Here is a 72,089-nt window from a genome sequence, read left to right as displayed (position 1 = left end):
TGCAAAACACTATGGCAGACTTGAGAGCATTGCAGACACCAGACTTCAAGAGCAAAGGGTTAGGCGGAAGTCAGTGCTGCAAGAAAAACCAAGAAGCACTTCTCTGGAGTTCCATATTGCCACATAAGAGCAGTGACTCCATAGAGACTGTGCAAAGTGGACAATGAGGAGGAGAGAACATTCCAATCTCAGGGCCAAAGGTAAAAGCTCAGCTGTGAGGCCATAGAGCAAACCTGGCAGTGTGGCCTGGCAGGGACATCTTTGGACAGCCATGCCCTGGAGGGGATGGGCTGTAAAGAAAAATGTCAGTAGGATCCAAAATCTCTGCCTTTGGAGTTCTGGCATGATAACTACCAAAAAGTTCCATGAAACAAAAGGGGAGTACCTCTTCTCCAGGATTTGTTAAACAGGTGAGGTTTTGTCTGGGAGCATTAAAAAAACAGCACAGGACAACACATAAAAGGTGATTTTTCTCTCCTTAGGCAAAAATTAATAGAAGAGATATCTCAGATGTATGTAGAGAACTAGTTTAAGTAAAATTTCGTTTGGTTTGGCAATATTTTTGCATGCTTTGGTGAACATACTCCAAACATATGCATGTTCAGAATGTCGTGTGGCTTTAATTTCTTAGCAGGATCTTGAATAACCTTTAAGCCTGTGAACACAGGAAGTAATTTATAATGATATGGTATTTAGATCATGTTCATGCACTTAAGTGCTTTATTTTTATTAGTAAAGTGGTTGGTAAAATAGTAAAAATTGTTGCATATTTGGACTTTTCTAGAGATCTTTATCTCTTTTATTTGATGTATCTCTTCTTACTGTTTATATAATTTAAAATATTCACAAATTGATGACAGCCAAGATCTTAATAATAGTAATTAAAACACAATGGCAGGTCCATAAGTCACATGGAGCTACAACTGTCTAAATTGAAGTATATAATGGTTCAAATTTTCAAGAGTTAGATTTCCTTGGACATTTCCCACCCTGTGCAGTGCAACTGCCACCATGGCCATAGATATTTTCCTCATTTCTGTAAAATAATTAATTCACATGCAGTAGGAGAGTATAATCTATAGGAATTACCATTTTTATTATATTATTGAGCTCATAACTACTGCATAGTAATTCTCATAGCAATCTTCATAAGACTCTTTGACTACTGACACTCAAGTTCTGTTTGAAATGTCATTCAGGAAAACTACCAATGGCAACCTGTCCATTAATCTTATCTCTCTGGACACCTACTTAGCTCTCTTTATTTCCTTCATTCATTTTGGTAGATATCAACTCATTTTTCAAATGACAAAGTAACTGTAGGACTCACTGACCATTAAAAATCATCAATAGTACAGGGAGAAATGAAATAGAACATCTTGAGTTCTGATTCAGGGGATTCAAAATTTGCTCTTTTTTGGAAATGTGATCTTTCCATACTGGACTTGTACTTCAGCCATGACATGAAGCCTCATTTTAGTACTGAATTGCATTCTTCAGGGTCCTGGGCCAGCTAGATCAGCTACACATTATTCTTGGTATTCTATTAATGCAGTGTCAATTTAACTAATCAAGCAAACTTACTCTATGGAATGCAAAAAAACAGAAGCAAACAACCATCAAATACACCTAACCTGGCAATCCTCCCTCATCTACTGTTATGGTAGTTGATTTATCTGAATAACTGAAATTGATACAGTTATTACACAGTTTTATTCTTATCTATTCCTCATGTGTCCAGCTTTATTGTGGAAGCAGTCTTTCCATTAAACAAATGAGTATTCTAAATATTATCCTAGACATTAGAATTACAAAGATGACTTAGGCTAAATCCCTCCTTCAAGAAGTTCAATTCAAAGAGAAAGATGTGTGAAGACTGAATGTCAATATCATATGGTAAGTAGATTAACAGAAGCAGGCACAGGGTGTTATGGGAAACCAGAAGGGTGTAACATACTTTAGTAAGGGAAGTTACACATGGCTTCCTTAAAAATTGGAGCTTGAGTTAATTGTTAAAGGTTGTATAGAATTGATCCCAGAAGAACAAAGGAAAAGGAGCAGGCCAGGCAACATGAGAAAGGCATGGCATGGGACTGGGAAGGGGGATAATTATAAGTACGTAATTTAAACCACACCATAAAATTCAGGGCAAGGAGTGACAGCAGATAAAGCTAGAGAGATGATGACACCTTGTTTCTTGGTACAATTGGAAATGTAGTCATTATTTTTGGAGTTTTCTCTGACTCTGTAACCTGCCTGAAGAGCTCCTAACTCATACATTCTTTTCTAATTCCTTTATCAGAGTGAGTTGTGAGGTCTTTAGAGCTATAGGGCTCTTACAACAGGAGGTTTCTGGATCTTTCCTCCTGTTCCACAATGTCCTTTTTTTCTCCAGAGGAATGTGGTCTTTCCACCCCAGCCCGGGAGCATGGCTCTATTCAGGGAAAGCCCTCCTACTTCTACTACCTAAACCTAATCAAATTGTTCCTATTACTAACTGTTCCTGCACTAATTGCCCCAACTGTACTCTGAATCCAGTAAGATGTGATTTCCAACTCTTAAAGATTCAATTGTGAAAAAATGCATATGTACATGACATACGTACCCACATCCCCACACATCTTCTCCCCATTTCTCCTGCTTATTGTTGGATATTGCACAGAAACTTAGTTGCAAAGACAGTCATTGAAATGTTATTAATTTTGTGGAGAATTAGAAACAACCTGAGGAGAATGAATATATAGATATATATATATATAAACACACAGAGTCAACCATTCATACCTATACACACACACACACATAGATTACAATAAACTCATATTTATAAACTCATAAATATAGGCTCATAAACTCATATTTAATAAAAAGTTAAATCAAGTTTTCTAATAATGTATAAACATGAAAATTATCCATGATGTGTATTTAGTTGAACAAGTTATACTACAAAACTGCTTTCTCCTAATTTTGCTTCTAGGAAGTTTCACACACCCACACTCAAGTACACAGAGAGCCAAAGACTATAAGGTAGAAGTCTGTATCTCCAATTTTTATATGCATTGTCTGAATAGCTGTATTAGTGATATTTTTGTCCTCTTTTCTCTTTGTACTTTTCTTATATTTTACAACTTTTTAAGATGAATATACATTACATTTATTTGCTTTAATTTCTAAAAATATTGCAAACCTGCAGAAAACTCTAAGGAATAATCTAATTAACAGCTTGATAACCTTAGGGATGTGGCCTACATCAAGTGAATGACTTGGCCATAGGTTTCAGAAAAAACATCTTGGAATCCAAGACCTCTCACTTCAAGGCCAGTTTTCCCTTCCATACTCTGCTCCTTCCCTTTCTATCATAAACAGCTTATTCCTTTATCAAACTTTGTCTTCCTCTTTGTTCTCTTAGGTAAGCTCTATGTAGAAAAAGTAATTGCTTTAAACTCACCTTCTGGTCATCGATGAGTATCTCCATGCATTTTAATGGCAGGACAATTAGTTCAAGTCTCCTTTTATTCTTAAGCCAAAGTTCCAAAGCGCTGCAGAGATTTACCTAGAGTTTAGATGTTAGAACAGAATAGATGAACTATAAATAAATCAATATATAAATAAAATTAATTTAGGCTTTTGTAAAATGTTACTGGGTTTATAAGAGTGGCATCAATCCAAATAAAATGGAAGGCACTTAAAAATGTTCAATTTGCCCCACTTCAAAAGGCATGGTGTACTAATATCATTAATTGAAATAACAGATTTAATAACTACAGTGACTTTTTTTGCCATTCAACATTGAGGCCAATAAGAATTCAGTTTGGCTTTACATTGGAGACCAATACATTCTTGGATCATTTACCTAAGACTAAGCTCCTTTGGGCTATGAACTTTGGAACTTAATAAGTGACATTTAGTCCTGGAAATACATCAGCAGATGAGAGGAGATCTGCCACAGAAGGTAGTCAGAGCTGGGATCTTGTTTTTCTTTCAACTCGGGTAGATGGAAGCCTCTAGTCTCAGTGTTCTTTGTCTGAAGACTTTGTTTCTGCCTGCCAGTGCCCAATCTTGACACCATTTCAGCCACTCTCTTAGCTGGGGGCCAGCTCTTTCCTTTCTCAGTACTTTCTCTGTTCTAACATTGCTTCCTTGAATCACTTTGTCCCTCTCTATTCCCCGACTCTCTGAACTTCAGGACTGTAAGGAATGGAAATCATCTAGCCGAAGTTCCCCAGTGTATTCCCACTTGAGCCCCCTTTAATAAACATGCATGGTGTTCCATTTTTTGACCTGGAAATTCTGCCAGGATGCCCCACCTCCCTTTAGGAAGGTTGATTCTTCTGACTACCAGTGGAATTCAGGAATCTTTTTCTTTATACCTACATGTTTTTTCCAACCCATCTCAAAAATTCTGATATACATTCTCCCTCCAAAATGGTATGCTACCAATGCTGATTGAGAATCATTAATATGGGGTTGGCCAAAATGTTTGTCCGGGTTTTTCCATAATATATTATGAATGAATTTTTTGGCCAACCCCATATAATACAATTCTCTAATTTTACAGATTTTTTAAAAAATGGCCCCAAGTTAGTAATTTGCCCAAGATTAAATCATTACTTATGAAAGGTGCAGAGCTAGAACCTGGTTTTTTTTTTTTTTTTATTCCTACACTGGACTTCTGAAACAAAACTGAATCCAGAACTCAGGACTCTTTGCTTCTAATTCAATTTCTCCATACAGCCCTTGAATATTGCCTCCAACTTTTACATCCTAATCACCCCCAAAACTGCCATAATGAGACCACCAAATAGGGACTACAGATGTCAACTAGTCCCTGCAATGCATTTAAAAATAGGGAAGACAAAATAACTGAATATGAAATTCACCCATGTCTGGATGACATTACATGATCATCCTCTATTTACTTAGCACCTGCTGTGTCTGATTCACCTGTAGTTAGAGACCATTAAGATCAGCACCTGTTTACTAAACACCTCTTGTGTTGGGCTAGTTCCTGGAAATACAGAAGTTAGCTTAAAAGTATTATTTGAAAAAGGTTTTCCAACCTCTACTGATTTCTTTTTCATATTATGACAAAGAAAGTAAAGCCGCTTTTTCTCTCTCTGCCTTCCAAATTCCTGTACCACTGGTGGAGGCGGCAGTCTAGTGTAGGTCAAGCAGTGAATTAGCAGTTTTGGTTTATTCTCAGCTCTGGCCTGTTTCCTTATCCACAAAACGAAGGAGTTAAGGCAACTGATCACAAAGGTCCTTATGAACCCTAACATTCTATGATGCTCTTTAATCCAAATTCAACAAGGTCAAAGCTCTTTTTGGAATTAATCATCTGGTAAAATGTTGTCAGGAAGCCAATATGTTAGGAAAACAATATGCCTTTTGATCTAAGCTCTTGCCATTTTTCCAAAATAAGTCCCTATTAACCATGATTATAAAATGACTCATGAAACTATTTGTTTGTATTGAGAGTCAATACAGAACACCCACATAGGTAGTAAATCTTTCACTACAGTGTGAAGAGCATGTAGCATCAGTGTGACATAAGTAATATAGCTCTTTCTAGAGGTGACTCCACTTTATCCTGACTCTTCTCATTTAGGCAAAGTTTACCAAAGGAATGTCTCATAGCCAAGCCCATTCTGCAGATCAACAAAATGAGAAACTTGTAGCCAGTCTCCCATGAGAGCTAAGGATTCTAGTTGACACAGCTCTCCAAATAGTACCATAACCTCCCAACACCTCCATACTAGCCAGCTCATTATCACCAACACAAGACGATGTATGGAGTGAAGACTATGATCCACATGGTCATCCAGAGTTTCTTTTCAAAACAAGTATTTCACATCATGGCAAGAATCTTCATAGTATTGAAGGGAGGTAAAAAATGTTGGCATCCATAAGGGAAAAATATGGTCACTAACTGTGGCAGGCAACCTTTAAGATAGCCGTCAATGATTCTTGCCTCCCGGTATGCATACTCTCGTGTAATCCACTCCCCTTGTGTGTGGGCTGGACTCCTTGACTCGTTGACTTCTAATGAACAGAAGTAGAGTGATGCTATGTCAGTTCCAAAATGAGGTTACAAAAGGGTTGTGGCTTCTGCCCCCTCATGTCCCTTTCTCTCTCTCTCTCTCTCTCCCTCTTTCCATCTTGAAGCCCTGTTCTTCGAGAAGCAGGCTGTCATTTTGTGAGTAACCCGATGGAAAAGGCGATGTGTCAAGGAGCTGATAACTCCAGCAACAGCTAGCAAGGACCTCTGTCCTGCCAAAAGCTATGTGAGTGATCCCAGAGGCAGATTCTCCCCAAGTTGAGTCTGGTGTTGAAGGCAGCCTCAGAGAGCACCTTCACTATAGCCTGTGACGGACTCCAAGCCAGAGGCACCCAGTTAAGTTGCATCTGGATTTCTGACCCATAGAAACTGTGAGATAATACACATTTTTAGGATGCTAATTTGGGGGTAATTTGTTATGCAGTAACAGATAACTAAATCACCACCGAAGTCATCAGTATGACCACACAATTTTACTAGGAGTGGCTTGGTCTAAGCGTCCTCTTGATCTAAGAGGAACTCCTACTTCCTGCTTTCATACTTGCCATCTTCTTTTTGGCAACAATGGAGCTTTGTGAATGGTTCACAGCTTTCCCAGTGTATCTCTTCCATTGAAACACCCTGGCACCATCTGCCAGCAGGGAGCTAGCCAGCTCATTATCACTATGGTAACAGAAATCTCATCTCAAGTATTTTCACTTCCTCAAACTCATGTTCAAGCAGAGCTTCTGAAATTCCTTTTGGGCAAGTGTTTCTCCTACTGCTTCTTTAGTCAAATAATCTCATTTTCAAACCCTTTGCCCTGGTATATGCCATGCTGTGCCAGCTGTCCAGCTTGCTTCTCTGGAGCCAGTGCCTACTTAATAGCTGAAATAATTGCCTTGTTCCTTTAGTTTGTCCCTGTCTTCTCACACGGTGTCCACATTAAAAAAAAAAAAAAATACAGCTTATTTCACCACTGGTCAACATTTCAAAAACAAAGAAATACCACTTTCCTTGTAAAAATTTCACAGAAGTAAAGGAAAATGATAAAATTATTTTTGGGGAATGCAAACGCACACAGACCCAGGAGAGGCAAACTCCACTTGTTCAGGGAATGGTCAAAAAAAAAAAAAAAAAAAAAAAAGAGAGAGAGAGAGAGAATTAGGGCTCTGGAAGAATCTAAAGAAACATTTGAGCATTTTATCAGGATGATGAGTTGGAACTCAACTATCTAAACTACTGAAATAGTCTACTAGAAAGAAGAGCTTATATTACAGTGTCCAATAAGCCACTATATTCATTTATCTATTTATAAATGACTTACACTTACCTATTCCTGTGTGTGGATAGGTACAAGCAGCAAAAGCTTTTAAGAGCAGAGTTCAAGTGTGACAAGAAGACTGAGGGTTTGGACTCAGAAGAGCAGGGGAAAACAACCTCTCAGCACTGAAGATGTGACTTTAATGGTGAAAAATTACAGGGGGAGGGGGTTGGAGAACTGCCTTGCTCATTCACCTGATTTTACCTAACCTGGGCTAATGTTGACTCAAAAATGTTTACATTCCATATTCCATGTTGTTTGAACAAAAAAACATGTTTTCCATCTTCTTCAACTGACTCTGGCCTATACTTCAGAACACATTAGAGCCATGGCAGGATTCAAGCTATGAGAGCAGCACACACGGCATCACTACTGGTGTGGCGATCTGACCTTGACAGTAGTTACGTTCCTAAGAAGCAGAACTAGACCTGATGGGGAAAAAATTCAGGTTCACCCCCACAGGCACTGACTGGTTAATGCAGCTTTCCCCATATCTGGATTTGTCTGCATCTTAAGACAGAGATAGTCGTGGGAGAGGATCAGGAACTCAGACAAATGAAATTATATTGGATGAACCTACCATCTCTAAAATTAGTATAAATTTATATAAACCTTCCAGTCTCTCTCCAGAATCCTGATGATGGACTATAAGAAGTCAGATAATTTGTTCTTGTCCATCCTGCCCTCATTTGTCAGGTTGGCAAGTGGCCGTGGCAAGGAGTGTATGACCGAAGACTGGCGCCCACGGCCATGCTAGGCAGGTGGCCCTGAGCAAATTTAGTAGGAAAAGAAATACGTCAAGTCATAGGAGGGTCATAGATTCTGCTTTTCTTACTGTCAATCCTTTTTCTGGTATATTACAGGTTTCTTAGGAAGGGGAACATTTTATAATCCTCTTCCAAACAAAATTTGATGTAAATGATTAGTTTAAACAGAATCAGCCTGATAAAGCAGAGAGGGCCCTGAACTATGACTCTGGGGAACGGAGGGGTCTGTCTCAGCTGTGCTCCTCGAAAAGTGCTACCCTGAGTTTCTGAACATCAATATTAAGATATAAAAGGTGAAAACTTTAAATAATGTATGTCTGTAGCACAAAGGGTTGGCATGAAGATTAATATCAAAAGTGCTTGGAAAGCCAAGAAGATATTCAATTGTATGATCACATTATTTTTATTGTTTTGTTTTTATTGTTGTTTGAAAAATGATCGTTTCCCATAATGTGAGGTAATGATACACCTCATCATTAACATTTAGAAGTGACCTACATGAGTAACGATGGGACAAGGGTGTGTTGGTGCTTCTAATTCTTACCTGTTCTGGAGATTTCTAATTTAGTTCTATTTTCAGTGTCAGTCTGATTTACATCCAGGCAAATCCTAGATATAAATCAGGGGCTCAGAAAGGCTCTTGCAACACTCCACTCTCACAAGTATTCTGTACCTTTTTCTTGATGCCTAATAGAAATCCCCAGCAATGTCCTTCATTCCCCAGTAAGCACTGGGCTTCAAAAACTGTTGCCTCTGGGTGAGATCATGCAATGACTTAAGTCCACTAGAAGTCGGGAAGGACTGATGGCTACTGCTTCTTGAGAGGGAGCATTGGTGGTGGGTGGGGAAAGAATAGGACACCAGGGGCCTGGAGGGTCACCTGTGTGGGAAGGTGAGGACTTAGGCTGATGGGAAACTTATGGCTAATTTACCCAAGAATGTCATGCTTTAGTAAAACCAGAATTTGACACCAAACTTTCTCTTAGAGGTACTAATATGTTTCTATTTCAAGGTTTCACAGAGCAAAGAAGACACATTCCAAATATGTTATATTCAGTTTTGTGGCTATAAAGCAAATTTGACCCAGAAGGCTTATAATTAAGAATCTGATTATGCAGAATTTTCCAGCAAATCCTGAAGGACCATGAAAGTAAATATTAAATTCAGGGAGGTAAAATTTGGCCAGTAAAAATAGACCTTTTTTTCAAATTGCTCAGTAGTTAAGAATCCAGATTCCAGAAGATCAGAGGTTCAGAAGATTTGCACTTGTAACCACAAATTGGATTCTAGTGGAAGATGAACCATTTTTGCAAAATTTGTGTCCTGCACGGAGCCCCAGGAGTTAATGGTAGTGGGAAAGACAACGGGGGGTTGAGATAAATCCTCCCCCAACTAGAGGCAAGAATTTAGACGCAGGATTGCTACAAACTTTCTGTCAAACCCTGCATGATGGAAAATTTTGAGTGAAGATATGAACAAAGGCAGTGGGACTGAGATAATCCCTTTCTACCTGTGAAAGCATATCTGTGCCTGTCAATTTGGGGAGGTTGCCCAGGCTGCAACTGTGGGGATACAGCCACGGGAGGATTAGTTCTGAGTTGCCAGGCAGACCAGATAATTCCCTCTTTAACAGCTTGAGGCCCAGAAGTCACATTTCCTATTGGACAGAAAGCTCTCCAGGGTGGAACCAAACCTTTGGTCTCCCAGGAGGTCTCGGCTTCTCTCTCCACAGTCCATGTCCTTGAACATTACCAGCGTTGACTGTGGGGGGAAGATGTCGGTTGTGAGTGTGCCCCACAGCATAGCCCGCTGGAGAGGAAGAGGCTCGTCTTTCAAGTCTTTCTGCCACTCCCTTTGAAACACGGCTGGTTTGAAAGGGCCTGAGGATTTTCCTGGCTGTGACTTCAAAGCATAGATGAATGCTTGATGTAGAGCTCCAAAACCTACATGTCTTATTTTATTGTTATAAAATAAGGGCAAGTCAGCCACGTGTTTCTAAACATCCTGTGACAGCAAACTCACTGGCCTGAGGATGTAACAGGAGGTTACGCCTGCACAGGAGGTGAGGGTGTGGGGTGGGCTTTGCCCCAGGGCCCCAAGCCCAATTGGGGCGGATTCAATCCCACTGAGGAAGTGCTTCCGGGGCACCTGAGGGGCAGCAACATTTCCTCATTTCTGGTGGGCGGTGCATTTGTTTAGTAGGAAAGGGTTGCTGGCAGCATGACTGTTTACCATGTCGACACATTCTGAGAATGTAGGACAAACTTGCAATTCAGAGGGTTCAGGGGAAGCTGTAAGGAGCTGGGGAAAGGGCTCAATATTGCCCTTAATGGAACCAAGGGCTCAGGCTTTCATCAGTCCACCAGGCGGTCACATAGCAGGGTGGAACTCGAAGGTGATATGTCTGCAGGTCTGATCCCCAGAATGAGCTAACTTGGTGCATTTGTTAAAAGTGAAAACAGAAATTGCTGCTTTATTTTCTTCAAAGATGAAGTGCAACAGGTAAGTATAAGTTAATAAGCAGCAGAAAAGAAAAAGGGCAAACAGAAGTAACAGAACAGAAAGTAGAGAAAATGATAAAATAGTGAGAAAATGAGCAGAGTGGACTTGGTTTAAGTTCCCTAGAGGCATGGCTTAAAGGATGGCATCAGGTGCAGTTGATATTTTGATGCCAGACTCCCTGTAGAAGGGAAGTGAGGGAAGCAGGAAGGTGGGGGGATTGGGCTGAGATTGAGTCCAGCCTCAGCCTGATTCCCTGGGGAGCACTGCAGCATGAATTGAACCACAGAACTGAGGCAGGTGGACCAGCTCTTTATACTCCAGTTTCAGTCAGTCATAAGCTGAGCTTACTGGAGGAAGGAGGGGCAAAGAGGTCACAACCTTCAGGCTGATGATTCCTGCTGAGGGCAGTTCTTTGGAGATGGGCAGCTGGGAGCCCTCAGAAGCCAACACTCCCAGCAGCTGGCCGATGTGTACACAAGCCAGGAAAGCATATCTGGGAGGACACCAACAACAGTCTCTCCTGGGGCCTAATGGAGGGACACGCCAAGATTATTCTCATTGCCAGGAAGAGCGTATTCATCTCTCATTCTTTTACTAATCCATGTGTGAGATGGATTCATGTGGGCTAGAGCAATGGGTTCCAAAACATGGGTCCCTTGGAAGATTGTATCTGAATTTCCCAAAGAGCTTTTTTAAAAATACAGATGCCCGAGACCTGCTGTCAGATATTGTGATTCAGGACATCTGGGATGGGATTTGGCAGTCTGCATTAAAAAAATTCCCCTTCCCTGTAACCTAGTAATTCTACCTTTACATATATACCCAGAGAAAATGTTCCACAGGTACACAAGGAGACAGGCTCAAGGAAGCTTGTTAAGGCACTGCTTGTGATAGTGAGAAGTAAAAACACCCAGAGGTCCACCAATGGGGAAAGAGAGAAATGAATTATGATGCAATCCTTCTATAGAATACTATACATCAGTTAATATGAATGAAGTATATAACAATGTAGTTAGTTATATATCTGTTAGTTTCCTAGTCTAATTTTATTTTTTACTCTTTGTTATTGGTCTTCTCCTTTTCTTCTTCTTCTTCTTCTTCTTTTTTTTTTTTTGCCACCCTGCATGGCTTACGGGATCTTGGTTCACGAGCCAGGGGTTGAGCCAAAGCTCCTGCAGTGGGAGTGCCAAGTCCGAACTGCTAGACTAACAGAAAACTGCAGATTCCAAGGAATATTTATCGCAGTGAGGTCTCTGGGAGGTCCTCATCTTGGCACTAAGACCCAGCTCTACAAAACAGCCTACAAACTCCAGTGCTGGAAGCCTCAGGCCAAACGGTAGTCAGTAAGACAGGAACACAATCCCACCCATCAAAAAAAAAAAAAAAAAAAAAAAGGAGATGGCAAAAAATATGTCAAAAATGAAGAAGCAGGGCTTCCCTGGTGACGCAGTGGTTGAGAATCCGCCTGCCGATGCAGGAGACACGGGTTCGTGCCCTGGTCCAGGAAGATCCCACATGCCGCGGAGCAACTAAGCCCGTGAGCCATGGCCGCTAGGCCTGTGCGTCCGGAGCCTGTGCTCCACAATGGGAGAGGCCACAACAGTGAGAGGCCCGCATACCGAAAAAAAAAAAAAAAAAATGAAGAAGCAAGGTAAAAACCTACATGACCAAATAAAGGAAGAGGAAATAGGCAATCAACGTGAAAAAAGAATCCAGAGTAATGATAGTAAAGTTGATCCAGAATCTTGGAAATAAAATGGAGGCATGGATTGAGAAAATGCAAGAAATGTTTAACAAAGATCTAGAAGAACTAAAGAACAAACAGAGATGAACAACACAATAACTGAAAAGAAAAATACACTAGAAGGAATCAATAACAGAATAACTGAGGAAGAAGAATGAATAAGTGACTGGAAGACAGAATGGTAGAAATAACTGCTGAGGAGCAGAATAAAGAAAAAAGAACGAAAAGAATAGAAGACAATCTCAGAGACCGCTGGGACAACACTAAATGCAACAACATTTGAATTACAGGGGTCCCAGAAGAAGAAGAGAAAAAGAAAGGGTCTGAGAAAATATTTGAAGCACGGAGAGTCCCATACAGGATAAACCCTAGAAGAAACATACACAGACACATATTAATTAAACTATCAAAAATTAAATTCAAAGAAAAAATATTAAAAGCAGCAAGGGAAAAGCAAAAAATAACATACAAAGAAATCCCCATAAGGTTATCAGCTGATTTTTTGGAGAAACTCTGCAGTCCAGAAGGGACTGTCAGGATATACTTAAAGGGCTGAAAGAGAAAAACCAACAACCAAGATTACTTAACCCAGCAAGGATCTCATTCAGACTTGATGGAGAAATCAAAAGCTTTTCAGACAAGCAAAAGCTAAGAGAATTCAGCACCACCAAAACAGCTTTATGACAAATTCTAAAGAAAATTCTCTAGGCGGGAAACACAAGAGAAGAAAAAGACTCACAAAAACAAACCCAAAACAATTAAGAAAATGGTAATAGGAACATACATATCAATAACCTTGAATGTAAATGGATTAAATGCCCCAATGAAAAGGCACAGAGTGGCTGAATGGATACAAAAACAAGACCCAGAGGCAAAGCCGGCCCTGAACCAAGATGGCGGAGTAGAAGGACGTGCTGTCACTCCCTCTTGTGAGAACACCAGAATCACAACTAGCTGCTGGACAATCATTGACAGGAAGACACCGGAACTCACCAAAAAAGATACCCCACATCCAAAGACAAAGGAGAAGCCACAATGAGATGGTAGGAGGGGCACAGTCACAGTAAAATCAAATCCCATAACTGCTGGGTGGATGAATCACAGACTGGAGAACACTTATACCACAGAAGACCACCCACTGGAGTGAAGGTTCTGAGCCCCACATCAGTCTTCCCAACCTGGGGGTCTGGCAATGGGAGGAGGAATTGCTAGAGAATCAGACTTTGATGGCTACTGGGATTTGATTGCAGGACTTGGACAGGACTGGGGGAAATAGAGAATCCACTCTTGGAGGGCACACACAAAGTACTGTGTGCATCAGGACCCAGGGAAAGGAGCAGTGACCCCAGAGGAGACTGAACCAGACCTACCTGCTAGTGTTGGAGGGTCTCCTGCAGAGGTGGGGGGTGACTGTGGCTCACCGCATGGACAAGGACACTGGCAGCAAAAGTTCTGGAAAGTACTCCTTGGCATGAGCCCTCCCAGAGTCTGCCATTAGTCCCAACAAAGAGCCCAGGTAGGCCCCAGTGTTGGGTTGCCTCACACCAAACAACCAACAGGGAGGGAAACCAGGGCTACCAATCAGCAGTCAAGCGGATTAAAGTTTTACTGAGCTCTTCCCACTAAAGAAATAATCACCTGTACCCACCACCAGTCCCTCTCATCAGGAAACTTGAAGAAGCCTCTTAGATAGCCTCATCCACCAGAGGGAGGTCAACAGAAGCAAGAAGAACTACAATCCTACAGCCTGTGGAACAAAAACCACATTCACAGAAAGATAGACAAGATGAAAAGGCACAGGGCTATGTACCAGATGAAGGAACAAGATAAAACCCCAGAAAAACAACTAAATGAAGTGAAGATAGGCAACCTTCCAGAAAAATAATTCAGAACAAAGATAGTGAAGATGATCCAGGACCTTGGAAAAAGAATGGAGGCAAAGATCGAGAAGATGGGAGAAATGTTTAACAAAGACCTAGAAGAATTAAAGAACAAACAAACAGAGATGAACAAAACAATAACTGAAATGAAAACTACACTACAAGGAATCAACAGCAGAATAACTGAGGCAGAAGAATGGATAAGTGACCTGGAAGACAGAATAGTGGAATTCACTGCTGTGGAACAGAATAAAGAAAAAAGAATGAAAAGAAATGAAGACAGCCTAAGAGACCTCTGGGACAACATTAAACACAACAACATTCGCATTATAGGGGTCCCAGAAGGAGAAGAGAGAGACAAAGGACCAGAGAAAATATTTGAAGAGATTATAGTCAAAAACTTCTCTAACATGGGAAAGGAAATGGCCACCCAAGTACAGGAAGCACAGCGAGTCCCATACAGGATAAACCTAAGGAGAAACACACTGAGACACACAGTAATCAAAAATGGCAAAATTTAAAGACAAAGAAAAATTACTGAAAGCAGCAAGGGAAAAACAACAAATAACATACAATGGAACTCCCATAAGGTTAACAGCTGATTTCTCAGCAGAAACTCTACAAACCAGAAGGGAGTGGCATGATATACTTAAAGTGATGAAAGGAAAGAACCAACAACCAAGATTACTCTACTCAGCAAGCATCTCATTCAGATTCAATGGAGAAATCAAAAGCTTTACAGACAAGCAAAAGCTAAGAGGATTCAGCACCACCAAACCAGCTCTACAACAAATGCTAAAGGAACTTCTCTAAGTGGGAAACACAAGAGAAGTAAAGGACCTACAAAAACAAACCCCAAACAATGAAGAAAATGGTCATAGGAACATACAAATCGATAATTACCTTAAAGGTGAATGGATTAAATGCTCCAACCAAAAGACACAGGCTTGCTGAATGGATACAAAAACAAGATCCATCTATATGCTGTCTACAAGAGACCCACTTCAGACCTAGGGACACATACAGACTGAAAGTGAGGGAATGGAAAAAGATATCCTATGCAAATGGAAATCAAAAGAAAGCTAGAGTAGCAATAATCATATCAGATAAAATAGACCTCAAAATAAAGAATGTTACAAGAAACAAGGAAGGACACTACATAATGATCAAGGGATCAATCCAAGAAGAAGATATAACAATTATAAATATATACGCACCCAAAATAGGAGCACCTCAATACATAAGGCAACTGCTAACAGCTACAAAGAGGAAATCGACAGTAACACAGGAATAGTGGTGGACCTTAACACCTCACTTACACCAAAGGACAGATCATCCAAACACAAAATAAATAAGGAAACAGAAGCTTTAAATGATACAATAGACCAGACAGATTTAATTGACACTTATAGGACATTCCATCCCAAAACAGCAGATTACAATTTCTTTTCAAGTGCCCACAGAACATTCTCCAGGATAGATCACATCTTGGGTCACAGAGCAAGCCTCAGTAAATTTAAGAAAATTGAAATCATATCAAGCATCTTTTCTGACCAGAACACTATGAGATTAGAAATGAATTACAGGGGAAAAAAAACGTAAAAAACACAAAAACATGGAGGCTAAAAAGTACCTTACTAAATGACCAAGAGATCACTGAAGAAATCAAAGAAGAAATCAAAATATATCTAGAGACAAATGACAATGAAAACATGACGATCCAAAATCTAGGGGAGGAAGCCAAAGCAGTCCTAAGAGGGAAGTTTATAGCTATACAAGCCTACCTCAAGAAACAAGAAAAATCTCAAATAAACAATCTAAGCTTACACCTAAAGGAAGTAGAGAAAGAAGAACAAAGAAAACCCAAAGTTAGCAGAAGGAAAGAAATCATAAAGATCAGAGCAGAAATAAATGAAATAGAAACAAATAAAACAATAGCAAAGATCAATAAAATTAAAAGTCGGTTCCTTGAGAAGATAAACAAAATTAATAAACCATTAGCCAGACTCATCAAGAAAAAGAGGGAAAGGACGCAAATTAATAAAAATAGAAATGAAAAAGGAGAAGTTACAGCAGACACCACAGAAATACAAAGCATCCTAAGAGACTACTACAAGCAACTCTATGCCAATAAAATGAACAACCTGGAAGAAATGGACAAATTCTTACAAAGGTATATCCTTCCAAGACTGAACCAGGAAGAAATAGAAAATATGAATAGGTCAATCACAAGTAATTAAATTGAAACTGTGATTTAAAATCTTCCAACAAACAAAAGTCCAGGACCAGATGGCTTCACAGGTGAATTCTATCAAAGATTTAGAGAAGAGCTAACACCCATCCTTCTCAAACTCTTCCAAAGAATTGCTGAGGAAAGAACACTCCCAAATGCATTATATGAGGCCACCATCACCCTGATACCAAAACAAGAAAAAGATACTACAATAAAAAAAATTACACACCTGTATCACTGATGAAGATAGATGCAAAAATCCTCAATAAATTACTAGGAAACAGAATACAACAACACATTAAAAGGATCATACACCATGATCAAGTGGGATTTATTCCACGGACGCAAGGATTCTTCAATGTATGCAAATCAATCAATGTGATACACCATATTAACAAATTGAAACATAAAAACTGTATGATCATCTCAATTGATGCAGAAAAATCTTTTGACAAAATTCAACATCCATTTATGATAGAAATTCTCCAGAAAGTGGGCATAGAGGGAACCTACCTCAACATAATAAAGGCCATATACGACAAACCCACAGCAAACATCATTCTCAATGGTGAACAACTGAAAGCATTTCCTCTAAGATCAGGAATAAGACAAGGATGTCCACTATCACCACTATTATTCTATATATTTTTGGCAGTCCTAGCCACAGCAATCAGAGAAGAAAAATAAATACAAGGAATCCAGGCGGGAAAAGAAGAAGTAAAACTGTCACTGCAGATGACATGATACTATACATAGAGAATCTTAAGTATGCCACCAGAAAACTACTAGAACTAATCAATGAATTTGGTAAAGTTGCAGGATATAAAATTAATGCACAGAAATCTATTGCATTCCTATACACTAATGATGAAAAGTCTGATGGAGAAATTAAGGAAACACTCTCACTTACCATTGCAACAAAAAGAATAAAATACCTAGGAATAAACCTACCTAGGGAGACAAAATACCTGCATGCAAAAAACTATAAAACACTGATGAAAGAAATTAAAGATGATACCAACAGAGGGAGAGATATACCATGTTCTTGGATTGGAAGAATCACTGTGGTGAAAATGACTATACTACCCAAAGAAATCTACAGATTCAATGCAGTCCCTATTAAATTATCAATGGCATTTTTTACAGAAATAAAACAAAAAAATCTTAAAATTTGTATGGAGACACAAAAGACCCCAAATAGCCAAAGCAGTCTTGAGGGAAAAATTGGAGCTGGAGGAATCACATTCCCTGACTTCAGGCTATACTACAAAGCTACAATAATTAGGACAATATGGTACCGGCACAAAAACAGAAATATAGATCAATGGAACAAGATAGAAAGCCCAGAGATAAACCTACGCTCCTATGGTCAACTAATCTATGACAAAGGAGTCAAGGATATACAATAGAAAAAAGACAGTCTCTTCAATAAATGGTTCTGGGGGCTTTCCTGGTGGCGCAGTGGTTGAGAGTCCACCTGCTGATGCAGGAGAAACAGGTTCATGCCCCGGTCTGGGAAGATCTCACATGCCCTGGAGCGGCTAGGCCAGTGAGCCATGGCTGTTCAGCCTGCGCATCTGGAGCTCGTGCTCTGCAATGGGAGAGGCCACAACAGTGAGAGGCCCATGTACCGCAAATAAATAAATAAATAAATGGTTCTGGGAAACCTGTATAGCTACATTTAAAAGAATGAAATTAGAACACTCCCTAATACCATACACAAAAATAAGCTCAAGATGGATTAGAGACCTAAATGTAAGACCAGACACTATAAAACTCTTTGAGGAAAACATAGGAAGAACACTCTTTGACACAAATCACAGAAAGATCGTTTTTGATCCACCTCCTAGGGTAATGGAAATAAAAGCATAAATAAACAAATGGAACCTAATGAAACTTAAAAGCTTTTGCACAGCAAAGGAAACCATAAACAATACAAAAAGACAGCTCTCAGAATGGAAGAAAATATTTGCAAATGAATCAACGGAAAAAGGATTAATCTCCAAAATATATAAATAGCTCATGCAGCTCAATACTACAAAAACAAACAACTCAATCCAAAAATGGGCAGAAGATCTAAATAGACATTTATCTAAAGAAGACATACAGATGGCCAAGAAGCACATGAAAAGCTGCTCAACATCACTAATTATATGAGAAATGCAAATCAAAACTACAATGAGGTATCACCTCACACCAGTTATAATGGGCATCATCAGAAAATCTACAAACAACAAATGCTGGAGAGGTGTGGAGAAAAGGGAACCCTCCTGCAGTGTTGGTGGGAATGTAAATTGATACAGCCACTATGGAGAACAGTATGGAGGTTCCTTAAAAAACTAAAAATAGAACTACAATATGACCCAGCAATCCCACTACTGGGCATATTCCCAGAGGATACCATAATTCAAAAAGACGCATGCACCCCAATGTTCATTGCAGCAGTATTTACAGTAGCCAGGTCATGGAAACAACCTAAATGCCCATCGACAAATGAATGGATAAAGAAGATATGGTACATATATACGATGGAATATTACTTAGCCATAAAAGGGAACAAAATTCGGTCATTTGCTGAGACGTGGATGGATCTAGAGACTGTCATACAGAGTGAAGTAAGTCAGAAAGAGAAAAACAAATATATTATATTAATGCATGTATGTGGAACCTAGAAAAATGGAACAGATGAACCAGTTTGCAGGGCAGAAGTTGAGACACAGTTGTAGAGAACAAACGTATGGACACCAAGGGGGGAAAGCCACAGTAGGGTGGGGGTGGGGGTATGATGAATTGGGCAATTGGGATTGACGTGTATACACTGATGTGTATAAAATTGATGACTAATAAGAACCTGCTGCCTAAAAAAATAAATAAAACAAAATTTTTAAAAAAAGAAATAGGCAAAGCCAATCTTTGGTGTTAGTGTTTAGGATCGTAGTTACCTATGAAGGACTTGTGAATGAAAGTGGGAAAGAGGGGTGTTTTAGAATGCTGGTAGTAACATAGTTCAATTTGTATAAAACTGTCAAGCTGTTCACTTAAGTCTGTGCATCTTTGGCTTGTATGTTGTTTGTCAATAAAAAGTTTACACAAAATAAAGTTGATTGATGGTCAATTTGGGAAGGCATACCTGCAAGTTATATGCAGTAATTAACATGTGATCCATCTCCAGAGTTTTGTTGACAGCCTTAGTGCCAGTATGAGGACAGAAAAAGAATCAACAAAAGTCAGATGAGTGTCAACTCTTTTTAAACTGTTTTTAAAAAAAAAAAAAAAAAACTTGTTGGGTGAATCAAAACTAATAAAAATATGCTGATGCTAATTCTATGCAGATTTTGCAGCTATAATAAGAAGCAACAAGAGTTAAAAAATATTTGAATGGGAGATAAATTATGTCCTCCTGTTTAGAGTTAAGACCAATCTGAATGTCTTGAAATTTGGGAATTTTAAAAATTGTTATTGGCAAATACTTTGAGGTAGCTAATAATCAAAATATTTTGGCAAATTCTAAATATTCAGAAAAACATAGAAAGTTTTCTTTGTGACAAAAGGACTTTGTGGATGCTTTATTCAATAAAAATATATAGTAAAGACTATTTTAATTTAAAATTATGTGTTTACTTTGCAGTGGCCAAAGTATATCATCTCTAGAGAGTATGTTATGTGGCTCTTACATTTATGTAATTATTTTATTTTTTTGTAATTTTCTACCTATCAAATGATTTCTCTCTGATTCAGATTAACATAAACTTCTAAAATTCCTTCATTCAGTATTATGCTCTCCATATATAATTCTGTCTTAAAATAATTTTGCTTCTTCCACTATAGATAATATCATCTTAAGTGTTGTTTCCGAGTAACTTACTTGAAATTTCCTTCAATTATTTTTTTCTAAGGTATCAAACTCCAAGTCTTTTCTCTGGACCTAAAGCCTCAAACCAGTAAATGAGAATATCCTCAGTATTTTTGTTCACTATTGTAGCTCTAAATAGAGCCCCAGAGGATGCTGTAGCTGGTTAATAAAAAATTGTAAAAAAAAAAAGACGAAACAAAACACAAGATGCATATATATGCTGTCTCCAAGAGACCCACTTCAGACCTAGGGACACAAACGACTGAAAGTGAGAGGATGGGAAAAAATATTCCATGCAAATGGAAATCAAAAGACAGCTGGAATAGCAATACTCATATCAGATTAAATAGACTTTAAAATAAAGAATGTTACAAGAGATAAGGAAGGAGACTACACAATGATCAAGGGATCAATCCAGGAAAAAGATAAAACAATTATAAATGTTTATGCACCCAACACAGGAGCACCTCAATACATAAGGCAAATGCTAACAACCATGAAAGGGGAAATCAACAGTAACACAGTAATATACTAAGGGACTTTAAGACCGCACTTACAGCAATGGACAGTTCATGCAAACAGAAAATACATAAGGAAACACAAGCTTTAAATGACACAACAGACCAGATAGATTTAATTTATATTTTTAGAACATTCCACCCAAAACAGGCAGAATACAATTTCTTCTCAACTGCACATGGAATGTTCTCCAGGATAGATCACATCTTGAGTCACATATCAAGCACTGGAAATTTAAGAAAATTAAAATCATATCAAGCATATTTTCCAGCCACAACACTATGAGATTGGAAATCAATTACAGGATAAAAACTGAAAAATACAAAAATACATGGAGGCTAGACAGTGCACTACTAAATAAGCAAGAGATCACTGAAGAACTCAAAGAAGAAATTTTAAAAATACATAGAAACAAATGACGACGAAAACACGAGGACCCCAAACCTATGGGACCGAGCAAAAGCAGTTCTAAGAGGAAAGTTTATAGCAATTCAATCTCACCTCAAGAAACAAAAAAAAATCTCAAATGAACAATCTAACCCTATATCTAAAGCAACTAGAGAAAGAAGAACAAAGAAAACCCAAAGTTAGTAGAAGGAAAGAAATCATAAAGATCAGAGCAGAAATTAATGAAATAGAAGTGAAGAAAACAATAGCAAAGATCAATAAAACTAAAACTGAGTCCTTTGAGAAGATAGACAAAATTGATAAACCCTTAGCCAGACTCATCAAGAAAAAAAAAAGGGAGAGATAGCAAATCGATAAAATTAGCAACGAAAAAGGAGATATCAAAACTGACACCACAGGCCTTGCAACCATCAGTTACTTGTGCCCTTCTGATCCCATACCTTGGTGCGTTCAGTTCCCTACCCCCTCTCGTCGATCATTGCTACACTTTGAGGACCCGCCGTGGCTGGCGGCAAGTGGCGCCCGAACAGGGACCTGACAAGAGGGACATCTGAATCTCGGTAGGTGAATCCCCGGAGTGAAGAGTGAAAGTGTGGCCACATAGTAAAGTTGATAGTAACTCGGGGCAATAGTCAGAAGTAAAAAAATATGGGACAAGAAGTATCCAAGAAGCGACCAGAGATCACTGATCAAGAGAAGGAGTTGTCCACCAGTGCTTTCCAGGCTTTTACAGCTGGAAATTATGATGTCTGTCTGCAACATCTTGCCTGTCTACAAGATATAAACAAAGACGATTATAAAATAATTTTGAATACGGCAGTAGCTGAGTTTTTCAAAAGTAACCACACAACAACAGATAGTTTAAGACAGACACTTAACCAACTGAAGAATCAGGTGCACTCGGCTGTTGAAGAAATGGATGGACTAGATGATCTTGAAAACAGTATGTTGTATTACAATCAAGCAGTCATCCTGTATCATATCCAACAGTATACAGAAGCCATATCCGTTGGTGAAAAACTTTATCAGTTCATAGAACCTTTTGAAGAAAAATTTGCCCAAGCAGTGTGTTTTTTGATCATAGACCTGTATATATTAACCTACCAAGCTGAGAAAGCTTTACATCTTCTTGCTGTTCTAGAAAAAATGATTTCACAGGGCAACAATAACAAAAATGGAAAGAATGGGACTGGTAATTACAGCAACAAAGATGGGTCTAATCATAAAGCTGAAAGTGGAGCTCTAATAGAAGCTGCAAAGTCAAAGATACTATTTTTGTGTTGAAGTATATGTAGGAGGACAAGGGACTTTACTGGCCAGCCATAGTTTAAAGGTAGTTAAAGCTGTTACAAGTTTGAAGTTTCCCTCCTTTTTTCCTTCTGATTTTCCCCAATCTGATTTTGAATTCTCAAATCTGGTGCACCTTAAATTATAATAATGGTACCATTTTAATTTCTTCAGTTTCTGTTACTAATAATAGTTTGGTTTTTTATAAGCATTGGGATTTTGGGAAGTTTGCATTGTCTTATTCTTATCAACCGGTTATTACTTGTGTTACACCTTCATATGCCTTGCTAATAGGAGATTTACAGATTGAGTTTACTTCTGCTTCCTTAGGATGTAATATAACTTGTCAGAATTGTATTTTTAGTACTTGCATTCTGCCTATGAAAGGAACTTTCTGTTATGATGTTAAAACAACCTTCCTATGTAATGCTGCCTGTAAATATTTCTGAACCATGGTATCATAGTACTAGCATGCAAGCTTGGCTAGAATTATCTGAAGTTTTAAAAAGACCTAAATGATTCATTGGAATATTAATATGTAGCATATTAGCCTTAGCCGCTTTAACAGCCACAGCTGCTACCGCCGGTTTAGCATTAAGTAAAACTGTACAACAAGCACATTATATTAATCAATTGTCTAAAAATACCAGTACTGCATTAGCATGACAAAGTCATATTGATACTCAACTAAAAACTGAGGTTGATGAGTTAAAAAATGCTCTCATAGGTTTAGGAGACCAAATTATGGCTTTAAAATTGAAAATGCGTTTGATTTGCCATGCTAAATATACTTGGATTTGTGTGACTCAACACGCTTATAAAGAAACTGACTGGGATTGGAACAAAGTAAAAATGCACTTTTTAAGTGTATGGACTGATGGACACATTAGTTTGGACATACAAAAACTTAATGCGGAAATACAAGCAATTCAAGAAGCTCATCTACAAGAAGACGGACCCCAACAATTAATTCAAGGACTCTTGGATCAGCTTCAATGGTTAAACCCAATGCATTGGTTTCAAAATGGACTCACAGGATTGATTACCGTGGGGTCATGTGTATTGTTGATGTTAATTGCCTTACCTTGTTTATTCCGCTTTATTGCTGGCCGTCTCGCTGCTCTTCGTCAGGAGGCGTATGGGTTGAAATTGCATTATCAAGCTTTAAAAAATAAAAGAGGGGGAAATGTGGCGAGCATTGCCCTCTGAGGAAGGCGCCATTAAGACCCTCATGAGCCTCAGGGCCCGACTGTACTCTCCTTGGTATGCATCCTGGACTTTATGGTATGAACATAAAAAAGGAGATGGCCTTTGGCCAAATCGCTCCAGGGACCTGCTCAGTTACTGGGAGTCCCTGGTTGTTCCCTAAAGCTAGGAAAAGCAACCCTGGAGGGGAAATTGGTGCCTTTGAGGGAAAAGCCGAGAAGCCAATCAACCAGCTGATGCCGATAAGGCGTGACTAAGCCGAGAAGCCAATCAACCAGCTGATGCCGATAAGGCGTGACTAAGCCAAGAAGCCAATCAACCAGCTGATGCCGATAAGGCATGACTAAGCAAATTCCCTGCTTTAGGGGGATATAGATGGCTATGCTTTGTCATTAAACTTGCCTTGCAGCCATCAAAAAAAAAAAAAAAAAAAAAAACTGACACCACAGAAATACAAAGGATTATAAGAAATTACTACATTCTGCAGCGTTTTTATCATAAATGGGTTTTGAATTTTGTCAAAAGCTTTCTCTGCATCTATTGAGATAATCATATGGTTTTTCTCCTTCAGTCTGTTGATATGGTGTATCACATTGATTGATCTGCATATATTGAAGAATCCTTGCATTCCTGGAATAAACCCCACTTGATCATGGTGTATGATCCTTTTAATGTGCTGTTGGATTCTGTTTGCTAGTATTTGGTTGACGATTTTTGCATCTATGTTCATCAGTGATATTGGCCTGTAGTTTCCTTTCTTTGTGACATCTTTGGTTTTGGTATCAGGGTTATGGTGGCCTCATAGAATGAGTTTGGGAGTGTTCCTCCCTTTGCTATCTTTTGGAAGAGTTAGAGAAGGATAGGTGTTAGCTCTTCTCTAAATGTTTGATAGAATTCGCCTGTGAAGCCATCTGGTCCTGGACTTTTGTTTGTTGGAAGATTTTTAATCACACTTTCAATTTCAGTGCTTGTGATTGGTCTGTCCATATTTTCTATTTCTTCCTAATTCAGTCTCGGCAGGTTGTGCATTTCTAAGTATTTCTCCATTTCTTCCAGGTTGTCCATTTTATTGGCATACAGTTGCCTAGAGTAATCTCTAATAATCTTTCGTATTTCTGCAGTGTCAGTCATTATGTCTCCTTTTTCATTTCTAATTCTATGGATTTGATTCTTCTCCCTTTTTTTCTTCATAAGTTGGGCTAATTGTTTATCAATTTTGTTTATCTTCTCTAAGAACCAGCTTTTGGTTTTATTGATCTTTGCTATCATTTCCTTCATTTCTTTTTCATTTATTTCTGCTCTGATCTTTATGATTTCTTTTCTTCTGCTAAATTTGGGGGGGGGTTGTTCTTCTTTCTCTAATTACTTTAGGTGCAAAGTTAGTCTCTTTATTTGAGATGTTTCCTGTTTCTTAAGATAGGCATAGAGGGAACTTTCCTCAACATAATAAAGGCCATATATGACAAACCTGCAGCCAGCATCGTCCTCAATGGTGAAAAACTGAAACCATTTTCACTAAGATCAGGAACAAGACAAGGTTGCCCACTCTCACCACTCTTATTCAATATAGTTTTGGAATTTCTAGCCACAGCAATCAGAGAAGAAAAAGAAATAAAAGGAATCCAAATCGGAAAAGAAGTAAAGCTGTCACTGTTTGCGGATGACATGATACTATACATAGAGAATCATAAGGATGCTACCAGAAAACTACTAGAGCTAATCAATGAATCTGGTAAAGTAGCAGGATACAAAATGAATGCACAGAAATCTCTGGCATTCTTATACACTAATGATGAAAAATCTGAGAGTGAAATTAAGAAAACACTCCCGTTTACCATTGCAACAAAAAGAATGAAATATCTAGGAATAAACCTACCTAAGGAGACAAAAGACCTATATGCAGAAAATTATAAGACACTGGTGAAAGAAATTAAAGATGATATAAATAGATGGAGAGATATACCATGTTCTTGGATTGAAAGAATCAACATTGTGAAAATGACTCTACTACCCAAAGCAATCTACAGATTCAATGCAATCCCTATCAAACTACCACTGGCATTTTTTACAGAACTAGAACAAAAATTTTCACAATTTGTATGGAAACATAAAAGACCCCGAATAGCCAAAGAAATCTTGAGAACGAAAAATGGAGCTGGAGGAATCAGCCTCCCTGACTTCAGACTATACAACACACCTACAGTAATCAAGACAGTATGGTACTGGCACAAAAACAGAAATAAAGATCAATGGAACAGGATAGAAAGCCCAGAGATAAACCCACACACATATGGTCACCTTATCTTTGATAAAGGAGGCAAGAATATACAGTGGAGAAAAGACAGCCTCTTCACTAAGTGGTGCTGGCAAAACTGGACATGTACATGTAAAAGTATGAAATTAGAACACTCCCTAACACCATACACAAAAATAAACTCAAAATGGGTTAAAGACCTAAGTATAAGGCCAGACAATATCAAACTCTTAGAGGAAAACATAGGCAGAACACTCTATGACATAAATCACAGCAAGATCCTTTTTGACCCACCTCCTAGAGAAATGGAAATACAAACAAAAATAAACAAATGGGACCTAATGAAACTTAAAATCTTTTGCACAGCAAAGGATACCATAAACAAGACCAAAAGACAACCCTCAGAATGGGAGAAAATAGTTACTAGTGAAGCAATGTCAGTTGCTTCATTAATCTCTTCATTAATCTCTAAAATTTACAAGCAACTCATGAAGCTCAGTAACAAAACAACAAACAACCCAATCCAAAAATGGGCAGAAGACCTAAATAGACACCTCTCCAAAGAAGATATACAGATTGCCAACAAACATATGAAAGAATGCTCAACATCATTAATCATTAGAGAAATGCAAATCAAAACTACAATGAGATATCATCTCACACCGGTCAGAATGGCCATAATTTAAAAATCTAGAAACGATAAATGCTGGAGAGGGTGTGGAGAAAGGGAACACTCTTGCAGTGTTGGTGGGAATGTAAATTGATACAGCCACTATGGAGAAGAGTATGGAGGTTCCTTAAAAAACTACAAATAGAACTACCATACAACCCAGCAATCCCACTACTGGGCATATACACTGAGAAAACCATAATTCAGAAAGAGTCATGTACCAAAATGTTCATTGCAGCTCTATTTACAATAGCCAGGACATGGAAGCAACCTAAGTGTCCATCAACAGAGGAATGGCTAAAGAAGATGTGGCACATATATACAATGGAATATTACTCCGCCATAAGAAGAAATGAAACTGAGTTATTTGTAGTGAGGTGGATAGACCTGTAGTCTGTCACACAGAGTGAAGTAAGTCAGAAGGAGAAAAACAAATACCGTATGCTAACACATATATATGGAAATTAAGGAAAAAAATGTCCTGAAGAGACTGGGGTAGGATGGGAATGAAACACAGACCTACTAGAGCATGGACTTGAAGATATGGGGAGGGGGAAGGGCGGGTTGTGACGAGGTGGGAGAGTGGCATGGACATATATACACTACCAAATGTGGGGTGGATGGCTGGTGGGAAGCAGCCGCATAGCACAGGGAGATCAGCTAGGTGGTTTGTGACCACCTAGAAGGGTGGGATAGGGAGGGTGGGAGGGAGGGAGATGCAAGAGGTTAGAGATATGGGAACATATGCATATGTATAGCTGATTCACTTTGTTGTAAAGCAGAAACTAACATAACCATTGTAAAGCAATTATACTCCAATAAAGATATTTTTAAAATAAAATAAAAATAAAGTCCAGTAAACTTTAAAAAATGACTAGTACAAACAATTGTATGCCAATAAAATGCACAACCACAAAGAAATGGACAAATTCTTGGAAAGTTACAATTTTCCAAGACTGAACCTGGAAGAATTAGAGAATATAAACAGAACTATCACAAGTAATGAAATTGAAACCATAACTAAAAGTCTTCCAACAAACAAAAGCCCAGGACCACATGGCTTCACAGGTGAATTCTGTCAAACATTTAGAGAAGAGGTAACACCGACCCTTCTCAAACTCTTCCAAAAATTTGCAGAGGGAGGAACACTCGCAAATTCTTTCTGCAAAGCCACCATCACCCTGATACCTAAACCAGAAAAATATATCACAAAATAAGAAAATTATAGCCCAGTATCACTGATGAAGACATATGTAAAAATCCTCAATGAAATACTAGCAAACAGAATCCAACAACTTATTAAAAGGATCACACACCATGATCCAGTGGGATTTATCCCAGGAATGCAAGGATTCTTCAATATATGCAAATCAATGTGATACACCATATTAACAAATTAAGGAATAAAAACCATGTGATCATCTCAATAGATGTAGAAAAAGCCTTCAACAAAATTCAACAGCAATTTATGATAAAAACTCTCCAGAAAATGGGGATAGAGGGAACCTACCTCAACATAATAAAGGCCATATAAGACAAACCCATAGTAAACATCATACTCAATGGTGAAAAATTGAAAGCGTTTCCACTAAGATCAGGAACAAGACAAGGATGTCCACTCTCTCCATTCACATTCAACATAGTTTTGGAAGTCCTAGCCACAGCAATCAGAGAATAAAAAGAAATAAAAGGAACTCAAATTGTAAAAGAAGACGTAAAACTGTCACTGTTTGCAGATGACATGATACTATACAAAGAAAATCCTAAATATGCCCCCAGAAAACTACTAGAACAAATCAATGAATTTGGTAAGGTTGTATGATACAAAATTAATGCACAGAAGTCTCCAGCATTCCTATACACTAACAACGAAAAATCAGAAAGAGAAATTAAGGAAACAATCCCATTTAGCATCACAACAAAAAGAATAAAGTACCTAAGAATAAAGCTACCTAAGGAGGCGAAAGACTTGTACTCAGAAAACTATAAAACACTGATGAAAGAAATCAAAGATGACATAAATAGATGGAGAAATATACCATGTTCTTGGATTGGAAGAATCAATATGGTAAAAATGACTATACTACCCAAAGAAATCTACAGATTCAATGCAATCCCTATCAAACCACCAATGGCATTCATCACAGAATTAGAACAAAAAAATGTACAATTTGTATGGAAACACAGAAGACCGCGAATAGCCAAAGCAATCTTTAGAAAGAAAAATGGAGCTGGAGGAATCAGGCGCCCCAACTTCAAACTATATTACAAAGCTACAGTAATCAAAACCGTATGATACCGGCACAAAAACAGAAATATAGATCAATGGTACAGGACAGAATGCCCAGAGATAAACCCACGCCTATGGTGACCTAATTTACGACAAAGGAGGCAAGAACATACAATGGAGAAAAGACAGCCTCTTCAATAAGTGGTGCTGGGAAAACTGGACAACTACATGTAAAAGAATGAAATTAGAGCACTGCCTAACACCATACACAAGAATAAATTCCAAATGGATTAAAGACCTGAATGTAAGACCAGACACTTTAAAACACTTAGAGGAAAACACAGGAAAAACATTCTTTGACAAAAACCACTGCAAGATCTTTTTTGACCCACCTAGATTAATGAAAATAAAAACATAACTAACAAATGGGACCTAATTAAACCTAAAAGCTTTTTCACAGCAAAGGAAACCATAAACAAGACAAAAAGACTACTCTCAGAATGGGAGAATATATTTGCAAATGAAACAATGGACAAAGGATTAATCTCCAAAATATACAAACAGCTCATGGAGCTCAATATCAAAAAAACAAAAATCCCAACCCCAAAATGGGCACAAGACCTAAATAGACATTTCACCAAAGAAGACATACAGATGGCAGGGATGCACATGAAAAGATGCTCAACATCACTAATTATTAGAGAAATGCAAATCAAACCTACAGTGAGGAATCACCTCACAACAGTGCAGAATGGCCATTAACAAAAAATCTAGAAACAGTAAATGCTAGAGAGTGTGGTGAAAGGGAACCCTCCTGCACTGTTGGTGGGAATGTAAATTAATACAGCCACTATGGAGGTTCTTTAAAAAACTAAAAATAGAACTACCATATGACCCAGCAATCCCACTACTGGGCATATACCCTGAGAAACCGTAATTCAAAAAGAGACATGTACCATAATGTTCATTGCAGCACTATTTACAATAGCCAGGACATGGAAGCAACCTAAATGCCCATCAACAGATGAATGGATAAAGAAGATGTGGCATATATATACAATGGAATATTACTCAGCCACAAAAATAAATGAAATTGAGTTTTTTGTAGTGAGGCGGATGGGCCTAGAGTCTATCATACAGAATGAAGTAAATCAGAAAGCGAAAAAGAAATACCATATGCTAACGCACATATATGGAATCTAAAAAAAAAAAAAAAATGGTACTGATGAACGTAGTGGCAGGGCAGGAATAAAGACGCAGACATAGAGAATGTACTAGAGGACACAGAGGGCTAAGGGGAAGCTGGGACGAAATGAGAGCATGACATGGACATATATACACTACCAAATGTAAAATAGCTAGCTGGTGGGAAGCAGCCGCATAGCACAGGGCGATAAGCTCGGTGCTTTGTGACCACCTAGAGGGGTGGGATAGGGAGGGTGGGAGGAAAGCTCAAGAGGGAGGGGATATGGGGATATATGTATGCATATGGCTGATTCAATTTGTTGTACAGCAGAAACTATCACAGCAATGTGAAGCAATTATACTCCAATAAAGATGTATAAAGTAAATAAATAAAAACGGCATTGTTTCCACAGTTGAGTTGGTCTCAGTGTTGACAGCACCATACAGAGCCTGACTTTTGTTCTAGAAAATAAATGCCAGAGTCAGGTGAAATAAAATTTACGTCAACAGAGTCTTTAGCGGGCAACATATAGGGCTACATTGTTCTTTATATATTGTATTGGGAAGCCGAGGGAAAAAATATGCTATAAAGGGGATAGGGTGAAAGAAAAAGGTGGGGGAGTGTTGTTCACTAAACTTTGACCGTCCAAAGACTGCTCCGTTATTGCCAAACCCCCATCACGAACATCGATCCCATGTTTTTGAAAAAGAACTTTTGTCTATTACTTTTTCTATTTTCCTTATTTTAAAAAAGACACTTATAAATCCCAGTCAGTGCTTATAATCAAAATGAGATGACATGATCAAATTCCAGCCCAAAGCAAAGAAACCTGAATGAAATCTCCTCAACCACATTACAGAGAAATGTGTGATCCCCTTTAGGTTTTTCTGCTTGTTTCTTTGTTTGTTTAATTGAAAACTTTAGGAAGAAGCAGAATCTGTCTTGAGGACCTTAAGAGTACAAGGCAAAGGAATACCAGGAAGAATGGCAAAGGCATTTGACTACTAATTTTGTATCCGTCCAGGTCAACTGAATATGCCCATGCTGCAGAATGACAAAGTAGATGGCTGGAACAGCAAAGGATCCAGCAAGAGAGATAGTAAGACAAGTTGAATAAGGAACAAGGGAGATCATAGGGAAGAATCCCCTTTCATAGATATTTCCAGAATCACTGGTGGCCCCAGTATCAGAATTTACCTGCCTTCAATTGTAGCAATGCTGTACCCTAGGTATACATATCTTAACCTTATTAATAATTTGTTTCAGACATTTCTTCCTTAAACTTATTTCCAATACATTGTTTAGACTTATTCCGATTCAAACAGAAGGCCCAGGTTATAAAACAACTTACAACTAAGAGTCTGTCTGAAACTATGAAAGTCATCTAACTTGTGCCTAGAATTTTTCAAAGACACTGAATTGTGTGAAATACCTAAAACAGCATCCTCCAAAGTATGTTACTCATACTGTAGTGGTGATCACTCAAAGTCTACTTGATCTCTCTCAAGATGTTTAATTTCACATAATTAAAATAGAAAACAAAGGTTATATATCTTCTGGAAACGTTGGATTGGTATAAAACATGCTTCTATATTGCCTGACTTCTCTAAATCTTTAACAGACCAAAGTGTACTGTGAATGCACAAGAGTGAAACACAGTATGCAGTGTTTCTCCAACCTATTTGCACAGAAAGCTACTTGTTTTTGGAGCCTGCCTCAAGACATGTGTGCCACAGACTACACTTTAGGAAACACAGATGTAGAATTTAATCAGTAGGTTGAATCATACTTTGAGCAGAAGATATACTTCTCCGATCGTATAAACAGATGCTTTTCTCTTTGAATTGAGACTCCCCCACCTAATCTGTATAGAAGTTAGTGCTTAATGGGGAAGGATGTTGAAGACAGCCCATCCTTGGGCTTGACAAATAGTGAATCCCACTGTAGTTGGCAAAGGGTTTCCCTCAATATCTGAATTGCTTTTCCCTCTAGAGCAGTACAGTCTGTGTTGCCAAATCACAGGAAAACACTGCTTAGTAATAGCTGATGCTATAACAGCTAAATCTTCTAAGCATTTTTAACTATATAAATGCATCTCACCCCCAACAACAATGATCAAGCCAGGAAGCTTCCTTTGAACTTTAAATTGACTTACATTTCAAAGAGTTCAAGAGCACCTCCCAACCCCACATCCCTGAGGTTTGGGCTCTAAATGGGGCCAGTGACTCGCTAAAAGCGCCCTCTGACCCAGAGCTCTGTTTCCTTTAGATACTGAAGTCCAATAAAGCCACTTTATAGCCATGGAGGAAATGAACAGGCTGTTGTTCTCAAAGAATGTGAAGGCCTCACCTGTGCCCTGGAGATAGGAGCTTTATGAGTCCTGGGGTACGGGGACAGCCCCGGATGTGTGCTGTCTCCAGAGAAACAAGTTGATCTGAGGTTTTTCCTGATGAGTTGGAAACCCTGCCGCATGTCATGCAGTGCTTATTTCTTTGGCAAGTTTTATATTCTCTGGTGTCATTCAGCAATTTCATGAGAGCGAGACAATGGATTGAGAAGCAATAAAGAAAATTCTTCCCATTCTTTAAGGTATGAGTCATCTTTACCATTGAAACCTTTGGTCAATGTCTGAAGAGAAGAGACAATGTATACTTTTTTTGGGGGGGTGCAGTGAGGTGGGGAGACTTGTCAAATGGGGTGCTTCCATTAAGGAAAGAAAGATGGTTAGGGGTATATTAACACGCACTATGTGGTTTGATTGCATTTTCTCTCTCTCCAGTTCCTGTGTGTGCTGCCAGAGTGAACCATGAGTTTGTGAGAATTGTCATTATCAGTTCCTAAGAGTAAGGGGCAGAGTGGCACTAAGTAGGCCATCCACGCATATGGCATCTATTTTAGAAACAGTAATACTAGTTCACATTATTGAGCATTTATTCTGTGCAGACACTACTCTTAAATGCTTTGCATATATTTATTCCTTCAATATGCATAGTGGCACCGTGCAGTAGATGTGGAAGACTGTGCAAAATAACTGCAAGTCACTGCCTCTCCCTGAATCCTTGCCCCTTTCCAATGTGACTTTGCCACTTTGCATCAAGAGGTAGAGTCTATATCCTTGCCTTCTGAATCTGGGATCACTTCCTTATGGTCCTTTGGTCAGCCAGGTGAACTAGGAGCTGGCTGGTCTAGGGTGGCCCTGGCTGGGATGGCTCCTAGCTTCCATGGGGTCTCTCATCCTTCAGGTGAGTAGACTGGCTTGCTCACATGGCTGGGCAGGGTCTAAGAGAAGAAGTGGAAATGCAAGACCTTGCTGAGGTCTAGGCTCATAGCTGACACACAATACTTCTCCTAAAGGCTTTCAGACAGAGAAAGTCATAATGGCCAACTCAGATTGAAGGAGTAATTGAACCCAGGAATCCGATTTGGAGTGCTTTGTTCTTTGGTCAACATGCCTCTGAAAATCATGGTAACCACCCAACGGGGCTATCTCCTAATCCCCTCTGCTAGGAGTGCTCCTGTGCTCATTGCTCATTATGGCGTTGATGGCTTATTTCACTTCCCTATTTAGGGGCCTTTGGGGATTCCAAGAAGACTCCTCAGAAGCCATATTTACACCTGACCCAAGAAGGAAAGGCCTGCAGTGTCTAAAGTAGTTACAAAAAGTCTGTGTGATTACAGTGGGGTCTGTTTTGTTCTTTTTCCCTTTTCCTCTTTTTATTTTGCGCCTCTGCCTTGTTTCATTTTATGGCCACTGAAAACCGATGCTGGAACAGCAGGTTGAAATGCCTTTCAAGCACTTTGATTACCACCATGAAAACAAAGTTCTTTCTGGCCTTAGGTAGACACAATGTCTGAGAATTATTACAGTCAGTCTTTGCCTGTGATTCAAAGAAGCTCCCCAATTTTACAGCGAGCACCATAGCAGACTTCCCAATTCACAGCCTGGCATATACGCAAGATTCCTTGGAGTATCTTTAAGATCTTGGATCATATAAAATAGCTCCCTCCCATAAAAGCACACACAAACTTACCACCATTGAATGTTTTTAAAGTAGAATCAGGAACAAATCTGTGACCTTGTGGCTCCGAGGTGGGAACACTATCTATAAAGTTGCCCAGACATTCTGCCTGTCAGTAGGATGTTTTCATTGAACATGGGTATAAAAAAAGGAGCCAGGATAGGCCAACATTTTTTACATGCCACAGTTCCGTTTATACATTTTAAACCTTGTTAACATTTGCTAACAAGAAAGTTAAGAACTTGAAGCTATAAAAACAGGAATGCCTTGCTAACTAAATAAATATATGTGTGAACCCTAGGTTTTGCTCCCTGCTCTGGACTGGCTTGTGATCATGCAAAAGGAAAAAGAAAAAAAGAAAAAAGAAGTCTGGCTTTGGCTTGTAAAATCTCTAGTAAGTCCTTGGAGTTTTCTTTCCTTTGCATGTTTCTCCGAGTTTCTGTTGATTTCATCTTTTGCAGAATTCAAATTCACAGGAGTCATTTAGTTGTTCACCAACAGTAGGGTTTTGAGGACTCTAAAGCATTTAGAGTTGCCCTCGCAAAATCAGCAAAGTCACACTAAGAATGTGAAACAGCAGAGAGAAGTGAGTCCTGGCCATATGATACTTTCACTTTTGGAAAAAGAATCACATCAGGCATCCTTTTCCCCCAGCACTTTTCATCAGCTTCTAACTGTATATTTTTTCTGGGGGCTTATAAACCATTTCCTCTCTTCTGTTTCCTGCTGCCTACTCTAGTCTCTGACACTTCCTTGCAGTAAACAGCTTCCTTGCAGACAGCAAACAGCATCATTGCTTTATTTAGCATAAATGAACTCATGAGTCTTCACTGAGAAGCTGAAGCACTTGTTTCTCCCTCTGTCTCTCTGTCTCATCTCTGTTCTCCACCCATTTTCAAGGTTCGAAAACATATGTACGAATAACATACTGAAAGCAATAAGCTAGAGAATAAAAAATAAATAAATATATAGTGAAACCACACGCAGTTTAAGCAAATATATCTTTGGTAGAAAATGACTGTGTTGGCTATTATTTGGCCCACTAATGAAAGTTAATTTTACTCCATTGAAAATCTGTTTCCAAAACCTAACTTCTCTGAGCTGAGGAAAAAGGCCAGGTCCAGGGTAGTACCAGAATCCAGGGATGTTAAGCAGTGCAAAAGCCTTTAACTCACAGATGCCTGCATCCACTTTACACAGACAAAGCAGCTGACCCTCATCACCCTAGAAGGTAGGCACCATTCTCTGCCTTCTGTAGATGAGGAGACAAGCTCAGAGATGTCAGAACTGACCTCCCCAAGACCACACAGATAATAAGCCTCCACGATGATATTTGAACCCAGGCTGTCCTTGCTTTCCGACCTCCTCAGGCACCATAGGAGAGAGACTGTTGCCTGGTCTTCCTTCATCAGGTCACACAGAATGTCTCAGGGTCCCACCATCTAAGCACCTATAAACCCTAAATCCAGGGTCTCCTTTTTTCCTCTCAACAGCTTTGCCATCTCCTCACAACAGCTGCCTGTTACCCTTCCTGAGGGGCAACATCTTCACCAATCACCCCCCCACCCATCCCCAGCCTGAGAGGAGGCCCTTCCTAGACAGGGCCAGCCTTCAGCCTTCACCTCTGCTTCACTCTCAGGAATCCTCTCCCCTCACCGGTTCTTTTGGAAACAAAATCCTATCTCCCTCCAAGGCTCATTCTGCTTCCCTTCCTGCTCCAGCCTCTGTTGCCATAGACTGTCTTGAGGGGACATGACACTGGATTTCCAGCCACTGGTACCTTCCCCTTGTGAATACCCTGGCATGGTGGCCCCTCGACCTACCGGCAGCCACTCCTCCCCTCTGGACAGCGTCTCTAGTTATGAGTTTCTTGGATGGTGGACTGCTGAAAGGCCAACTAGAGACCTGCTGGCTTAAGAAGGGGCTCTGGCATCCCTTGCATTGCCACTCTGGGGTCTTCAGAGTTTCTACTTAGCATCCAAGTCCTGTTTCCTCAGACTGTGGCCTGAGGGGAATTTCTGTGTGCGTCCAGAACAACTTCCCAAGGTGCCCTCATGCTCTCAGGACAGTGGGTGGCTGCCTTCCTTTACTCCATGAAGGCTCCTGAATGTGTAGAGATGTAAATAGTTATGAAGACTTATGAAAACTTGGAAAAACAGTCTCAGGAAGTAATGCCTGAATCCCAGGGGAGAGCTATGTGGCTGTAGGGCCTGAGGCCACGTCTCCTCAAGGCAGAGCTTGAGAAGGGAACTGGAGTGTGTGTAAGTCATTGTGAGAGGTCACTCAGGAAAAAGAGAACAAGAGAAGCAGAGGAGGCAGGAGAAGGAGCTAGGATATGGTCTGAGCTAAAGTCTAGCCTCCATCTGATCCCATGGAGAGTTCTGGAGCTGGGTTTACTCTAGACTTTCTCTCACCTGGAGATAAGGAGCTGGCCTTTGGTCACTGCCATCAGTTAGACACTAGCTGCAGGATGTCCCAGGTTGAGGAAATAAACTTCTGCGGAAGTTGGCACTTTTGGTCAAGGGCAATCTTTCAGAAAAGGGGTGGTGGACAGAGAGAGCACCTATCATTGGACACTCACAGCAGCTGGAGTATGGATGCACTGTTTTGATAAACAGGATTTGATGGTGACTGAGAATGTTCACTACACAGTTCACAGGAACATAGCCATCCTTTCCCATGAGATGTCCTTAAGAGAGTGGAACCTTGGTTCATTCCTAGAAAACCCCAAATCTAGCTTTAGTAAGCCTGAGAAGAAGCCTGAGTAATATGGCTTATTGCTCATGGTGTGTTCGCATTCCATATTGGAGTGCTTAGAAAAAGTTATATGGTCTTAGTACCTTCCCCAGAAAACACACTTAATAGGTAGACATTTAATTAAAATATTAGAATGGGGAAGAAAAATAAATTAGTATGCAATGACTCTTTATTAATATTTGACTCAAACTGGGCCAAAAGGGAAGGAAATCTAATATATTTGTTATTTACAACTCAATTGTTGATCTTATTAGGAAAGGAAATCTCAGAACTTCAGAACAGGAAGGGACCTTGGGTTCCATCTAGTCTAACCCTCTCATTTTACAGATAAGCAAACCAGGACCCACGGAGGTCAAGGTCTATGGACTGTGGTTTTGTGTGTCTTCCTTTCTCTGTGATGGTAAGTATACTAATGGCCAGACCAAACAGTGTTGTTTGGTTCACTTACTTCACTTACACACATTTGAAAGAGCCCCTGCATCTGGAAGGCCCATCAGATGGGAATCGATCCCCCTGGGATGGTGGTAACTTGACTAAATATCTTGCTATGATCAAAGCATCTTTGGGAGCCATTAGCTCTCTAGAGCAATGCCCTGTTGAAATCTGTGGAAGAATAGGATGCAAGCTGTGGAAGACTTTTTAATAGCATTCCAAGTTCCCATATTAGATTCTACTCTTACAAATTTCACCTTGGCTGTGACCTCAGCATTCTCGTGTGTAAAATGAAGCCACTGATGTCCACTCTCCCAGAATGGCAGAGTGGCTCCGAGGTTCCCATAAACAGCATAAATATATAGTCTTGTAAATCTAAGAGAAAGATTCAAGATTGGCTTATTTAGTACCCTCATTATACTTATTGATGAATAAATTCAGGACAGTTAAGATAATTCTCTAGGGTTACTAAGAGGAATTGGACATAATCTCTAATGTAACCAGGTCCCTTCAGCCTGGATTTTTTAAATAAGCAGAATTATTTATAACTTAAGATATAAGGGCAAAATCATATATAGCCAATGCCCACTATAAAAGTCTTAAATTTACAGAGTGCCTGACTCTGTATTTTCACTTTGACAGACCCCACAAGAACCGATTCCAACAAAGTTTGCTTATGATGAAAAGATTGTTTGAACCTTCTTACCAGGCTCTGGAATATTATTCTATAAGTCAGAAGTGTTTTAGAGTCAAATGCTAAATGACTTCAAAACTGAAGGTAAGCTCCATGCTCCAGCCCCAGTAACATTAAACCAGGTAAGACTGAAAGTCACAAAAGCTCATGTCCCCAACAAATGCTGGGCAAGTCCCTTCCATGACATTTATAACCAGTCATCACAGACCTGGCAGGCTCTTCCCAACTCAAAGGTCCCATTAATATTTGGTTATTTTTCAAGGAAAAAAAGAAAGGCTAAAGCCCACCCTGCCTTCTCATAAGTTACAATCATTAACTTACTGCATCGTGTGCCTAATCAATATTATTCTGTGCAAGATGCACTTTGTAAATGTTGGTTTGATGGATGCATGAATGAATGAGTGTTTATAGAAGAACCAACCCTATCTGATAAGAGAGATGTCTGTTCAGTATTAAATCATCATCCAGTGCAGACTTAAGGTAAAACAAGTGAGGACACTCTTCTGAAAACTGGAGCGGGTCTTCAGTATTTACAAATACACTATCTCCAAGGTTTGGTTTTGCTAATTTGCTCCTACCAGAAAGTGAATAGAAGGTCTTTACTCAATACATCTTAACATGAGCCAAAGTCATTCTATTCCCTCAACCAAATCCCAATAAAATGCAACATGTTTAAACCAATTGAGAATTTGAAATAGAGGTTAGTTCTTTCTGCTTTCTATGTTTCTTCTTAGTTACTGTTGAAAGAGCTAGGATATAAGTTATGATTTGCCAAATTTACTTAAGTGATTTTTGATCCTGATTAAGACCTTGGGATTAGACACAAACAGAATGCAGATTTAATAAAATCAAACCACAGAGGAACAAAAGTTGCTACCCCAAAATGTATCTCTTTGGCTTGAAGATTAGTTTGGGCTGATTGTTTTTAAGAAACAAAAGACTCAGGAAGAGCTTTTACCTCCTCCTGTTAACTGTCTCAAAGAATTTAGATAAAGAGCCTATAAATAAATAAAATATAATGTGAACTTCATGTTGTAGACTGGGGGAAACTTAATAAGGCCTGTTTGGGTCAAAGTCCTCTCTGTGTCCCATTGTCTTTGCATGGCCCAGCAGACATCTGTTTACCGAACATTTCTCTTTCATCTTCCTGTAACTTGCCTTCCTTCCCTTTTTCTGTTTTTCTTGTGATTGTTTTTTCTTTTTTTTAACATCTTTATTGGAGTATAAGTGCTTTACAATGGTGTATCAGTTTCTGCTTTATAACAAAGTGAATCAGTTATACATATACATATGTTCCCATATCTCTTCCCTCTTGCATCTCCCTCCCTCCCACCCTCTCTATCCCACCCCTCTAGGTGGTCACAAAGCACAGAGCTGATCTCCCTGTGCTATGCGGCTGCTTCCCACTAGCTATCTACTTTACGTTTGGTAGTGTATATATGTTCATGCCACTCTCTCAGTTTGTCACGGCTTACCCTTCCCCCTCCCCATAACCTCAAGTCCATTCGATAGTAGGTCTGCATCTTTATTCCCGTCTTGCCCCTAGGTTCTTCATGACCTTTTTTTTCCCCTTAGATTCCATATATATGTGTTAGCATACGGTATTTGTTTTTCTCTTTCTGACTTACTTCACTCTGTATGACAGACTCTAGGTCCATCCATCTCACTACAAATAGCTCAAGAACTTCCTTCCCTTTTACATCCAAATCCCCTACCCCCTTGTTCTTCTCTCAGATGGAGTATAGGCTTCAATTGCCTAACTGTCCTTGGACCCCATGCTCTTATGGAACCCCCCAGCCCACCACCATGTGCATAACTGAAATTAATTTTCTCCTGCTAACCTATCTCCTGTAAATTTAATTCTTAAACCAGCCAGAAGAACCTAGAAGGACAGAGGATAGAAGGATGTTTTTTTATTTCCCCACACAACTCCCAAAGGACTTGTTTGTTTGTGGTTTTAGTCTCTGTGCTACATTGACTATAAAACTGGCCCCAGTGCTCCATCCTACCCTTTGCAATGGGACTTTGAAGCAACTCCGGTTAACAAGTGGAGTCTATTTCTCCACCCCTGGAATCTGGCCTCATGACTTGTTCTAACCAACAGAAGGTGGCAAAGTGATGGGCTTTGAGCCCAAGCCTCCCCAGGCCTTGCATGTCTTGCTCTTCCAGAAAACTCCTTCCTCATGAACAAGCCTGGACTAGCCTTCTGGAGAGTGAGAGACCACGTGGAGGAGAAACCAGCTGCCTTAGTCACGACCACTGAAGACCAGTCGGTAGACAAGTGACCACTGTATATATTAGACAGTCCACTCCAGATCAGCAGGCTGCCTGCTGCATCTACGGCTGACCACAGATGCATCAGTGAGCTCACTTAAGACCAGAAGAATCATCCAGGGGACCCAGAGCCATGGAAACAGAAATATGTGCTTATTAATTTTTAAGACATTGAATTTGGGGGTGCTTTGCCATGTAGCAATAATTATTGACACAGGTAGTATAACTGAGACACAGAATATAAGACTGGTTTATTGTATGAGAATAGTTCTTGACGGCATTTAGTCTGGATACTGGAGATTTAACCCGAGAATGGGGTAGGTATTTCACTGCAGAAGAGACAAAGTGGGTACATGATAGCTGAAAGAAGCATTAAATTTTTCTATGCAGGTGTAAGTTATAAAATAGCTACCAACGCCAGAAAGTTTCAGGAAGACAGACATTGGATAAAATTTTCCTGATAGTTCAAGCTGTACAGAGATGGGCAAGGTCGTTTGGAAATGTGAGGGGGTTCTTGTCACTATGAGTTCAGTGAAGCTCAACTGGAGGGTGAAATTTCCAAGGAGCTGTACTCATTCTGGGATGTGTTAATCACCACTTCTAAGGTTTGAAGTGGTTAAAAAAATTAAAAAAAAAAAAAGTCCAACTCAAACCTACTTAAGCAAATAACACCCAAGATATCTCCCTATCTCTCTCTCTCCTTTTCTGTTCACTTCTCTCCTCTCCTCTCCTTTCCTCTCCTCTCCCCTCTCCTCCCTTCCCTTCCCCTCCTTTTCTCTCTCTCTCTCTCTCCCTCCCTCCTTACCTCCCTCCTTATTTCTGAATCTGTCTCTTTTCTGCACTGGCTAATTTTCAGGCAAGATTTCTTCATGTATGGTGGCCCTAGGCTCTCAAACCTTATATATCCTATAGAAATCCCCATAGAAACACACCATTTTTCTGAAGTTTTCTCCCCAAATGTCCTAGAATTGAGATCACATTGTCCTGAATTGGGTCACACACCCAACACAAGTCACATGGTCAAGCTGCCCCAAATCAAGGGTGGGGAGGGATTCACTCCACCTATGATGAGGTCACAGAAAGGATGTGGGTTCAGGGAGGGATGAAGAATTAGAGTCAAAATTTTTTTAAAAAAATCCTACTCCAATGGTGGGGCTCACTTCCAAAAAGGTCAAGTAGGGAAAATTCAGCCTTATCCAAATTATATAGGATGTTAGTAGGGTGAGGTGCTCCCCCAGAGTAAATGTGAGACCCATCAGCAGAAAACAAGAAGAGTGGATCCTCAACAAACAAAAAAGAATGTATCCTCTAGTGGATGTGGTTAGATTAAAGGACTTTACGATCCTTTCTAACATTTGTTCTGGCAGTTCTTCACAGTGAGAATGAAGTCAGCCTAAAGGATGTGGACTCAAGGATTCAGGGAAGTCAGCCTCCTTGAGGCAATTAGGTTCAATGCAGCTCAAAAGTACTCAATGAGCTCTTAACCATGTGGTGGGTGCTGGATGAGGTGCTTTGGATGCTGTGGTTCACCAGCCTCAAATGGTAAATACTTTCCTTCCTGCTAGGCCACCATCTGAAAATGCCGTAACAGGTGTGCAAACCTCCTGTTTTCCTTCCTGTCTTCCTAGCCTCCTCTCCTTTCTTCTTTTCTTGCTTGGTTCTGATCTTAGTGGCAGGTGACTGAGTTGATCATATTCTTCATTTCCTGGTATGTGATCATCATTGTCCCACATCCGTTCCTATTTGATTTGTTTATTCTCTTTCATCTCTATTCTCTTTTTAAAAAATAAAGTTTCTTTTTATTTATTTATTTATTTATATATATATTTTTGGCTGCGTTGATTCTTTGTTGCTGTGCACAGGCTTTTCTAGTTGCGGCGAGCGGGGGCTACTCTTCGTTGCGGTGGCTTCTCTTGTTGTGGAGCATGGGTTCTAGGCACACAGGCTTCAGTAGTTGTGGCTTGCGGGCTCTAGAGCGCAGGCTCAGAAGTTGTGGCGCACGGGATTAGTTGCTCCACGGCATGTGGGATCTTCCCTGACCAGGGCTCGAACCCGTGTCCCCTGAATTGGCAAGCGGATTCTTAACCACTGCACCACCAGGGAAGTTCCTCTTTCATTTCTATTCTCTATCCTCATTCCCTTTATCCCAGATGCAACATGACCGTATTTAATAAGTAGCTTTGGGTTTATATGTGTTTTTGGAAAAAGTGTATTTTTACATACTGCATTTTTAATTTCCTTAATTTTTATACATTATATGATTTGTATACATATTTATATGTATACATATTTATATGTAACACATGTGTATACATATTTATATGTAACACATGTGTATACATATTTATATGTAACACATATACATATACATATAGTTTGGTTTTCTACTGCCCCTCCCTGTTCTAGATTTTCAGTCCACCCAGGTTTCTTTGTTTATATTGAGTTCAGTAACTTCTCACTGTTGCAGGTAAAGTTTTCCATCCCATAATTTTTTAAGGAGCCCTAAATGTTAATATCCTTTATAGAAGTGACTCACCATTGTGTATAAATGACTGATACCCGGTCCTGAAACAAGTCTCGACAGGAGACTGCCCTGCACACCTGAAATGGAACGTGGAATGAGGGAAAGGCAGACGTGAGGGCCATCGAGTCCCCCGTCACTACCATCCATAGGATGGTTCCTCTGAGATTCTAAGAAGACCTGGCTCATCTACTGACCTTGACAGTGAAGAGAAATAACAGCCCAGTTTTTTTAGAGAGTGGGAAACAAACCACAAATCATCTAGAATGGGAGCCAGAGCTCCAGACCCCAAACCAGCAGCACATACCAGGGAAAGTCCACTTGAATGAAACCAAACTGCCCCGCCAAAGGTTTCCAGAGACTTTTATCTGCCACCCCATTCTGAGCCTCATCAATATATGTGAGGCCTCCCTTTGAATGACAGGAATGAAGAAAAACAAAAAAAACACTTTGAAAATTAATATTGTTTCCAAGGCCTGTCTCCTAAGCCAAATACAAAAAAAAAAAAAAAAATTTAATGTCTCAATAGCTGGGAGTTATTAAAATGCTTATGCAGCAGAACAAGTCATGCGCCAACTCTTCAAAAAGAGGTCTTGCCACTGGCACTCCTGGTTAGAAATAATTACAAGGAATTCATCATAATTTTGTCTTATAAAATTGCTCACCATTGAAACCTGGTTTTGAGGGAGATCAGGTTACCTTGTTAGAATGGTCTTAAATGTCGATGTACATTTTATGGAAAGTATGCATTTACACATATACGTGAATATACTCCACTACAAGGCAGGACTTTCTATGGGCTTATTTATTAGATTATATACTGTGCTGGATTGAATTTTTGACTCTAATTCTTCATTCTTCCCTGTACCCACATCCTTTCTGTGACCTCATCATAGGTGAAATGTATCCCTCCCTACCCTTGATTTGGGGCAGCTTGGCCATGCAACTTGTGTTGGCCAATGGAATGTGCATAGAAGTAACTGTGGAACAATGTTGAGTCTAGGTCTCAGTAGGCTCTGCTTGATTTTCGGCATTTCTGTCATCCCCATGACAAATTTCCCCAGGGCCATTCTCCGGACTCCAGAAGAAACACACTAGGGCAGGCCAGAGCCCAGCCCTGAGTGAGGAGCTAAGTTAAGCCAGACCTTTAGCTCAAGGCAGAGCTGCCAAATGAACCCACAATTGGTCCGTGGACCCCCAGCCAACCCACAGATGCTGGTGGGAATAAATGATTGAAATGTCATGAATGTGATATTGCTTGCAACATCATGGTCAGTGTTTGAAATATCATGGCCTGTTTTCTGACATGTTAAAAATATCTCAGCTGAATGTAATTATCATCAGTCTCCTTTAAGACATTCATGTTGGAGTCAGGGGTATCTCCCCATTTCCATTTATTTTTAAGTATACATTGCTGTTCCAAAGTGTGACAGACTGCTGTCAAGAGATTTTATGAGGCAGATCACCTTCCGAAGCATTTCTTTTTCAGTTTTGGACTACAGTAATGTAGTACAACGGTCTGCCTATAATAATTCTGCTCTTATCAGTAGGAAACAGTAAACAGTTTTTCATTGTTTCCCTTAAATGTCATTTATTGCAGATATGGAAAGAAATGAAAGAGAGTAATGGACCCAATGACTCCCAGCTTGTTTTGGAGATGTTATTATTCCTCAAGGGGAAGAGTAGTGAAGGATGAAAAGGCAACTGTTTCAGGCTTTGGGGTCATATAAGCACCCATAAACCTGCATAGCCATTTCTGATAGGAATATGTCCTTCCTGTGGTGAGGTCTGTCTGATGGTTTCTCCCTGTTCTGCTCTCAATTGCTAGGGACTCCTCTATATCCCTTAGGACATTTCTAGGCTGCAAACTGAGCTCTGCATCCTGGAAAAGCAGTTTATCAAAGTAAACACCTACTATATGCCACCTACTATATGGCACATACTCTTGTAGATGCTGAGGATATACACCACAGCTGAGATTGACACGGATAAGTGTTTCTGTTCTTAGGAAGCTTCATTTTACTCATGGGACATGAACTATAAAGGACTGAAATTCAGTACAATAGTTTCAGATAGTGCTAAGTGTAATAAAGCAAACAGAACAGGGTAATGAAATAAAGTATGAGGTGGTCAGAGAAGGCCTTTTTAAAGAGGCCTAGACCTGAAGTATCAAAAGGAACAAAGCATAGTAAGATCTGGGGAGAGGGTGTCCCGGGCAGCAGAAAAGCCAAAACAAAGACTCAGAGGCAGAAAACACAGTTGAAGATTTTGAGAACTGAAATGGTCAATGTATATTGAGCATATCAAACAAAGGGAAGAGAAATATAAGATGAGATCAAAAACTTAGACAAGGACCACATAATAAGTTCTTAAAAGCAGGAGTAAGAAATTTGTATTGTGTTCTAATGTCAACAGGTAGCACTGGCAGCTTTCAAGCAGGGAAGTGACATGATCTGATTTGCACATGATCTGGATTTTAGAAACCATCACTCTAGCGGCCACATGAAAAATGGATTCTAGGGAAGTAATAGTGGAATTAGGGAGACCAAATAGAAAGCGACTGCAGGTATCCGGGGACCGAGGGTGGCAGCCAAGTTGGTATGATGTGGTCAGATCAGAATTCTGGAGGCAGAGTCAACAGGATGTATGTAGACTGGAAGTAGGTGGGGAAACAGAGAGAGAAATCTAAAAGATACCCTTGAGTTGATGGCCTGAGATAATGTACAGATCATTTTGTTGTAACTGATAAGAGAAATACAAAGAGTAGAGCAGGTTCTGTGGGGAAATCAGAGTCTGTCTATTCTGTATATTACTTTTGAAATACTAGTTAGACATTCACAACTTAACTATGACAATTATAGGGAAACTTGGATTTAGGAGTTTAATATGAGAAAACAAGTCACTTGCAATTCCAGTACTAAGAGCTTCTCTCAGAGATATAATTACACTTTTAATCATTCTAAGTTCTATCAGATAAACTATTTGCCACAATCAATATATTTATTTAATAAGACTCTGAAAAGTATCTCATGATGTGCAGGTACAAATGCAACATGGCCATTGGTTGGTTATTTTTAAGGCAGGCCCTACTTACTTTGCCCTAAGACATTAGTTTGGTGACTTAAACATTTTTGTTCCATGAGGCAAATGATTGGAGTAGTCATGGAGAAGCACCAGCTAGGGATCTGGTCCCTAAATACTTGGCCACCTCTCCCTCTCTCTACTGTCCACACACACACACACACACACAGAGCACAAACTTCAACCCAAGATTTCCACTTTTATAGTGGACTTCCTCCAGTGACTTTATTTGAATAAAGAGTCATATGAATTTTAAATAACTTGGCATCCTCTGCCCTCAAACTCATGCTTTGCCTGGAATGCTTTCTTTTACATCTCAGCATGTGCAGTACTTGGCTGTAAGTAGACTCTATTTATACCTTTCTCTCTTTTTTTGGTATTTTTAGCCAATTTGTATCTTGAGCCAAGATGCCTCCACAGATTCTAAGAACTGAAATAACCCTGGGTTCAGAGGCCTCATGTCAGCCTGCATCTGAATGAGTGTTAATGAAGCAAATCTGTAATTAGTTGGAAAAGCTGTGGCAACCAGATCTGGCACTTTTTCCAACACTGATGCCACGGGGACAAACTTCCATGTCACACATTTTATGGTATAGAGATGAAAATCACTCTGATATTCCTAAAATGATGATGGGATCAGAAACACCATAAGCCCTAACCTGTATGAGAGGCATGTCCTAAAACCAACTGTTCATTTATAAATATCTTGAAGAGACCCTGGATTTCATTTGTGTGCACACTGTATTGAGCAGGGGTCTTATTACTCTCCAAGGAAACTAATAATGTAATACATACTGGGCTGACAAAAAGTAAGAAGTGGGGCTTCCCTGGTGGCACAGTGGTTGAGAGTCTGCCTACCGATGCAGGGGACACGGGTTTGTGCCCTGGTCTGGGAGGATCCCACATGCCTCAGAGCAGCTGGGCCTGTGAGCCATGGCCGCTGGGCCTGCGTGACCGGACCCTGTGCTCCACAACAGGAGAGGCCACAGCAGTGAGAGGCCCACGTACCTCAAAAAAAAAAAAGTGACCAAGGGATTAATATGTGGCAGAAATGGCTAGGAGACCACCCAAAAACCCATGCCATTCTTTCCTTAATATAAAGTTGTACTAGGAAGTGGCTGTCTAGCTGGGGACTACATTTCCCAGTTTCCCTTGCAGTTAGGTGTAGTCATGTGACTGTGTTCTAGCCAGTGGGATGTTAGCAGAAATGAAGGTCATTCCTGTAAGACTGAATCATAAAAAAAAATTCATTTGTGCTACTCCATGAACTTTCCCCCTACTGACCGGCTGAAATGGGACTATTTCACAAGAAAATCTTGGAAGTCATGTGTTGAAGATGCCAGAGCATCCATTTGCCTTGATCCTTGAATTGCCACAATGATAAGAGCCACCTGGTACCCTATTTACCTGTCCATACTCCTGTTGTAGCAAGAAGACTCTATTGTAACACTTCACATTACTTGTTAGAGCCTATTTTAATTAATATAGAATGGCAATTGTGGAAGTCACTCAAGATAAAGATCAACCCTAATATCTCCAAAATTAATCAGAAATGGTTTCTTATTTTTTCTTACCACTTTTAATGGCATTACACTTTTGAGAATATATAGTGTTTGGAAAAATTCTATGCAGGATAATGGCTGTTCTACACAGGGTTGAATCAACACTGATGTTACCAAGCCACTTGGCAATCTCAAGAACTATCAGGCTATTGGTAGTTGACATCTCTTCTTTTGCCTAATCAGCATCAATAACTTGTTTTGTAATAATAACATCTTGGTTTTCCTTTGGGGAACTACAGTTCTCCTGTTGCATACATTTTCAGTGGGAATGCCAATCATGATACTCCATTCTTTCTTGGTCAAGAGTTGACTAGACCCTCTGTACCTGGGATCTCTAATAGAATGTCAAGCAGACTGTAAAAGGAACTAAAAATGGTCATTACCAATTCATTTGGACAGATGAACTCTGAAAATCATTATTTCCTACTTTCTAGATCCCCAGAGTTAGCCTCTGTCCCTGAGTGTTTTCTGGTGTTTCCTTCAATCCTCTGAACTTCCGAATTTCCTTTTAATACATTACTTTTATTTATATTTTATGTTATTGTTGTATATTTGTTATTTATTGCTGCAAAACAAGTTACCCCAAAACTTAAAAAAAAAATATATTTATTATCTCACACAATTTCTATGGGTGAGGGATTCAGGAGTGGCTTAGCTGGGTGATTCTGGCTCAGGGTCTCTCTCATGAGGTTGCAGTCACATGTCCACCAAACCATCAATCAACTGAGAGTCTGACCAGAGAAGAAGCATCTACTTCCCAAGTGGCTCACTCAAATGGTTGACAAGTTGGTGCTGGCTGTTGGCAGGAGGCCTCAGCTCTGTTCCTCATGGGCTCTCTTGAGTGTCCTCATGGCATGATAGCAAGCTTCTCCCTGAAGAAGTATCCATGAGACCAAGATGGAGCTGAAATGTCTTTTTATGACCTAGCCTCAGAAGTTGTACATTGCCATTTATTTCATATTCTACTAGTTACACAGGGTCAGCCTTGATTCACTGTGGGAGGGGTCTCTACAAGGGTGTGAATATCCAGAGGCAAAGATGATTGGGGGCCATCTTGGAGCCTGCCAAGCATGTGGGGTTAATTTCTGTTTCTTGCAACTACAAAAACCTAGTTGAGGTACCTGATTAAGTTGAAAAAGTGCAGGCTGTTTTCACATATCCTTAAGAACAAGTCTAAGATGTAGAAGAATTTAACTTCTGAGAGAAAAGTTCCCAAGAATTTGGCAGTACTCTTTGGACAATATATATATTTTTATTAGGTTCTATATTCCCAACTTACATTCAACTTTGATTATGGTGACTATAAAATTTTCTATTGTGGTGATCTCCCCAAATCCTGGGAACCTTTAATAACAGCACTCTACAAACTTTAAAAATGGAGAGACTAACCCCAAAACCACATATCTTAATCCATGGCATGTGTCCACAGTAACTTCCTAATCTGTCACATTTCCAAAAGATTATCTTCTTAGATGAGTATTTGCGGTAATCCTTTGAGAGATATCAACATAACAGTATAAGTTGTTCATTTTTCTTCTGTTACTCATAGTAGCAGATTAAAATTATTCCATTGAGTAAATTAGAATCAAGGAGAGCTGTGTCGTGTAATCCAAATTCCTTGTTTTACAGATGAAGAAGCTGAAGCCCATAAAGATTATGCAAGGTTCCCATGGCCACACATTCAATGCAAGAGGCAGAAGTTGAACCCAAGTACCCCAAGGCAAGAGCCGGAAGTTGAATCCATACCAACATTTTCCTCTTATATAAGTTTAATCTGTGTTGTTTGACTAGTACCTTGGAAGTCAGTCTAATCACTCCATTTGATATTTGATTGACAAATAAGAGCATGTTACACTTCCTTCCAAACTTTATCAGAAGTAATAACAATAAATATATGAAAAAATTGTACCATATAATTACTTTATCCCACTTTAAACAGGAAATGGAGATCTGATGAGGCAGTTTTTTAAATTCTTCAATTAAAAGCAAAGGAAAGAAAATAACTAGATGTTTTCAAGATGATTTATAAGGTATACAAACTAACTGTACACTTCCCTAAGTGAATTATAAAACCAATGTACTTCTACCTGGAATGTCATCTTCATCTCAACCCAGAAGCTCTCAGTAGTTTTCAGCTTCTACAAGCTATGTACTTGGAAATTGGGGGGTGGGGGGGGGGGGCGAGCTCTGGTTTGGAGTCAGGAAGAAGTCTTAAGAGGCAAATTGCCAAGAGAATGAGACAGAGAAATAAGTTTTATTTCTTCCTATTGAGTTCAGTAAATGACCTTGATGTTTGATGTTTCCTCTAGGGGTTCCTAGATAAGACAAATTATGCCTCCTTTCCCCAAGAACTCTTGAAATAGTCGTATTTCAAAGCGCAGGAAAGATTCTTTGCCATATACCTCCACCTCTGAAATTCTAGATCCTGGGATTTCAAGTCCAGCTTGAGTTGAAGACAAACTAGAGTAGGGTTTCTCAACTCGGAACTGTAGATATTTGGGGGCATATAATTTTTTGGCGGGGTTTCGGGGGAGGCGGCACTGCCTGTGCATTGTAGGAGGCTTAGCAGCATCCCTGGCTTCTACTCAGTACATGCCAGTAGCACCCCTCCTCCAATTATGACAAACAATGTCTTCCGACACTAACAAAGTCCCCTGAGAGACAAAACCCACCAAGATTGAGAATCGCTGCTTTAAGGGAATGTTCTGGATCACAGAGGAGCCTCTGGATAAGAATTAAAAGCACAGACTTATTTTTCTGGATGTGGAGAGCACTTCAGGGGTACTTAATTTCTTTGCAACAAATAGTTATTTGGTACCTGTTATGCCCCAGACACCATGCTAGCCACAATGCCCAAAATATATACTCCCTAGTCTTGCACAGGTTTCACCAGGTTTGCTGTCACTTAGGCTATAGTTGAATTAGTTTGATTTATTTACTCCTAGAATTTTTCAGTGATGGTCTAATCAAATTCCCAAACCTCCAAGTTTGGGGCCAAATGAAGAAAACTGAGGTATGTCAAGATGATGACAACCAAGGAATTAATTCAGTGACAACACCACCAGAAGACAGCACTTAAATTCACATACAAAATCGCTTGCATCCTAAAATTAGTTCTGATTCTCTCCTAGATTTCTGGAGCGTTTTGTGAAAAGTTAAGTGAGACTTTTCTAAAACTGGAGTGAGATTTTTGCTCTGATAAATGATGATGTTTGCCTTGCCAGCCTGAGAACATAGCTTAATGGGGGGAGGTGGTGACACATGAAGCTCCATCAGAACAGCTTACAAGGGAGATCAGAAAGATAATGAAAACAGGGATGGGACTGTTCCATTCTTGGATCTGCTTGAGCCTGAAGTCATGAACTTGCTAACAAGTGAAACGAGGGCATTTCTAAATGGCTCATCTTCCAGAGAGCCCCATGGTAATTTTAAGGCAGATTTCCCATCCAGACCTCATGATGTCGATTGAGGAAAATTGAATTGGAGTAATGAATCACTCCAGAAATTTTAATTAAAACAATACACTCCCATTTTAAACATTGATGGCCTCTGCCCCTCTGGGCTTCAGAACTTCAGAAGTGAATTTTTGGAGGCATTCAGAAACTTGAAGAGCAAAACATGCAATTAAAACCTCTTTGTAAACCACTGACTCACCTTCTAGCTGGAGCAAAGAAATCCCAACAAATCAAATTGAAACTCAGCAAGAAAAATGTACTTAAGGAGCATTACAAAGGAGCAGGGAAATCAAGGTTAAAATAGCTTCTAAGAAAAAGCAAAGTCAGAACAGACCCTTCTGCATGAACAAGGAAATTTAGGTACAACATATACCCCCAAAACTTTAGAATGAAATGTGTTGATGGGAAAGGTGATTTAGTACGAAGAGTGTAGACTTTGGAGTCACAGAAGTGTTCAAATTTCAGCTCTGCCATTAATTAGCTTTGTGACCTTGGGCAAATTACTCAATCCTTTAAGTCTTGGTTCTCCCAACTGTAAACTGAAGCTTTAATTCACTTCTTAAGGGTGTTTTAAGGACTAAATGTGATCATATATTTAAAGTGTCTTTTCTATCATCTATGCTCCTTACATCATAGCCACAAATTTAATTTTCATTTCTTATTCTTCCCTATCTGAATCAAGTATGGAGATAAACTGTGGTACATAGGAGTGGAACCTAAACATATAAATACACTGGCTTAATATTATATATATTTTGACGCTATGAATACAGATTTTTCAAGCAACAATGCTACATAATTGCAAAAACAGGAGCACTGGCATGAGACAATTTTCATTTGAATCTTGAATTTACCACTAACTTTGTAATCTCGGTTATATTGTATCATAGCACTGTGCCGCAGTTTCCTCACATGTTAAATAGGAAACTACATTTTCTACATTATAGAATGTAGTGTGGGCTCGGAAAGACAATTAAAGTCACATGATTGGGCTTCTCTGGTGGCGCAGTGGTTGAGAGTCCACCTGCCGATGCAGGGGACACGGGTTCGTGCCCCGGTCTGGGAAGATCCCACATGCCGCGGAGCGGCTAGGCCCATGAGCCATGGCCACTGACCCTACGTGTCCGGAGTCTGTGCTCCGCAACGGGAGAGGCCACAACAGTGAGAGGCCCGTGTACCGCAAACAAACAAACAAACAAACAAACAAACAAAAAAACCCACATGATTAGTTATAACTTTTAATGGAGAATAATCTGTAAAAATACTGAATCACTATGCTGTACACCTGAAACTAACATAACATTGTGAGTCAACTATTCAGTAAAAAATAATAAAATATATTTATAAATGAGATAGCATATAAAAGGCTCTTAGTAAACAATACATATTATAATAGAAACAATGATGTTCATAGCTCATACTTACGGGTATATGCATAACAGTTTTGTATCCACGTGTGTATATGTGTTAGTCTATTTGTAGATATCCTTCTAAAAGTGGTTTCCAATTTTTACAAAGGCTCTATTTATTAGGAGAAAATTTGATATAATTCCTCATGTCTGCTAGCAAAGTCAAAGTATGTCTTTATGCTGCACTGTTCAGACCTTATCTTTGATAAATTGAGCCCGAAGATATTAAACTCTATGTAGTTGGTCTTCTCCAGCATTAGCCCTTTAATGTACCATTTCTGTCCTGGATACTGTTTTGTGCTAATCACTATTAGGAGGTGAGAATACAGATTAATTAACACCTACTGTTCTGTTAAAGGGTTTTTTCTTACAAATACATCTAGGAATGTTTTCTGTCTTTTGACCAGTACATAGAAGAACTCCCATTAATTGTGCACCCCTCCCCCCGAAACACACCCTAAAACTTGAACCAGAAACAAGAAAGACAAGGTGAAAGGCAACTACTACAAATGTTTTGTGCAGGCAAAACTGGTTCTGTGCCTTATATGTTGAGTAAATCAAAGCAAGTATCAGAGAGGGACAGTGAATTGGAGGCGTGTCTTGGGATGGGGTGGAGAGAGGTAAAGAGGGTTTAGGTAGTCCAGGACTTGAAGAAAGGAATATGCTATTATAAGGAATGAAATGAAGGGCACTATTTATCAGACCAGGCATTGGTTTTTATATGTTTTCTCTCATTTAATCTCAAATCAATGCTATGAGAGAGGAATTATTACTATGAACAATTTATAGCTAAGGAAACTAAATCCTAAAAGTCTGAAAAATTTGGCCAAAGTCACAGAGCTGATCTATTGTAGAACCAGGACTGAAATTTGCATCCCTCTTCTAAGGTTAAACTCCTGGCTATTCTTCTATTTTTTACCAATGGCCTTGCAAGGTTAATACTGTCATCATCTCCATTTTCTGGAGAAGAAAACAAGGTTTAGAGAGCATAAGTGACTTCCCCCAAACTGACAATTCAGAAAGGCTAAAATGTGAATCTGGGTTAAAACTGGATCACACAGAACATTTCTGTGTGCTATTTTTTTTAACTTTGGTGTATTAATTTGATAAGTCAGATTTCCCTTTGAAGGAGTAAAACCATCTATCTTGTGGAAGAAAAAGAAGGATAACAACCAGCCATGAGAAAAAAAAAAGGGGGGGGGAAGGAGAATAAGAGGAAGAAGAAGAAGAAGAGGAAGGAGGGACTTCCCTGGTGGTGCAGTGGTTAAGAATCCGCCTGCCAATGCAGGGGACACGGGTTCGAGACCTGATCCCAGAAGATCCCACATGCCGCGGAGCAACTAAGACCGTGCGCCACAACTACTGAACTGTGTGCTGCAACTACTGAAGCCTGCGCACCTAGAGCCCGTGCTCCACAACAAGAGAAGCCACCGCAATGAGAAGCCCATGCAAATCCACAACTAGAGAGGAGTAGCCCCCACTCACCATGACTAGAGGAAAGCCTGTGCACAGCAATGAAGACCCAACCCGGCCAAAAAAAAAAAGAAGGAGTGGAGGAGGGGTGGGGAAGGGAGGGGGAAGAGGGTGTAGGAGAGAGAGGGAGGGGGGAGGGGAGGGGAAGGGAGGGGGAGGGGAGGGGAGGGGGAGGGGAGGGGAGGGGGAGGGGAGGGGAGGGGAGGGGAGGGGAGGGGAGGGGAGGGGAGGGGAGGGGAGGGGAGGGGAGGGGGGAGGAGAGGGAGGGAAGGGGGGAGGAGAGGGAGGGGAGGGGGGAGGAGAGGGAGGGGAGGAGGGAGGGGAGGGGGGAGGAGAGGGAGGGGAGGGGGGAGGAGAGGGAGGGGAGGGGGGAGGAGAGGGAGGGGAGGGGGGAGGAGAGGGAGGGGAGGGGGGAGGAGAGGGAGGGGAGGGGAGGGGGGAGGAGAGGGAGGGGAGGGGGCAGGAAGGGGGAGGAGAGGGAGGGGAGGGGGAGGGGAGGAGAGGGAGGGGAGGGGGAGGGGAGGAGAGTGACACGAGGAAAGTTTGTGATGAACTACTAAACAGGAACCAAACCAAATCTATACAGGTAGGAATCAGTATAATAGTTATTTCTGATGGGGAATGATTGGACAGGGACACAGAGGGGAGGTTCTGAGTTTTGCACTGCTCTGTTTCTTGAATTCGAAGAAAGTGTGCTCAGTTAATGAAAATCTATCCATCTGTTCAGTTACGGCATGTGTGTTTTTCTGTATGTAGATTATACCTTAGTATATTTTTCTTAAAAAAATCCATGTTCTAAAATAAGTTAAAAATCTAGTTGAATCAAAGTAAAACTAACACCCACAATGTTAAGTAAAGCAGAGGCCAGCACACAGCCAGTCTCCAAAATCAGAAGCATCTGGAGGCATTGAAGAGCTGAATTTTTATGTCAAGTGAGACCAAAAGAACTCCAGAAGTGGCAAAGTACCCAAATTAGGCTCACTAACTAGAGTTTGTGAAGCTGGAGAGGCCTGGGTGGGCTCACTGCTCATAACAGGAGTTAGAAGAAAGCTGAAGCCCTTGCCTGAAATGATGATGGTAAAGTTCACTGCTTGAAGGGGTGACATGACAGCTGTGGATAGACTCTGGGCAAACATAAGACTGGATAGGTGATGGAATCATTACTTGTCTCATCACCATGGATGACACAGGACCTCCAAGACCTAACATAAGCCCTGTTTCTGGACTAAGAAACTGTGGGAACCCAGAAGAAGGCATCTGCAGAACCACCAGAGAGAAATGAGACAGAGAAAGAGAGAGAGAAGGAAAAAGAGGTGTGTGGGGGGAGACACAGAGAGAGAGGGGGAGAGAGAGGGGGAGAGAGGGGGAGAGAGAGAGGGGGGGAGAGAGAGAGAGGGAGAGAGAGAGAGAGAGAGAGAGGGAGAAAGTCATAAAAGACCTGTAAAATAAATCTACACAATAAAATTCCAAAGCAAATGATAAAACTAACACAAAGAAAATAGTTAACACCAAACAAGTAGATGAAACAATTCTCGACAAAATGGAAAAGATATTCTCAAATGATTTTTAGAAGTATATTTATATCCTCTAAGAAATAAAGTAGAAAGAAAAGTTCACAAACTTTTAAAAATATTAATAGTGTATATGAAGGGGATAAGAATCAAGAACAGATGAATACAAAGGATGATGGACAAAGGACGAACAGATGATGTACAAAACATACGAGACACTTCTTAATACCCCCAAACCAGAAACAATCCCAATAAATATCCATCATCTGGTAGATATGTATTATATCCATAAAATGGAACACTATTCAACAATAAAAAGGAACAAAGGGCTGATATAGGTCTCAATATGGATGATCCTCGAAGATACTATGCTAAGTAAAAGAAGCCAGATGTAAAAGAATGCACAATGTATGATTCCATTTACATGAAATGTCCAGAAAAAAGCAAATTTAGCAAGACAGAAACTCGTCATTTTCCTTCACCAGGATATGTGATTCACTTATTAGCTTTTTTGCAAGTACTTTTGAAAGTCTTCTGAAGGACCTACTTGGAATATGGTGACATATAAATCAAGAAGGACAAAATGCGTGTGTATAAGTGGTTTCTGAGTGATAGACAGGGAGGCAAATATAGGGTAGGAGAGAGGAGAAAAGGGAGGGAGAGTATTTGCTATTATTTATTTCTTAAAGTCCTGTAGGTAAAGGCATTGTCTCTCTGTGCTCCAAAATTTCATCCTTCTAGGTATATGGGAGAAAATGTTCTTTTAGCTTAACCCTCATTTAGACTCATATAACCTGTCTGACTACCTTCCCTAATGCTAATGGTCTGTGTTGGGAAGGGAGTTTTTATCTGAAATATGGCATTAGCTCACCTGACTGAATTTTTCCTCTTTATATTTTTTTGTGTAGTCACCACCTCAAAGTGCTAGATTTGCTCCATTTGGAAGAGTTTAATCTAGAGCAAACATATAGTCACTTGGCTCAAAAAATGGGACATTCAGGGCTCCCCACATCTTTGGATTCAGTAATCAAAATAGCCACATTTAATCTGGGCATGATTCAAGATGATGTGCTTCTGCTTTCCTTCTAAGTCCATTAAGGACTGGCCTTAAGGCATATAACTCAGAGGTTTCTTCCAGTGACTCTAGTCTTGTAAATTAGGAATTAAACCAAATTGATTTCCCTGCAATGTCCATAGATGGAGAATTCACTTTCCATCCAAGTCCAGTTGAGTCCAGCTTTTTGATATCTGGGCCTGGTACCAGGACCTTGTATGCACCCAACAGTTAAGAACAGAATTCCTTATCCTAAAAAAATAAGGCAAAAAAAAAGTATTTTCTTTCAAGTAGTGCATAAAAACCTCATGGGGTGGCTGCAAGGATTTGTGAATTATTAAATATCTCTGAGTTTGGAGAATTGGCATTGTAACGGTACAAAATTCTGCTCTTTTTTTCTTCTCCTTTTCTTAATAACACTGTTACATGACCTTCTAAAGCCTTTGTTCCCTTAAAAAGTATTAGATGATTTGCAATAGTCTATAATAAAACTTGGAAAAGATAGCTACAGCACTGGTTCAATAATCATGAGAATCACTTTTAGATGCAGTTTTCCAACAAAGTGTTCATGTAATTAATTTCAAACCCTGGAATAATGCTTTGGCCAAAAGTACGAATGTCCCTTCATGTGTCTGTGGTGTGGGCTCAGCATTGCTGCTCTTTGGGTCTCCTTAAGCCTTGTTATTGGCACATGCATGGCCTTAATCTCTAACTGGCCTCATGAATATAAACATAAGTGTTATGGCCTTATTCCTGGAAGTACCTGGCTGGGACTTCACTTTCAGCTCCAAGAATTATGATCCCACCTTCTCCCAACCGACAGTTCAGCGTGTTTGTACACTAAGGCACATTCTTGAAGTGGCCTGTGGGTGCAGTCAACATTCCGGTGTTCTGTGATGATTGCAAGGCAGCATCTGTCAGCTGATGGCTACTTCTCTGTGGGTTTCTCACCATTTCACCATCCCCAGTCACCTACTCATCTCACAGAAATACCCCCTTCACCGGGGCCCCCTAAGTGATCTATGCTCTTACTTGTCACAGAGACAGATTGCTTCCTTGGTAAGAGGTGGCCAACTGCTTGGGTCCTCAGATATCTGGGAGAATATTTCTCCCTTTCTTTTCTGAGCCAAATAACTTCTATTTAAGATTTTTTTTCTTCTTCTTTGGTTTTTCATGGTCCTCTTGGCAATCAGACAGAGCACTGCCTGCCCACTGGGTACCTTTACAGAGAATAAATAAAAGCTGGCCATTTTATGGAAAAGTTAAAAAAAAAAAAGCTGAGTTGCTTGAGGGATTTCTAAAGCAAGAGCTGCTTTTATGAGTCAGGAACAAAACACAGATATTAATTTGTAATGAAACCAGAAACTTGAGGGTCATTCAGCCCGAGGCTGCAGATCCCCATAACAGTGATTATTTTACAGATAGCACATTTAATTTCAATCCTAGAGACACAGAGAAAGAGCAAGAAAAAGAGAGCAAGACAGAGAAAGAAAGAAGGATAAAGAACAAAGGAGGAAGAAGAAAAATGCAAGGAAGAAAAGCGGGGTAACGGACAATAAGGATTTCTCTTCCCCAATTTGCTTACAGTGGGTGTTAAAAACAGTTCAGGGAAAAAGACGTTCAACAAAAATGTATTAAGATGAGTTTTGATGCATCCTTCATGCATCGAGTGTTCATGTGTGTTAATGTATGCTAAATACACACATACATACACACACTCAGGAGTGTCTACACACTTAGGAGTGTTTGCACACTGTCACCCTAGTCTACTATGCGTTTGACCAGGTTGAAGACTCTAATGCTGCCTTATTTGGTCTTAGTCTTGGTCTGGGGGAAAGCCACGAGGACCCTCTTTCTGATGATGTCAAAACACCATTTCCAAATATTTTTCCAAACTAACTCCGACATTTTTGCCATCTTTTTGATCAGCTTTTTGGGTCAAGAAAATGAAGACGCTTTTAATGAGTCTGTTCTCCTTGGAGTGAACTGGGTTGCCATTGTTATCCCTCAACATTTGGTGGCAGCTCTGATGAACAAAAACAATAGGCTTTCTTCCTCGGCTCTCTTCAAAATGCCTTAATAGGAAACACATTCTGCATTCCCCATGTGCATGTTTTCAGTGCAAATCTTTGTTTAATCTTAATAGAGAATTTGGTCCAAGGGTTCTTCCATGGACAAAGGGTCTTACTGATGGGAACACATCCCTGGAGGACCTTTTGCATGAAGGTTTCCTTAGGGGGCATTTGGGAGAAGAACGGTGCCCAGGCCCCCTAAATCATGTTGGCTTTCAGAAAAGTAGTCTGCATCTCTTGGACATTTTTTTCTAACCAAAAATAGAGAAAGGAGAGAGAGAGATAAAATGAGAGAGAGAAGGAAGGAAGGAAGGAAGGAAGGAAGGAAGGAAGGAAGGAAGGAAGGGAGGGAGGGAGGGAGGGAGGGAGGGAGGGAGGGAGGGAGGGAGGGAGGGAGGAGAAAGAAAGAAAGGGAGAGAAAAAAAGGAGGGAGGGAGTGGGGAGAGAGAGAGAGAGAGAATTCCTTAAGCCAATCATTAATCTTTGGGAATTCACTGGTGTTCTTACCTTCACTGCCCAGACAGTATGTTCCATACTGTTCCAATTGAGAATCTGATAGGCCAACTGGGCAAAAAAGGGGAGAAGCACTTATACATTCTTTGCTGCAGCCAGAACTTGTACCTTGTCTGGATACCACAGTCATTCTACATTAGCTTACTTCCTATTCGTTCCTGAGAAACAAAATTCTTCTAGATTCTCCTCACCTGCTTTCAGAAGTAAGGAAGCGAGGCCTCCTCTCTTCATTTTGCCCAGTCATTGCTTCAACCAATGCCTATGTAGCAGAGAAGCTGGGCACCTCAGCCTGCAGTTTGTAAGCCCTGTGCTCTGATGCCTTTAGTCCTGGAGGCTTTATCCCACAGAGAGCTCTGCCATCCTCTTCGGTGGGTTTATGATACATTAACACTGGGATTAGAGAGTCATGTTTCCATGTTACAATCTGTTCATTCCCATTATACAGTCTGACATGCATGTGGGGAGCTAGGAGCCACTCGGGAGCATTGGGCAGAGGACACATGCTGGCCAAGGAGACCCCTTCACTAGCCAGGCATAACTTAGATTGAACTTGGCAGAATGGAACAAAGGAGAAGCCCATTCTCTACTGTCTAGAGGAAACACAGATGCTACAAAGCTTGTTAAGTTTTCCCTATCACAGCCTATTAAGGATACACATTTTATCAGCATCCCAGGACAAAGATTCGTAGGAGGAAGTGTTGTTTTCTAATGTAATCCAGGTCACCCTTTAGGAGATCCTGGGAAGTTATATGGAAAACGGGGCTGCCCACAAGCAAAACATGAAGTGACTGAGGTTCTCCTTTGGCTTCCACACATTTTCCTTCTAGTCTTGGCCTCCATCTTTACTTTTGTTATATGCTCTGACCAGAGTATATAACAGCTGGTGTTCAGCTAGGATTAGGTCAGGAGAACAAGAAGCTGAGTCATTACAGGAAGGCCCTGAAGCTGGCTTAGAGGCTTAATTACCTTCACAGAGACCTTAATTTAAAAAGAGAAAGCTTTTAAACCAGGTGAATCTTTAACAGTAGCATGGCAGGCTATGCCAGATGCAGAATCATAAATCATATGAATCAAATCATAAAGAAGATTCCTGCCTTGGTCTCCTTAGAAGACAAGTCTTGATCAATATCTCAAGCGTCCATTTTTAGAGCTTCCCATGTGGTGAAGTGTGGGAAAATTACCACTAGCTTTGAGGGCTTATTGTTTCTCCTTCACAAATACAGCACCCTGCACCTGCACACCTGTGGGACTTGAAGAACTATCGTTGGAGACCTGGAGGTAGGGATGACACCCTCTTCCTGCCAACAGCAACCCAATCTTCGATAGTTGGCTTCATATAGCCTAAGTAATTCCTAAACCATCCTTCTCTCTTAGGTTCTTTTCCCATTTCATCTTGAAATCAGAGTATGAGAAACCTCTCATGGTTTCTAAGAGCCAAAAAAAATTCAAAGATTCCCTCCCATCAGTAAGCAGATTTCCCAGTGGAATTTCAAAATTAAAATGAATAGTGTTAAAGATAGGAGTGCTGTAGCTTCACCTCTTTTATGACCAAAATGCTAATCAAGATCTTTTTTCTGCTTGTCTTCGGATAGAGGGTATGAGCTAATGTTTATTTCAGGGCATCCTAATTTGGAGGATGAGAGAGAGGGCCTGTTTTTTGTTTGTTTGTTTGTTTGTTTTTTAAGTCATCCTCTCCAATGGGTCTGCTTCTGAAAGTAAATTTCTAGTTGAACTTCCCATGCTACATTGCAGTAATCTAGGGTGAAATTTGCTGTTTGGTATGTTAGAAAAACATGCAACTATAAGAAGGCAATGTGAAGGTTTCTAGAAGCAACATGAGGCCACGATTTCCTAGGCATTGCTGGTAATCATCCATTAGCAAGCCAAGTTGTTGGGTTCAAGCTGAGAATGCTTTAATTACATCTTGCATATCAAGAAAAGCCTCAGTTTGTGTTTCATGTCAAAGGAAAATAGACCAGCGTTACAGTTGGTTTTCCAAATGGAAGTGAAGAAACAAACCATGGAGATATCTACATCCAGGCCCTTAGCTTAGACCATTTCAACTGGAATACAGAAAGTCAAAGAGCACAGAGTTCTCCCAGTGAAAGGATGGTGCAGTGTCTGAAGTACATGCCCTTTTGTTAGTTTTAGAGGGGAACACCTTCCATCAATGGGAAAGGTCTTACACTCACAGTATGTACACAGTTAAAATTCAGTCCTGACTCTGCCTTGTCCTTTTTTTGAATGGGTCAGCGTGTCAACTACTCCCTCCTAATGCCTGCTGGGTTTGGGAAATGTTCAAACTATCTTTCCTTCCTGCCGCAATTGGATTTTGCAATGAACACGTGTAAGGGCCTGCCTAGCAATTCTAAGATGTTCTATTTTCTCGTGGCCTCCCCTGACCTGCAAGAACTGATGATACTTCTGGTATCTCTTGAACTTTCATTCCCCATATGTCTCCTTTTCTGGAGGTGGATGGAAGCCTTATCATTCTGCTTCCAATCCTTGGGGCTTGACAAAATCCCCCTCAGGTTAAACTCCTGAGAAAGAATAGCCACTTTAAGAAACATCAACTCACTTTTCTTCCAGCTCTTCCAAGGGTCTCCTTTTAAAAAAAAAAAATGCTCTATATCTATGACTGTCAGGCAAAGGACAAAATTAAAAGAAACTGATGTGCTAATACTTGTGCTCCTTTAGCCAACATAACCAATCCTTTTGGCATTAAAAGCATAAGGTAATACATGTTATTCTGTTCCTCGCCTCTGGGGTATATATCTGTCTTAGCAATAGAATGTTGCCTTCTTATCCCCTCTACCAGCTTTACTGTTTCTCCTTATGTTTGCTATCAAACATACTATAAATTTCACTTATCTTGTTTCTTACTAAGTTGTAAGCCCAGTAAGAGTGAGGATTTTTACCTGTTTCATTTACAGCTGCACACTTAGTACCTAGAGCAAAGATGTGTCACATAATCTCTCAATAAATACTTGTTAAATGAATGAATTTTATGATGTTGACAGTTAGATGTGATGTCAAATAACCTGAAATCACCTGCTGCACTTCCAGCACCAGGCTGAGTGCTGTGATCCCCAGTGGAGGCGTGAGACCTCCAGTGTCAGCCTGAGGCATCCACTTTTAGACCCAGATAAGAGTAGACCTAACTCTCACTCCTTGCTTAGAAGAGGCCCCATCACCATTTCTCCTGAGGAGAAAGAGGACATATTCTTATGGTTGCCCCTCACTCTGAAATCCTGCTGCTACTTTGGTCTTTAGTCACTGGGATGTCCCCAAACTGAGCCACAAGAATTCATGTTTCACACAATTTATAGTCACCTAAGGAAGTTTAAGGACATAATTCATAAAACAAATTACCTTAGGTTAAATTTTAGAGATATCTGCTCTCGAGAAATCCTTTGGTAAATGTGCCCTTTTGTTGGACAATCCTATGTTTTCCCTGCTTCCTGACCCCAAATACAACTCATTTTCATCCTTATATTTCACTGATGTATGCTGTGTCCTTGACTGTAAATCTATGGCCTCTATGAAGCCACCTTCTCCATCAAGCCATTTATTAAGATATTTTCAAAAAAAGATATTTCTTCCCTAATAGGAATTCTTATGATCATAGTTTTGTTCAGCCTGCTACGTGCTAATGGCAGAAAGAGCAAAAGACAGAATTCTTGTGCCTGGGATTTAGTTAGGACATAGGGAAGAGAAGGTAGGGTATACAGCTCAAGATGTTAGTGGACAAGACATGAACGGAAGTTGTCTGTAGCTTATCTGGTGCCCAGTGCACTGGAGTTGCCCAGGAATCTACACTGTACTATCCCAACCAAGCCCAGACTTCCTTTTTCTCTGGAACATTTTTCAATTTCATTTTCTAGGTTCCAACTTAACATCTGATAAAACAACAGTAAATAGTCATCTTAAGGATAGAAATCTAAGACACAGTGGTGGACATGTACTAGAGATTTTTCACCCTGAGGACGATTTATCAAACATGCTTTTCGTGTCTAATAAAACACACAGAAGTTGATGGAACCCTTTTAAAGAAGTCTGCTTTCTGTTTCATGCAAGATGATGTTGACAAGCAATTCTGGAGAACAGAAGTAGAGGGTTGTGGAGAGTAAAACAGGGAAAGAGGAGAGTCAGTGGGCCACTGGAGTTTGGCACCACTGGAACCATTAGAGGAGCCATGAAGAATGCCTCCATCTCAGGAACAGAAGATGGGGGCATACAATCACTGGCTTAAATCTCTCCATTGGTCAAGTATTACCTCATGGGATGTTAACTCCCTTCCATTCCAGACAAGAAAGCAAGAGATTGACAGTGTAAAGTGAAGTTCTGCCATTGACACCTGTGTGAAGCATAAAGCCATGACACTGACTGGAATAAAATATGGGCTAGGGAGACCTGAGGGAAGGCACAAAAGGTGTCCCAAACAAAGGGAAAATCTAATCTAACTCACCCCAGGAGAATTAAGCAAATAAAAGAAATAGAGCAATTTTATTTCAACTTTTATTCATTCATTCATTCATTTAAAGAAAAGAAATGCTGAACTTCCAGTCCCAGTAATGTAGATCAGATTCATATAAACCCTCCAGTGAGGGCCACTAAGAAAGATAGTTCAATTACCAAAAGCAAACAAATAAACAAAAATGTCTTGAAAGCATCAAAGATCTCAGACGATAGGAAAAAACTGCCTTCTAATTTTTGGAGAAGACAAACCCAGTGATAGAAAGCACAGTTAATCAAAGCTCCTTCACTCCTGAGCACAATTATTTTGATCCCATAAACCTGAGCTGAACGTTTTACAGCCTTATAGGCAGAAATCAAAGCTAAGACTCCACCAAGGCTGAGAAACTTAAAAAACAACCCCTCCTTGAGGGAAGATCCATGAGCTCTATTCCCTCAAACGGGCATAACACAGTAATGATAGTCCTCCCTGGAGTACTTCCTTTCACCTGCTGATACAGGGGATCTCAGGCATTAAATGAATTAAGGCTAGGACTGGTGGACCTCCAGGGTTCATCCTCCTATCCTCCCTCATTTCTTTCCAGAAGTTATCATTATTCTAAGCCTCAGAAGATTTCTACAAATAATATTTTAAATAAATGTCCACCATTCAAAAATAAACTAGCAGAGGGCTGCCCTGGTGACACAGTAGTTAAGAATCTGCCTGCCAATGCAGGGGACACAGGTTCAAGTCCTGGTCCGGGAAGATCCCATGTGCCACGGAGCAACAAAGCCCATGTGTCACAACTACTGAGCCTGCACTCTATAGAGTCCATGAGCCACAACTACTGAGCCCACGCACCTAGAGCCCATGCTCTGCAATGAGAAGCCACCGCAATGAGAAGCCCATGCACCACAATGAACAGTAACCCGCGCTCACCAGAACTAGAGAAAGTCCACGTGCAGCAACGAAGAGCCAACACAGCCGAAAATTTAAAAAATAAAATATAAATATCTAAATAAATAAACTAGCAGAAAAAGAATGAGACAGGCCCATTGAGCAAGAAGATATAACATGTAATAAAAACAGATCCACAGGGACTCCAATCATTAAGGATATCACATATAAGCACAGAATAGTAACTGATGACTGATCCACATTTACAATGGTGAAGGAAATGTTATATAATGCTATACCTGAAAGCTTTAGTAACAAACTGGAAACTATAAAAAGGGATCAATAGATCCCTAATTATTTTAAATTTCGGCTGTGATTCTTTCCTTATCAGTACATTTTTATATTTTCAAATACATAAGAATTTTTGTTTTCTTATTTTCATTGTTGGTTTCTATTTTAATTTGCATCATAATCAAATATGGAAATCTCCATGATGCCAAGCCTTTGAAATCTGTTGATACCATCCATGACTAGTATACGGTAAATTTTTTTAAAAAGTTCCATGTGTTCTTGAGAAAAATATGTATTTCCTAATTTTTACATTTTTAATAAATGTAATTTCCTAATGTTATATACATATGTATATCTCCAAGATTTATTTTATTATTAAAATTGATTTTTAGTTCTTTATGTTAGTACTTTGGTTGGCTTGATTACTGTAGATCTACTTGTGGTAAACTCCCTCTCTTTCTTTTAATCTAAAACAGTATTTGATGCATGTTCTTGAAAGATCTTTTCTGCAAAATTGAAGTATTTTTTTCTCTGAATATGTTGAAGATATTATAATTTCTTCTGGTTTCCAGGGATGCTAAGGAATAGTAATTATAAGTCTAATTTTCATTCTCTTCTCGGTGATGCATATTTTCTCTCTGACTGCCTTTTAAGATCTTCTAAGTAGTCCTTTCTGCAGCTTCAATATTTGCATGAATTTACTTTTGTTAAAACTATATGTATAAATTCGGATTCTTCTATTTGTGTATGGATGTTTTCATCAATTCTGAAAATGTTCAGCATTACCTTTTCAAACTGTATCCTCTCCCCCATTTTTCATTTATATCCTTGTAACACAAGTTATACTTAACCATTAGATACTTTTATTTCATCACCCATACACTCAACTTCCTTTTAATATTTTGTCTCCTTGCTCTTTGGTTATAGTCTGTGTAATTTCACCACATCTTGTCTTCCTCACACTAATTCTCTGTTCAGCACTGTCTAAGTTAGTGTCTAAACCATACATTCAGGTTTTTAGTTCCATTTTTCATTTCTAAATATTTTGTATAGTTCTTTTGAAAATCTCTCTGGTTACTACTGATGATGTCTTTTTGCTTACTCCTGTTTTAAGTGATTCTATCTTTCATATCTTTAAGTATTACATAATTCTTATTTTTCCCCCTATATTTTCCCAGTGATAGTTTCAATATCTCAATTCTTTAGGCATCTACATTTCTAGTTTGCTGTTTCTGATGACCCTCTTACATGGTAGTTTGGTTCCTTGTTTAATCTTATTAATCTTGATCTGTGGAAAAAAAAACTAGGGGTTCAATTAAAGGCCTTCCTTCAAAAGAGCATTTGCTCCTACCGATAGCCAGCCCAATCCCCCCTTCAAGGTCCCCAAGGCTTAATTCCTAGCCCTTAGTTTTTGTTACTTCAAGTCTGAGGTCTAGTCTCCTGAGGACAGCACTGAAGTCAGAGAAGGTTCCCTGAGGAATTAAGTTTTGAGCTGATCTCTAATGGAAAATTAGGAGTTAATTAGATTTTTTTTAAAAAAGGTGAAGAGGCAGAGATTTGGTTAGCAAAAACCACATACACAAGTGCCCTGTGGCTAGAAGGAGAATGACAAGCATGAGGAATTATTTTATTTTTCAGCTTTGGTTGGGCTCTTGTAAGTGATGTGCAAACACTGTGGGAGACACTTAGTAGATCTTACCTGCTATGGGCTGCCAGAAATCTGACAGAGTAATATGAGCTGGAATAATTCTGGAAAAGTCCCCAGATCAGAGGGGGTGGTAAACTACCCTTGGGAAGAAAAAAGAGGATTTATTCCAGACAAGAATAGCAGACAATTATAAGTCAAGTTTGGGAATGAGAACAATGGATGCAGAGAGAGAATCTAGGCAGGTATGCTTTAAGGTAGTGCTCCTCAGACTCTAATGTAAAAGGCAACTGGGATCTCACTAAAATGTAGATTCTGAATCAGTAGGTCTGGGACATGTCCTGGAATTCTGTATTTTTCACCAGCTTTCAGGTGATGTACACACTGCTTGCATAGGACACACTTTGAGAAGCAAGGTTGTAAGGAAATTATTGAGGGTTATCAGAAGTAAGAAAATACTAGGATAAAATAAAATCACATCCTGGGGACCTGTAATAATGGGATGGAAATTTTGGACTTAAGCCCTTTTGCTGAGCTCTAAAATTTGAAAACTTTAAACCACCCAGGAAGCTTATTAGTGATATACAGATGTCCAGCCCATCTATGGATTCAGTTTTCAGGAGGTTGGGCTCTGGCCACCAGAGCATAAACAATTCTCCAGGTGATTCTAACGCACAACAAAATTGGAGAATCATTGTAACTAGGCAACTAAAAACCAAGATAAGATTGTCCCTTGTGTAGTGAAAGGATGAAAACATTTTAGGAAACTGTCTAGAAAATAGGAGAGGGTACACAGGCAGAGAGAAAATCATTTAAGAATGCTAAGAAGCAAAGGCTCCTTTTTGATGCCTTTATAAACTCAGAGCCAACACTCTTCCATTTAATCATAATTCAATTTCCTCATTTAAGACCCAGCATAGTTGCATGGGGTCTTAGCTCTAACTGAAACCAGGCAGGACCCTGTGGGGCTCCTGGGCATGGAAGCCTTTCTGTCCCCCTCCAGTCTCCATGACCTTCCCTGAGTTCCAAAGGGCAGATTCAAACAGTTGCTAATTGGGAAGTGAAGTGATGCAAAGACAAGGGAGGAGTAGTCAAGAAACAACAGTGCAGCCTTGGGGCAGGGTCCTGGTTCTGCCTCAAGGGTACACATAACAATGTCTTTAAGCTCTTTTTAGAACTAAAACCCAGCAAATGGAAGATGTCAGCATTCCTCATACCAAAGAAGACCACCTGAGGCCAGACTAAAAGAAACAGAGAAGCTCATCAAGATTACCTGAGATGAGATTAAAGGAATGCAGGCCCTGCACACACTAATCCTATCAGCAACCCCACCCTTGAACTCTTGCCATAAAACTCCTCACCAAGCTCCCCTAGGTTGGGACACATAGTTTTTGAGGGCATGAGCCCACTCTGTCTCCCTTTGCCTGGCAAAGCTATAAAGCTATTCTTTTCTACTTCACCCAAAACTCTGTCTCTGAGATTCAGTTTTGCACCACTGTACAGAGGCTGAGTTTTCAGCATCATAACCTTTCACTTTACTGTGAATTTACTCAGAAATTGATTTGGAAAAAGAGTAGGCATGTGCTCCTAGTTATGTTTGTATTTAATATATGTTTATAGTTATAATTTCAAGTCATAGATAAGGAGCTCCATAAAAGTACAAGGTGTCTTTATTCTTCCCAAAGCACAACTCAGATAAAATTCAGGAGGCTGAATCCACTAATATCCAGAAAAACTCCATTTCTTTTAAGGTACTATTGGCCTTAAACTGTAAGGCAGTTAGAAAATGAAAGAAAAATTTTCTCATACAAATTGTTTCTTTGATTTTTGTGATACATTAATAGGCTATTAAGTGATTTTTCAAGTCAGCTAGATAGGTAGTCATTTAAAATTCACACACACACACACACACACACACACACACACACACACAAACACACACACACCCTCTTAATTCTAATTCAGCATAGCAGTTTCTGCTATATTTAGCTTTGTTTTTCTTTAAGTAGTTTGTCCTGTTGTTGTATGGATTTGTTCCACCAGAGATGTTGTCAGGGTAACCCAAGAGGAGATTAAGAAATCAGAGATGCCTGTCATTAGTTCCTGACATCTCAGGCTTGGTGATCTTTACTAGGGCAGAGAAAAGCAGAGAGCAGAGGTAGGAATCACATAAAACCCATAAACGTAGTTGTAGTATTAGTGAAACAATCATCTGGAAACAGAATTTACTACTCTCTGCCAGAGCACAGCTCTATAGGAAATCAATATGCTAAAAAGAATACATCATTTGCTAAAAAGAATACAACACTAATATTGAAATGGAAAAAACCCTCCAAAACTGAGTTTACCATGCCAGATCAAGAAGACCAGAGGCAAGCTTCCAGGAGATTCTATGTATACAGTTGTCTTCAGTTTGATAAAAGTCAGCCCAGGCTCACAATGACCTGGCATGTGACAGCTGCTTCAGGCCTGTCTTGCAGGTGTGGGGCCACCTGACTACCATGAAAGATCAGCCTGGCCTGGCCTGTGTTCATCCTGTTTGCAGTGGAATGTGCTTTTACCATGTGGAAATCAGCATTTGTGACCATTCCTCATCTCCCACACTCAAGCATCAGTATGTGTGGCTCTTGTGACACTTACAGGAATTGTCATTTTTTTCTGAATTGCTGCCCTGTGTCTAAGATATTTGTACAGTCTGTTTGGCAAACTGTTACTATATTTGAGTAACTACATAGAACAAATTTTGTATCTTAATGTTATAAGCTCTGAACTGATATTTTGTTAGACTTCATTTTTATCTGTATTGGCTCATTTTTGGCTTACAAAACATTGGTTCTTTGTTATCATCTGTATGTCACCCCCAAAATGCATACGTGGGACTGCTAACCCCCAATACGGTAGTATTTGGAGGTGGGGACTTTGGGAGGTAATTAGGTGGAGGGTCGAGTCCCATGAATGGGGTTAGTGCCCTTATAAAAAAGAGACCCCAGAGCTAGCTCACTCTCTCTCTGCCATGTGAGGACACAGCAATGAGAAGGCCACAGTCTGCAACCTGGAAGGTGGCCCTCACTGGAATCCAACTGTATTGGCACCCTGATCTCAGGCTTCCAGCCTCCAGAACTGTGAGAAATAAATTCCTTTTGTTATAAGCCACACAGCCTATGGTACTTTGTCATCTCAGGCTGAGCTAAGGCATTCTCCTTTGAAGCAGTTATTGTCAACAGCCTTAAGAATGTGTAGTTTCCTTTACTTCTTTATTCTTACCCCTGCTCTCTCCATTCTTCCCTTCCTGATTCCTGGATGATATTTTTACCTTTTTAACTATAAAATGACCTTGGTTTTCTCTTAACCCCATGTTTGTAATGAAGACAAAAGTACAAATGTCACAAAAATATGACAAAGAGCAATTGGTTCTTTATACAGTTGTATGAACACTGGCTTTATATTTCAACTAAAACATAAACTAAATAATCTTTAGGATACCTAGATATTACAGATGATGGAAAAGTTTATCCATCCAAAAATATCAACCAGTTGATTGAAGAAAGCAGAAAGCAAATATCCTATTACTCTGGATAATTACTCTATCATTGCTAGATTCACTCAATATTTGGGACATACTTATATAAAAAATATATATTCAATGCATATTTAAAGTTCAGATTTAACTTGGTATCCAGCATTTTTATTTGTTAAATCTGGCGGCCCTATGTTACCAGGATGTACTTAGTAATAATAAGCATTCTCAAATTTTACTTTGTCATCACTCAAAATACCAATGGGTTTTTTTCTTTTCCATTTTCTTTAGCAAATATGATGCATATATGATGCCTGTGTAGCTCCCTCATGGATTCCTTAAAACTCTCCATCCTCAAAGTCCAACAACTCGAAATGTGGAAAACCTTTAAATCAAGTCTTCTCCAGTGGGTTTATCTCAGACTCAGAATACAGTTCCAGTGTTTTCTTTTGCTTTGTACCATAACTCAATGACTCTCAGAAGGGGAAAATAGGATTGTGCTAAATGCAGAAAAGAGTTGCTAAAGACCCCAGGAATCCCAGCCCTGTAGAAATGGAACATCTTCATTGACCCATGTGCAGGGAAGCTGAAGGGGTGGCAGGATCACAGGCTTGGATGGCAGATCAGCCACAAGGCAATGGCAGTAACTGATCACATAAACTTTAGCAGTTTGCTTCTCTTTTACCTGTTCCTTCACTCATAAAAAAAATAAAGAGAGAGAGAAGGCTACATGTAAGATTTCAGAGAGGTAACAAATGGAAAGTGGTTGCTGTAAAATAAAATTTTACATAATGTTCAGTCCCAGTAACATCTGCTATCCTGGCCATAACAACAGAAGCAGCTGTTGTCTCCATGAGAAGGGAGACCCCCAGCAAGAGCAAAGATGGCCCTGCCTCCACAGCTCAGGTTTGTGTTTCACAATAGAATAGAATAGAATCTGGTGTGCTGGTAAATGTTCAGCTATAAGTAGCTCTTAAAAAAAAAAAAAAAAAAAAAAGACCTGTATGTAGCCCCTAACGATTTTTGTGGTGAAAATACTCCCCATTATTCCTGATTTCAATCCACCAACATGTCATCATCGAGCAGAAAGTTAGGAAGAGATGCACAGGCTAGGAGAGTGTGAACTCCCAAAGCTGCATTTTACTGTTTAGCATTAGGAGAAGAAAGATGCAGGGTATGTGAGGTGCAGTTTCTTGCCACCTAGCAAAAAACATAAGTAAAAACTTTTCTCAGGCTACAGGGAAGATTGTGGAGTGATTCAGGAGGATCAAATGAGAAATGGCCCAGCCCATACACCCCCCTGGTCTGGCTGTGGTGAGATATGGACACCTAGGCAGGAAGAATTCAAATGCTCCTCTTTGAAATTCTGTGAGGTCTTCCTCAGATTAGAGAACCTGTGACTGTGAGTCAGTTTTAGACAGGGAAAGGGGCAAAGATAAGATTTCTCACTCCTCAAGGGCCTCTTGCAGAATGAAGAAGGTCTACATCTTTAAGACTCTGGTGGAAAACAGAGCATTGACTGGGCCTGGATACTGCTGCAAATGCCCAGGGACCCCCCTTGTGGGACTGTCTGTCATCTAAGGACCTGGCTAGTTCTCTTTATTTATGTTTGTTTTTGTTTGGTTTGGCCACACTGTGTGGCTTGTGAGATTGTAGTTCCCTGACCAGGGATCAAACCCGGACCCTCAACTGTATGAGAGCTCAGAGTTCTAACCACTGGACTGCCAGGGAATTCCCCCTGGCTAGATCTCTTTAATTCTCTCCCCTGAATCATGGGAGTTTGAAAACTGCATTTTCCAGTCTGCTTGGCCTGCAGAGTTCCAGCTTCTGTTTCACCAAATGAGAAGCTCTTGCTTGGGAGAGGTCTGATAGGTGGAAGAGAAGGGCCCAGCACCAGTAGTCAGGGATGTAGGTCTAAGGAGACAACAGACTTGTCTGTGCTTTCTCAGAAGGGGAAGGGACTGCAGGGCTGGGGGGAGGAGAAAAGAAAAGAAATCCCATCACCCATGTCAGTGCTACAGGCAGGTCTTACCTATGGCTGCATCCTAGTCCCAACCCCTCTGACAGCCCCCTTGTCCACATGCTCCACGCATTCCCAAAATTCTCCTCGGATTTGTCTTTGACTGAATGGAAAGGCCTAGTGTGGATAATTCCCTGTCACTGAGCTACAGCGCAGTTTATTTCCAGAGTTTAAGAGGCATCATGCTCAGGTTTAGAATCACTCTCCATTCTTCTTTCTAACACGTTATTCACCCCTTCTTTCCTCTATTTAAGTCATTCAACGTTTACTGATTAAGGTATAGGGCTTATTCTGGGAAACCAGTGGTCCCAGCTTTCAACAGTCTAACAACAGGGA

General features: G+C 39.9%; 1 protein-coding gene across 1 annotated transcript; it reads right to left on the bottom strand.

Annotated features, from left to right (window-relative positions):
• Nucleotides 1–21,415: 21,415 nt before the first annotated feature.
• On the bottom strand, nt 21,416–21,678 carry KANTR (KANTR integral membrane protein). The gene is given in 2 exon segments (XM_059038602.2): nt 21,416–21,468; nt 21,471–21,678. Coding segments are annotated over 2 exon segments (261 nt in total).
• Between the last annotated feature and the right edge of the window lie 50,411 nt (nt 21,679–72,089).

This window comes from Kogia breviceps, chromosome 14, assembly GCF_026419965.1.
Source record: "Kogia breviceps isolate mKogBre1 chromosome 14, mKogBre1 haplotype 1, whole genome shotgun sequence".
Lineage (NCBI taxonomy): Eukaryota > Metazoa > Chordata > Mammalia > Artiodactyla > Physeteridae > Kogia > Kogia breviceps.
The sequence above is the reverse complement of the archived record's forward strand: the minus strand, read 5'-3'. Positions and strand labels throughout refer to the sequence as shown.